The 72,089-nt window shown below is 42.2% G+C and overlaps 1 protein-coding gene across 9 annotated transcripts; it reads left to right on the top strand.

Annotated features, from left to right (window-relative positions):
- Nucleotides 1-19,460: 19,460 nt before the first annotated feature.
- LOC147625953 (uncharacterized) lies at nt 19,461-45,042 on the top strand. Of its 9 annotated transcripts, none has more exons than XR_015268743.1 (11): nt 19,461-19,704; nt 20,470-20,665; nt 30,999-31,194; nt 32,978-33,071; nt 33,216-33,251; nt 33,528-33,671; nt 42,610-42,682; nt 42,830-43,080; nt 43,181-43,416; nt 44,091-44,659; nt 44,772-45,042. XR_015268743.1 is itself a non-coding variant. In XM_086817492.1 (11 exons), the coding sequence occupies exons 1-11, from the start codon at nt 19,531-19,533 to the stop codon at nt 44,530-44,532; spliced, it is 1,626 nt and encodes a 541-aa protein (XP_086673618.1). In that variant the 5' UTR covers nt 19,461-19,530; the 3' UTR covers nt 44,533-45,042. The 9 variants fall into 9 exon arrangements, 6 of the variants coding, with proteins under 6 accessions (XP_086673618.1, XP_086673617.1, XP_086673615.1 ...); XM_086817492.1 differs by having other exon boundaries at nt 44,091-44,310; nt 44,527-45,042; XM_086817491.1 differs by having other exon boundaries at nt 44,091-44,310.
- The last annotated feature ends 27,047 nt before the right edge of the window (nt 45,043-72,089 follow it).

Raw genomic sequence — 72,089 nt, forward strand, 5'->3', positions numbered from 1 at the left:
GATTTCGGTTAGGAAAAAAGTGTTGATTTCTTCAAGTTAAGTCAGTGATAGTTTTCCTTCTATCTGGTTTAATTAGGTAAAGGATAGTTTAGTCTCTTGACCCCATTTTTGAAAAAATCAAAAAAGGTGGAATCATCCCCATTTTTCAGGCAAGGGAAATTTTCCCGGTTTCGGTTTCGAAATGACCACCAGTTTAGTCTCGTGTCCGGACATTCGAGGGTGAGGCCCCAAGTGGGAAACCCTGCCCCGCGCAAGAGAAAGCTACTTCCGCTCTGCTAGCAACCAAGAATCCGATGCGCGGAGGGGGCAGAGGGGTCTCATAGCTCTTCTTCTTGGGACAGCTCTTGAATAGGGTCGGGGTCCACCATGTTGCACTGGAACCCCTCATAGGAATTTAACCAATTCCATAGAGGTTCTGCCACCTCTCCCTCTGAACCGAAGGGATCCCAGGCCTCATCCACTGGTAAGCCTTGCCATTCCTCCTGTTCTTCCTCATCATTGGGTCCTTCCTCCTGAATGGGAATCATGTCATGTAAGGCAGTACCCCGAGCACTCTCATCGGGGACTTTTTCCAAGGGCAAGGTCACTGTCCCCTGTAGGCCCCTCGAGCTGGTGGGAGGTCTAACACCACAAAAATCATTTCACATACTAATCCTTCAAAATTGATTGGAACTTGCCTGACTAGTCCCATGGGCATCACTTCTCTCTGGTCTGCCACTCGGATAACGAAGGGAGCTGGCTCAGTAATTCAGAGACCCAAGACTTTCCTAGTAGCTTCGGGCATGATCTTAACACCAGAACCACCATCCATAATGGCTCCTGTAATTTGAGTTCCTCCCACACAGAGACTGTCACCCTTGGGCTTCGGTGATCAGCCACTCCTGGGACAGTGAGGCATACCCTTGCTTGCTGCCTCCTAGGTCGTCGCCCACTACTACTAGATGTGGCTTCACCCCTAGTTACCTTCGGCGGATCCATCCAATGCTGGACCAAGCCTATCAGTTGCTCTCCTATTTCCTAGCTCGGACCACATAACTGAGGAAGGGTAATTTCCACCTTTACTCCTGCCAACTTTTCCTCCCAACTTAAATTACTAACCTTGGGTTGGGTAGACTCCTCATCTGCCTTTGATGGTGGTTGGGGGGATAACCAAGGTAGGCACTGCTTCCTTCTCCATGGGTGGTGTTTGAATGAATTCCTCCATGGCCTCCTTATAAGCTTGGTCCACAATGGGTGGGTAGATTGCACCATCAGGGAGAGGAGTTGGTGTCTTTGGGGCTCCTTAGGACCGGGTGACGGCCACCACTATTGGAGTGCTAGTGGGAGGTGGCACCACTGCCACTATTGGAGTGCTAGTGGGAGGTGGCACCACTGCCACTATTGGAGTGTCAACCTTGGGAGATGGCACCACAGCTTCCACTATGTTAACCAATGGGGTTCTAGGACAATCCCGGGTGTAGTGGTCTCGGCTCTCCGAGCAATGGAGGCATGGGGGCGAGCCCTCTGGTACAGTGCATTGAGCTTGCATGTGGCCGCTTCCCCCACAATGGTAGCATATAAGAGGTTGGGTGGGGTTGTTGGGAGGACGGTGATTGGGGTACCTTTGGTTAGGATGAGCCCCATACGTGTTGTTAGCAGCTGGAGGTACTGGAGGGGCTGTCGCATAGACCACCGGAGGTGGGTTTTGATAGACTTGAGGTGTTTGTAGGACAGGCACTGGTGGGAGGTACTGCTGATAGGTTAGGAGAGTGCTTGCTTGATATGGAATTTGCATAGGCAGGGAGTTGTATGTTAGGGTTGCTCTGGGATGAGGGGCATTGGTGTATGCTATCGTGGCTACTTGAGCTCCCTGTTGAGATGAAGTGGTCTAGGGCGGTGGAGAGGTTTGTACAAAAGTAGCCATGGGGGGGGAAAGGGTATGTGGGGTAGCTAAGTAGGAGGGACCAGTGGGGGCAAGGTTAATATAAGCTTGGGATTGGGGGGCTGATTGAGGGTTCAAGAAGGGAATTGGGTTTGGTTGGTGATTAGGAGCCTGGGAAGAAGTTGAAGCTCCGAACTGGTTGGGGTCACCATGTAGTCTTTGGCAGAGGGATTAAGCGGGGAGGCACCTTGCTTAAGTTGTTGTTGCATAAGGCGAAGCCCCTTGAGGTAGTAACACTCCTTGTCCTCATGGCCCGCCTTTGAGCAAAATGAGAAATATTTCTTGGAGTGACAATCATTTGGAAGATGGCCTTGCGAGCTACATAACAGGCACCATGGACTTGTCTTGGGATCTTTGACCTTGAGCTACTCAATCTCCTTCCGGAGCGCTGCCATGGTCGCATCCTCTTGTTGTGTTGAAATCTTCAAGCTCCTTCTTGAGCTTGGCTAGCTTATCCATGGAAGCAGATGTAGAAGCTATCGTCGAGGCTAGAGGAACGATTAGAGGAGCCGAAGACATGCCGGGGATGATTGGGGGGGTCAAGAGGTACTACGCTCCGCCCCATGAGGCGAGCATTCTCCAGTTGTGTAGCTCTGTCTTGGAAGTCTTGCAGGGTGCCTTGGGGTGGAAAAATCTCTCTCATCTTCATCGCCATTTGAGTAGGGAGTGCTCGAAGCACCCACTGTTGTAGCATGTAGTTTCCAGGATCTTGGGGTAGCCGAGCGACCAAAACTTTAGCTCTTGTGACAAGTTGGGCCACTGACTCCCCCACCTTCATGGAGAGTTGGTTGAGCTCTTGAGTGATGAGGTCAAAGTAGTTCCCTGGCCGAAAGGTAGCCAAGAACTGTAGCCTAAGGGTGGCCCAATCTGGGAAGTGGTTGATGGGAAATCGACTGTACCACCAGTCAGCACTTTCTTCCAGAGTTGTCAGGAACAAGACCAAGCGTGCATCATCTTGGTTGAGACCTCTTGAGTCACACCACATAGTGAGGAACCGTCGCACATGGTCTTCCGCATCTTCAATGATGGTACCTTTGAAGGTTGGTAGCTTAACTTGCACTCGGTTAAGGACAATAGCCAATGGCTCTCTCGCCCTGGAGCTACCATAGGGTTAGAAGAGGAAGATGCTGAGGGAAGAGTAAGGGAACGAGGAAGAACCCTACGACTAGTTCGAAGAGGAGAATGAAGGGGTGAATCACCTCCAGAAGCTCTAGTCTTAGGGGACATACACAACCCTCCTCTCACCCCCACGATAAAAAATCACCAAAAAAGAAAAAGAAAAAAAATTTGAGACTATCCTTGACCTCTAGGAGAGTCCCATCGTGAGACTATCCTTGACCTCTAGGAGAGTCCCATCGTGATCGCCAAATTTTGTCTAAGCTGTGGATGACTCCACCGGTCCTTGCTAGGGAACTTGAAGACAACTGCCACAAACACTATGGTTGGGGGAGAAGGGAGCGTGGATCCTCTCAGGGAAGTATACCCGCCAACAAGGATGAGTCGACCTCACTAGCTAGACATGCAAGATCTAGGCTCTACACTATCTACCGTGCTCTCCGACCACCACCTAGCACCGCAGTACCCCTACAAGCCTCTCACTCACACCACACACACCACTCACATCACCTCACTCACCTCGCTCACACAAAGAGATAGACAAACACCAAAACGGAGCACAACACTACAATCACAATACCAAAAAGGAATGCTACAAGGGAGACTCTGCTCCGATAGAAGGACTGTGCTAGAACTCCCGGTGATACACTAGAGAGTGTCCTCTTCTGTGAGAGTATGTCCCAGACTGTCTTTGCTGTCGAGAGAGTGCTCCCCTTAACTCCTCCTTGGGTGTCCTCCTCCTCGGGTGGTGCTCAAGAGGATCTCAAAGAGGATCTTTCCTTGCCTTGGGAAAGGGAGAGGGGTGTTGCCTCCATGAGTGCCATCGGAGTTGACCATGCACGTATGAGATGTCGAAGGGGACCAGCGGCGGCGATTAGAGGGGTCGAAGAGCATTGGCGGTCGGAGGGCACCGGCAATGATGGCAATTGGAGTCATCGGAGTGCACCAGTGGTTGGAGTGGTTGGAGCAGTCGGAGGGCACCAACGATCGGTGGCAATTGGAGTCATCGGAGGGCACCAGTGGTTGGAGTGGTTGGAGCAGTCGGAGGGCACCAACGATCGGAGGGGTCAGAGCACACTGGCGGTCAGAGTGGTCGGAGCAGAGTGGTCAGAGCACACTGGCGGTCAGAGTGGTTGGAGCAGTCAGAGGGCACCGACGGTCAGAGTGGTCAGAGCACACCGGTGGTGACGGCGGTCGGAGTCATCAAAGTAGTCGGAGGGAACCAACGGTCGGAGTGGTTGGCAGTGTGACGGCGGTCGGAGCGGTCAGTGGAGTGTGGAGGAACTGGCTTCCCATCCACAGACACCGTGTTTAACCCAAAAATTGACATTTGAGTAGGTTTAATGAGATGCGGTAGAGTATGCACATTACAAAGACTAGCTGAATATGAGCAAGATGCTCCTTTCACTTGGAGTGCACGCATAGATCATCAATGAATATCTCTAGGATCATCTAAAGGATATCCTTGAAGGCTATACACATTAAGCGTTGAAGGTGGCAGGGCTATTAGTCAAGCCGATAATGTGATACGCATAGGTTTCCTATTCCAACTGGGTCAATCATGATTGGCTATAGCTAGAGAATCCATCTAAGAAGTTGTAAGCTTCTACTTTGGCAACTCTCTCTATCATATGGTTTCTGTAGGGCAAGGGGTAGTGATTTGCGAATTGTGGCAACATTAACCTTTTTGAGGTTAACACACACTCTAAGCTTTCCATTCTTTTTGGGAACGATCACTAGGCGACACCTTCTCGTTGTGCTCAATCTTGTACACAAATCCCACATCAATGAGGTTATCTAGATCTTCTTTAACCATTTGACCATACTTTGGATTTATGCAATCATGTCTCTGTTTGGATGGTTTTGCATCTTTATGCAGAGAGATGGTGTGTTTCACCACTTCTGGAGGAATTCCCTTCATGTTAATGTATTTCTAGGCACACATCCTAAAATTCCTTAACCAAGGCAATCAACTCTCCTTGCTCATGGGTGACATACTTTGCAATAAAAATTGGCTTAGTTTCTTCATCTTTGCCAGCAAGGTTAATTCCCTTAACCTTGGCGAGGTTGTCATATGACAGATGTGGCTCTTTGCACGATCTCCTTTGAGCCTTCTTGTCGTGTATTTGCTATTGGCTTTAAGGTCAAAGCTCAAGCTTTCTTATTCTTTGTTGACTTGGATGTCTCCTTGACTCAACTTGGTCTGGAGCTCACCTTGTGATAGCATTAAGGGGGACGGTATGAATAAGTCCTCCTTATACACTTAATAATTTAAGGCTTGTCAAACTGGTTGATGCTCTGTGGGGTGATTGTCACTCTATTAGGACAATCCTTGAAGGCATGTTCGAATCCACACTTGTAACATCATGTGCCTACATTGGAATGCCATTGGGGTTTGGCTCTAGATTCAAGGATGGAGTTGGGGAACTACGTACGATGGTTCTATGAGGATACTCAGCAATGCAATGTAGAACCTTGTAATGGAAACACTGAAGAGGTGGCCTACATGTCATATTGTTGAGGTCCCTCACTCTTTCTTGCACCATGGCTTTGAGCATACATGTATAAGCAATGGGTGAAACCTGGTCAAGATACCCATAGGGATTATACTATTACTACTTATATGGGTTTTGTTGGTCATAAGACTCATAGCTCTCTAGTTCTTGGGTTTTTATTTCTAAGATTATTGGTGTGGTTCTTGGAGGAACCGACTGGGGGGATGGTAGTACCACAGGTGGATATGGCAATTGGGGCAGTCTATGCATACCTCGCGGTAGTAACGGGATTTAATATGTAGGCATTATAGCTTGTTCATGCTGAGGAGTGATTGTTGGGGCTAGTACGAAGGTCAATGGTTACCTTGGCATGGGAAGCATATGTTGTTGTGTTGGGTCCATCCTGCTACGTTTCCTTGGTACCAACAAATGAGCACATTACTATTACTATCTAGGCCTCAGCATTGGACACCATGTACTTGTATGATTCCTGTCACGTAGGCTGTAATGCCTGACCGGCAGACCGGATGGCCATGTCCGGGGTTCAGTGGGAGAGGACGCCCATGCGGAGTCATGGGCGGCCAGGCTAGTGTGGACGACAGGCCACACACTATATAGCCTGGGGGATGAGGGGCAATCCTCATTCTTCCTCTATGGCTGGGTGGTGAGCTAGAGGCCGTCCCCTCTTGTGGTAACGCCCGTAGCGGCGTTACGGGAATGTAACACTGGTATCAGAGCGTGGTTCGAGGGGATCGTGAGAGTCCGCGCGTGAACGGGGGACCGGAGCCCACTCGATGGTTTTCATCCACAATCTTCTCACCCTTATCTCGAATGGGGGGTGTGGAGGGAGGCGGCCAAGGAAGAATGGAAGGGAAGAACTCTCTCTCTCTCTCTCTCTCTCTCTCTCTCTCTCTCTCTCTCTCTCTCTCCCCATCACACACAACAATACGAATTGCAGGTAAGAGCTCATTTTTTCTCTGCGTTGAAGCTTTATGCGAAATAAATTTTGTTTGATAATGAAGCTTGTCTACGAAGAAGTCGTTGAAGCTTGTCTGAACGAAAGCGTTTCGAAGGCAACGTTTTGTGTGTGGGAGACGTGGGGCGAAGAGCACAATTGTGTGTGTGGGGGGGGGGGGGCGAAGAACAGCCTCACTGCGCAAACTAGCCCCACTAGCCCCACGGCCGCGAGATGAAGAGCCTGGGGGGGCTTGCCTTGGAAACGCGAAGACAGCCCACGAATGAAAGCTGAAACGCATGATGTGGGGCGAGAGAATCGTTTGCGCCATTTTTATGCGTCGTTTGTGTGGGTGAAGAGCTGCGTGAAAAGAAGCGCTAGAGAAGACCGCTGGCCTGCTGGAGTTTGAGGAGGGGCGAAGCGACGAGCCCATATGCATCTAAGAAGGGGCGGCCAGCCCTTAGGGCGGCGGCCAAGCCCAGTGGCCAGCCCAGCGGGCGGCCATGCCAGCCTTGGGCGGCCAGCCCAAGCGGCGGCCAGGCAGGCAGCCAAGCGCGACGGCGGCCAGGCCAGTCAGCGGCGACGGGCGGCCAGGCAGCCACAACGCCGGCCAGCCACCAGGGGCGACGGCCAGCCACCAGCCCAGCAATTGCCACGAGCAAAAAAAAAAGAAAAAAAGAAAAAAAAACACCATATATTTTAATTGTTCATTTTTTTTTAAAATTAAAAATGAAACGGGCGGCCAGCCAGCGGCGGCGGCGGCCAGACTTGGCCCTAAGGACCTCCCCACAGGCGGGCGGCCACGCCCGAAGCGGCGAGGGCCGGCCTGGCCCGTTTTTGTTTTATTTTATTTTTTTTTGAAAAAAAAAACAAAAAAAACACAAAACAACGGTACACCCCACGAAACAAACCCAACACGGCCGTCGCGTCGTGTAACCGTAGTGCTCGTTTTCCACAAAAGAGACCCACCGCACACGACCGTAGCGTCGCGTGCTAAGAGAGAAATAAAACCCATGGCCGTAGTGCCGAGTCCTTCGAGAGAGAGCCGTTCTATGGCCGTTGTGCCTAGTGAACACGTCTATGGCCGTAGCGTCGCGAGAATAGCACATGTGGTGATCACACATTTGGTTCAAAAGACTAAATTTAAGCTGAGCATAGACTTAGTATTAACCATCAAAGTCACGTAGTTTGGCTATAGTATAAATCTGAAACCGCAGTGTGTTTTGCTTGGGCTAAGAGGACCGGCAATGGCGTTAGTTGTGCCCAAATTAGACGAAGTGCTTATCACGAGAAATCAAGATAAGCCTAATTGAGCCGTAGTGCTCATAACCCTTCACAATCTTTTAACAGTTGCTAGAAGATTGTGATAAACTTTGGCAAATGAGAACCATGTACAAGCGAAGTCTTGATGTGGTTATGCCTTGTGTCCAAACAAGTTGCTTACTGTTTGTAGCAACAAGAGAGCCTTGGACCGTAGAGGCAAGCTGGCCCTTGTTGGTAGTAACAAAATAGTGTCACTACTTGGGCCTAGAGAGTAGTGACTAGTTTGATTTAGTCACGTAGATTGCCTTGTAAAAGTAATCCCTAAGGTGTTTATTACTTGGGATAAAGGGGCTAGTAGTGCTGCTAGCAGAAATTGAATGGTTTATCTAGGAGTACTAATCTGAGGGATTAGCATACGCCTAGATATAATAGCAGATTTAGGATTGATTTGTAGAAATCAAAGGTAAATCTGAAGGGGTATAGTCTTGAGATGTAATGCTCAACGCCCTTATAGAAGTTGATCGAAGAGAACTGTTATTAAACTTATTAGCATGGTTTTCTCTTCTTTTTATTGCCATGCGTCGACATCCCACTGCTCGAGAGTTTGTGGTGATCTTTCGAGGGGGGAAAGAGCCTTTTTATATGTCACATCAATTGGTTTGGTGGTAATTTGATGGTATGGGACATCAAATTCTCACGGAATCGATTGTAGTCTTGGTGGAATGGGACGCCAAGGCTTGTGCATGTAACTTGACTCTTTGGCAGGTCTGTATGTACACTTGTCTGTAGTGATAAAGTGTGCAAGATAAAATTTGAACTTTGAAAATTACCAAACATAGCTATAAGTTGGGATAAAACCCAATTACAGAGTTCGGAGAAGCTCTAGGTAGCAAGACCATGATGGTGTACTAGTGCTAACAGAGTGATTTAGTTTCGGAGTAATCTAAATCTAGAGGTTAACAGTAAGACTAGTTTGGTTGGACAGTTTCATGCATGGGGGACGTCCTATAGCATTTTGCAAGCATAGTCTTGCCTATGTTCAACATAAGTATGCAATTGTGAGCACATTTTAGTTGCTACCATATGAATTTGGGAAATATATTACTTTCCTACATAAGCAATTGTAATATTGCATGACAGGCTATTTTGCTTACAAAGTTCATGTGCGTGTAAACCCTATAAGTCGTATGACCCCTGGGAAATGAGTGGAGCATTTCTAGGATTTAATAAGGTTTTACATGGCAATAGTGAGTAGTATCTCACTCCAGATGAGCCTGGTTGTTGTTAGTATTGGATCCGACATATGTAGTGTACATAAACTCGGGCTGAGTTAGCATAGAAGGCTAAGCCAGAGAGCTTAGTGGTAAATCCTACTGTATCTCGTGAGTTTTGACTTAACCGGAGTGTTAAGAAGTAAACTCAAAGTCTGGGGCTGAACTGGAGTGTTCGGAGGCAGATATATCTTTTGTTAAATCGGAGAATTCAGCAAAAGATGAGCTTGGGGTGAACCATGGTACCCAGGAAAAAAGCTCTTCACACTAAAATAGTGCACAATAATTTTAGGGTGATAAAAATCCATCGCAGGAATGTTTTACAACTTTCCATAGATGATAGATGAAGACCATGTACTTTACGGAGTTAAAGTACATAGGTGGTGACTTCGGTGCCACATTTTTTATCAGCCGAGACTCCACAAGACCTATGCACTAGTTTTTAAGTTGACCTCTATGATAAGGACGTCCAAAAATTCGTTTTGTAATACCAAAAATTGTACTGTAATGTGCAATGGAGGGGTCAATTTGTGTAGTCACTTCTTAGCAGCAAGTGACTTAATCATCTTGTTATAAATGGTTGTATATGGTACTCCCACTCGAGGGAGGTACGCCATGGGTACGGAGTTACTCACAGACTAGTATGGAGCTACTAGTGTGATGGTAGTGGGTACGTAGTTACTCACTACTAATACATAACTGCTAATAACATTAAGATCCTCGAGTGAAAGATACTCTAGATCAACATTTTAAATTACCGAACCACAATCCATGAGTATCGAGGTACTCATAAATATGTTGACGTTGCTCAAATCAAGGGACCGATTTGTTCGATGGTATGGAATAAGCAAGGAGAGTGGAGTAACTTAAAAGTTACACATCACTAGTTCTAGTGAGTTGTCGAGGTCATCCGTAGTTTGATGATCTCCTCTACCTATCAGCAGATAACATTCAATTTTGCAAGCCCTGGCATTTAATCCGTAGTGATTATGAGTTTGGTGTGAGATATGGTTATGAAGTTCTTACAAAAGTACTCGTTTATTTGCTTGTCATTGGTTATAGCTTGGTAGAGATTGCCACCTATGATGGGTAGGTAGCTTTGCCGCTATAATGAGGAGGCAGCAAATAATGTTCTCATAGTTATACTTCATACCAACACCAAACAGGGATAGGATGATATTCCTAAGTTTATCATCACGAAGTACTGTGATGTTTGCATTTATATTGAATGTATGATGTAATGAGACATTGGGCTTGTGTAATTACCATCAATTATCTAGCAATCTATGGCTTCGCAGAAAGCTCCGTCATTATCTGTGGATTGATAATGTGGTTATTAGTAGTTTGGAATTTTTCTTGATAAATGGTACAACCCATCCAAATAATTCATAAGTGTGTAACCGCTTATGAAGGGTAATAATATGCAACAATGAAGCACTTTGTTACAAGTGTGAAACCACTGATCTGTTGCAAAGCAGTTTATCAATAGTACCACCATATGTGCGTAGACACTATACCACATCTTCGTTGCGAGATGTTTAAAAGTTTCTTGGAAGGACTCAAGAATATAACATATGATATTAAACACGGTCTAGATTTGTTCTTGGACCTATGACACTAGTGCGTAGTCCGCTTGACAATAGAGTTTTTGAGGACAAAAACCTTTCTTAAGAGAAAGGAGGGATATCCTCAAATATCACATAAACTCGAATAGTTGGTGAAGCAACATGGTAGCGTAGTCTACAAATATCTGGTAGCATAGTCTAAGAACTTGCGCTACTAGAGTGCTCTTCAGTACATTAGCTTCTGTGCTAATGACATGATGCAAAATCAAGGCATGAAATTTGCCATGGGGTTTTGGTTGAAATACCAAATCATGGCTTGCGTGAGTACTACTAGACATTTGCTTACCAATAACTTCCCCAGTTTGTTTTCGAGGAGACGAAAACTCTTTATCCTGTAATGGCACGTCGGATTGCCCGTAGTAGCGGCGGTTGAGCTCGACCGGACACGTGGGAGAAATATGCATTTACTCCATTGACGACGGGTACTTAATTTACAAGGGTAGAGTATGTGTACCAACTATTGGTGACTTTCGGGCCCAAATTCTTAAAGAAAGTCATGATAGTCCAAGTGCGGGTCATCCTGGGATTCAGAAGACCTATGCACTAATAAAAAGACAGTTTTATTGGCCTAGTTTGTTTAAAAACATCCAGACTTGTGCTGAAATGCAGTAAGTGCCAGGTCAATAAACATGAACATCTTAAGGTTGGAGGACTACTCCGTCCGCTGGCTCAAGGGAAATGATTTCCATAAATTTCATTACCGGTTTACCCAAGACGAGTCGAGGGAATGACTCGGTGTGGGTGGTAGTGGACAGGTTAACTAAAATGGCAAAGTTTATTGCCACGAAGAAAACTGTAAAAACGCCAGAGCTGGCAAAACTCTTTATTGAACATCTCTACAAGCTATATGGCCTGCCCGCAGATATAGTGTCAGATAGAGATAGAAAGTTCAACAGCCACTTTTGGAGGGAAGTCTTCAAAAAGCTGGATACTACTCTGAGTATGAGTACGGCGGACCACCATCCGGAGTCTGATGGTCAAACAGAAAGGGTTAACCAAATACTCGAGGATATGTTGCGTTCTTATGTAAGTAAGTAATCAAATTGGGAAGAATACTCGAGGATATGTTGCGTTCTTATGTAAGTAAGAAGCAATCAAATTGGGAAGAATATTTGCCCATATTGGAGTTTGCTTATAACAGCTCCAAGCATTCAGCGACTGGATTTACACCATTCATGTCAATGTATGGATTCCAGCCGAGATCTCCGATGGCTGTAGGCCTGGAAAAGGAGAAGATTCAATCTGTCAAGGAGTTCCTTGATAAATGAATGATATGCTCAAAGCTGCACGCGAGAGCATCCGTAGTGCACAGGATCGCGCTAACACATTTGCCGATAAAGGACGCAGACAAGTGACCTTTGCAGAAGGTGACTTTGTATTTTTAAAGGTTCCTGCGCAGTCAGCAACCATGCAAACGAGAAAGTGTGATAAACTTTCTCCTAGATATTGCGGTCCTTTTAAGGTCCTTAAGAAGATTGGGGATGTAGCCTACGAACTTGAGTTACTGGAGAGTTCTCAAGTTCATCCTGTCTTCCATGTTAGTAAACTGAAGAAATCAGTTCACAGGTTAGAGAACGTAGTTTCTCTAGATATTTTGGTGGAATTGATCACTCCACCAAAGATACCACATGAACCGGAAAGGATTCTTGGGTATCGAGACAGACAAACCCGACATAAAGTGTACAAGAAAGTACTTGTTAAATGGACAGATAGGATGAGAAGGTAGCTAGCTGGGAACGCCGTAGTGCAATTTCCAAAAGGTTTCCCCAGTTTGTTTTCGAGGACGAAAACTCTTCTTAAGGGGGGGGTAATGTCACGTAGGCTGTAATGCCTGTGGACCGACGGCAGACCGGATAGCCATGTCCGGGGTTCAGTGGGAGAGGACGCCCATGCGGAGTCATGGGCGGCCAGGCTAGTGTGGACGGCAGGCCACACACTATATAGCCTGGGGGATGAGGGGCAATCCTCATTCTTCCTCTATGGCTAGGTGGTGAGCCAGAGGCCGTCCCCTCTTGTGGTAACGCCCGTAGCGGCGTTACGGGAATGTAACAATTCCGATGACAAATTATGCACCAAACCATATCTCTCCAACCATGGAAATAGATGTGGGTATCTAGCTTGAGGTGATGACTAGTGTTGGCCTTGAGGTTTCCCTTGGGACTAGCCCTGCCCCATTGCTGGCCTAAATGATTTAGCATATTCTCTACCAACTCGACCATGCTCATGTCCTTAACTAGGCCTCTAGCTGGTGCTGGTAGTTGGGCACCCTTGGCTAATGTGATGAGGCTTTGGATGATGCATCCCCTATCTCTTGGTTTGGGTGGAGACTTCTACATCCTTCTCTTACAAGTTTTCTACTAGGTCTATTGTCTCATGGGGCAGGGCAACACTCTTCAAATATGTAGCGCCTAGACCTGTAGAGATGGTTATGAAGCCTTTTTCTCTTGAGACCAAAGTCATAAATTGTAGACTTGTAGAGATGGTCATGAAGCCTACACCTTTAGAGATGGTCATGAAGCCTTTTCCTCTTGAGACCAAAGTCATAAATTGATCAATGAGAAACAAGTCATCAAATCTTTTGTGGGGTGCTGCATCTGATGTGGAGATGGTTCTAGCAATATAGTCTTGCATGGTTTCTCCCTCCTCTTGCTTGAGGTTATATGTCTATACGATTGGGCTCCATCTAGCTTCACTAGGCAAGAATCCCACTGTGAAAGTGTGTCTTAAGACCTCATAGATGGCCTTTTCAAGTGGGTTTAGTAACCTAAACCCACTATGAAAGTGTGTCTTAAGACCTCATACCTGGCCTCTTCAAGTGTTTTGGGTGCTTTTGGATCGGTCTGAGAATGGTTTCAAAATGTTTTTTTCTTAAGTTGACTTTTTTCTTAGGCTCACATGCCATGGTTTACTGCTCATGGCTCATGTCTCATGTCTCACATCTGTAGGTTTGTGTTTACATGTTCACATGTCATGGCTCACATTTATAAGTTCATGTATGCAGGATCACGTTCCCAAGTTCACGTCCATACTAGGCTCACATCTTTTTTTAAATGAACTCGGCTCATGTCCTTCCGTGATGTGAAATAGGCCTAATCAAGGCACAAATTGGGCCTCTGACAAGGTTAATTTTCTAACAAGGACAAGACTTTTCCTTTGAAATTATAGCTGGTACATATTGTATAACAAGAATATCTTGTAACGACATGAGTATGCATGTTTGTATAGGTTTTTATAGCTCTAACAATTGGTCCATACTATATTAGGCATACCTATCTCCAAGCCCACATATGCAAGCTCATAGCGCACGTGTCCATGCTCATGGTTCACTTGTCCAAGCTCTTGGGTGGCTCACGTTTCCAAGACCATATCTTTTTGCGTGGGACTATGGGCTCACATCCCTACTTGTCGAGAGGTGGTTTGGCCTAGTTTTTAGTGGTTTTTGTAAATTTTTAGACTTGATGACGTGTGCTTAGTGTTCCTAATACCAATTAAGGGTTGTAATACAGCTAATTAAATATTTTTTATTAGTTTTGTATGGTTTTTCATGCTTCTACTCTACCAATTCAACAATGCTTGAACAATTTATTAAAAAATAGTAATGCATGAACTAAAATTGATAACTTCACGTTGATTCAACCTAAAGGAGCTCAATGCTCATGTTTTCATAGTGGATTCCACTCCTAATCACTCATAATTGCTAAGTTAATTATTGGATAGCTGGGAAATATGGTGCACAGGTCTTAAATCCATACAAAGATCCATACAAGGATCAATCCTCTCTAGTTCTCCCAATAAGGATTGAGGCCAATCATCATTGGTTCCAAATCATAGGCTTCTCTTGAGCAATTTCTTTCACTACCATTCATGTGACTAATTGCCAAGGTAGTGGCTTTTGTAGGTCTCTATAGATGGAATTTAGTTAAATGACTCCTCCCAGTAGGCACTCTCCTCCAACAAGGGATTATAACCTCCCGAACTGTGTGTACATGGAAAGATAGTTGCCAACGCTAGTCTGTTTCCAAAGGTTGAGTCTCCTTTCCACTTCTGCCCACTTATGGAAATTTTTTGTTCTGGATTTGTTTGGGGAGAAAACTTGATTCAAGGAGGGATAACACGTATTCAATGAGGAATAGCGACATAATTCTAGGGTTGATGATGAACACATAATTTAATAATAGAATAATGCATTATTTGAGGAGAAATGGCACACAATTGGATGCATATAATTTAAACTTTTGGGAGTGGTATGCTAGATTCTTTAATGCCCTAAAATCCTCTATAAGGCCAATATTCCCTCCAATAGTGGAAAAGGACAAGCGATTAGGTGTGTGCTAGGAATGGCATGCTCAATCCAAGAATGATGCATCCTTCTTGGTGACCATTTCTGCTTTCTTAGCAACATATCATTCCTCGAGGGAAAACATAATTCGATAGAGAATGAGTTTATTCCCCCAAACCTTTTTACTATTTTTAAATTTTTTTTGTGATGACACAAGAAGAAAAGATGTTGATGTTATGTGATTGAATAATAATCTACAGATGTTTGAGTTTATTCCCCCAAACTTTTTAACTATCTTAAAAGTTTTTTTGTGATGATACAAAAAGAAAAGATATTGTTGTTATGTGATGAACAATAATCTATAAATTGGGATAGTAATCTATAGATTAGAGACCTGATTTGTAGAGATTACTTAGACAATAATCTATGGATTAGGGACCTAATCCGATGGATTTAGGGGACCCCATGATTAGGGTTTATCATGAAGATACTTCCTTGTCTTAGAGAGATCGATGAATGTTGACCGTGGTTGGGAGGTGAGATAGCTTGCTACCTCATGATTCATTTTTGTACTAATCGTAGAGCTTGTGGAGGACTCTATAGCTGGTATTAAAAAAAACCTAACATAAGGGCTAACGAAGGTATGCATGTCTTAGCATAGGTGTCAAGATTCCAGGTATTCCTCTCATCATTTCTCTTTACCTAAAATGATTGCTATGTGAAAGTTCATATTTACAAGGATTTGTTGTTGATAAGGTATGCATGATGTTGTGTGAGAGAGATGGAAAGAAGCGCTAGTTTTTTTATGTGTGGGCTTGGTTGAGTAACGGGGAGAAAGGCCTAAGGGCAAACAACGTATGTAAGAGGGGGGATGTACATGGTTGGGGAGGAGGGCAACCTAGCATGGCTACTCTCATGTTCAGGCTACTCCTATATTCATTAATTAATGCCCACAAGCGGGCACTAATTAATGAATACATTAAGGTTTAAGCCTTTTCACATATCCCACTAATCTCTCATTGTGTTCCAGAGATGAAGATACTATAGTAGTACCATTCATTGTTGTCCTTCTTATTGCACCCTCAGTGGTGGCTGCACTTGCAGTAACCATAAGTTTCTCATTATGTGCCATACATGAAGGTATTATAGAAGGACCTTCATTAGTTCCATTCAATGTTTCTTCTAAGAAGTTCTCTTTGTGAAATTAAACGATGCATGCTTCTAATAAGTTTTAATCTCCCTGCCAATGCCATACATCTCTCCACACACAAAGAAAGCATAAGAGCTTCTTCCATAAATAGAGATGGAGGCCAACAACGTTTTTCCTTCTTCTTCTCTCTAACTCTTCTTCCATAAATAGAGATGGAGGCCAACAACGTTTTTCCTTCTTCTTCTCTCTAACTCTTCTTACCTTACAAATGAAGATAACAAAACCATATTAAAATTTTCCTTCTTCTTCTTCTTCTCTCTAACTCTTCTAACCTTGCATATGTAGATAACAAAAACAAGGCGTATACCCTTGTTAGATGCATTCACCATTTTCCTTTGAACTCTATCCTGAGCAATCTAGGATCTCCTAGTCTTGGATTGGCGAGCATGCATCAAAGTAGTTTTTGCTATTGACATAGAGTTGTGCACATCCCCTTGTCTATATGCATCAGAGTTCTCCTTTTCAACATGATCCACACAATGTCAACATGGTAACATGGCCATGTAACTTGCATGTTGCTCCTTCATAATTTCAATACTCCTTTTACAACCAACATCACAAAGACCTAATCCTCCTGAAAAACCTCGATATGAATCTAACATATAGAGGTGTACCTCTTCCACAATCTCCTTAATTTGTTGATTGCTAGTTACAATGGAAGTAATAGATTCGTGTGTAGAACTACTTTCACCCATGACCATTACTTAACTAGTAGCCTAAGCCACTAATCATACTCTACACATTAGATATGCGAGAGTTGGTATTAGCGATGAGCTGCAATAATTTTTTTGAAGTTGGAGACACATTCTTCTTCACACAGCATGGCAGCGCCCTCACTAAACTTTTCAGGTTCCTTCTATTTTGCCCATGCCTATGCAAAATAGAAGGTGAGTCGAGATAGAAGCAAGTCATTTTGTTTGGACTTGCTTCTATCTCGACTCACCTTACCTTTCTGAGGTTCTGAATACTATGCACTAAAATCTTTATCCTCAGCTTGCAATGAACACTTCACAATATTTTCTTGGTTTTCCATATGTTAAACATATAAGAAAAATGAGATACTTTTACTATGTTCAAAATCTTATTTAATCCTCAGCAATCTTTATTACATGTGCATATATGTGGACGTGGCACTAACACGTGTGTATTATGAATATTAATATTTACCTATACTATAAATATTAATATTAACAATACACACGTGCACACACACTAAATATTAATATTTACATATATACTAAAATAATATTTAAATTCCTAAAAAATCTTTTATTAACTTATTAATCTATAAATTAATATATCTATACTAATATTTATAAATTAATATTTATGTAGCTCCAATGCTTAAGCCTTGTTCATGCCCTGTGCGATCCCACCACCACAGCTCCATCTAAGGCATTAAGTCCCACCATGTGCTCTTGTCCGGGCAAGCCTTGCCTTCTTGCACACCAACTCGCCTTGCTTGCACAGACAGCCTTTTAATGCGCTACAATTTACCTCTGATGCTCTCGGCCACCTGATCTTGGCCGCATATTAAACTACCCCCACTCTCGAGACTCTTATCATTGCTAATTCGAGCTGTTTTTTAAACCAATCTTGGTCGTATATTCAACCACCCCACTTTTAAGAATCCTACCCCATCGCTAATATAGGCTGCTTTTTAAAGTTTTACTCCACAACCTTGTAAATTTGATATACTGAGCCAGGCACTATGTAAAGGGAGACTTGTCCTCAGAAGAAGAGAGGCCTTCTAACCATCCTTCATGTGTAGATCTCTTTCTATTGTCTTATAAGTTCTCATTTGTTGCCAGTATTGAGCCCGCAATAGTGATGTTTATTTAACCACCACCACAACTCCATCTAAGGCATCAAGTCCCACCATGTGCGCCTCTCACAAGCCTTGCCTTCTCGCACACCAACTTGCCTCACTTACACATACAACCTTATAATGCACTATAATTTACCTCTGATGCTCTAGGCCATCTAATCCCATCAATTCCTAGCCATAAAGCCCCACCAGCGCTCCAATGCTTAAGCTTTGTTCATGCCCTGTGCGACAGCCACCACAACTCCATCCAAGGCATCAACTCCCACCATGTGCTCTTCTCGCAAGCCTTGCCTTCTTGCACACCAGCTTGCCTCGCTTGCACATACAATCCTGTGATGCTCTACAATTTACCTCCGATGCTCTAGGCCACCTAATCCTGGCTGCATATTAAACCGCCGACTCTTGAGACTCCTACCATTGGTAATCCGAGCTGCTTTTTAAACCAATCTTGGCCGTATATTAAACTTAACTGTATATTAAACAAATCTTGGTAATTCGGGCTGCTTTTTAAACCAATCTTGACCATATATTAAACTACCCCCACTCTCAAGACTCCTACCATCGATATTCCAAGTTGCTTTTTAAACCACCCCCACTCTCCTATCATCGCTCTAATAGCCACTATAGTGATGATGATTGAGAGCGGTATCATCACATTTGTCTTAACACATTTCTCCTAACTGCACATTTCTCTTGCATTTCTCATAGTTGCATTAAACACGGTCGAGAGAGATATCAATCAACGCATCTCATGTGCAATTGACATGCTCAGTAGGAGGCTACACATTTTTTTCGAGAGGTGTGTACTAAGGTCGCTCACAGGAGGCAGAGCGGTATCATCACATTTGTCTCTACACATTTCTCTTAGCAGCACACAGTTGTCTCAGCACATTCCTTCAATTGCATTGAACATGGTCGAGAGGGACATTTCACTCAAACTTTGAAGTTAAGATTTCTTTTGATCATGCAAGCAACACCATTGTTTCCTTTCCCTTGCTATTCATTTTGTGGCCATCATAGGGAGTACACTACATGTTTCCCAATCTCTACCAATAGACTTATATCACATACCACATCTTCAAGACCCACTTGATTGTATGGTGGTACTAATAGTGATTGAGTAGAAGGGGTTATTAGGTGAGTGTGGAGTTGATTTACATGCAATCAACAGAAAGGGGCTACCACCGGGTTTGTAAAGGAATAGCGCAAAGTGCCTAATGTAAAGCAATGTAAACAATAAAAAACAATGTAGAGTGCCTATCTTCATGCTTTGGCACATTGCAGATGCAGATCTTCACGCTTCGATGATGGGACCTTAACGCTTGGTGCATGGGCTCCTCACTCACGACACGTGGCGAAGCAGACTTTTGACTAGTGTCAAGGAGAGGAAGATGTCAGTAATAGATAGAATAGATAATCACCTTGCAACTTGTAGGGCTTTTACACACATAAGGCATGCATGCATGATATATTAGGCCTTAAATTATGAAAGGTTATGAGAGTTGGTTAATAAGCTTTCTTGCCATATGCTAGAGCTAGAGGGCAGTGGGAGAGGTAGAGGACCGTGATGATAATCTCCAAAGCGCGAGCTTCGTTTTCAGCGCAGGGGGAGAGGTGCAGCAGCGCCAGTGGTGGCCAGATTGTGAGCAAGCGCAAGCCATCAAGCGTACCGGACCTCCTCCACCTATTGGAGGCACGTGACTATACCGGCGCCATCACCCTCCTCCAGCTCAAGCACCTGGTAATACTACTGTAATTGGACTCGTCATCAGCATTCCCAATCCCTTGCACGTGCCTTGCTAATTTCTTGTCAATGGTGGTGCTGCTTAGTTGATATTGTGCTTTTATTCTTTCTATCTTTAGCGCTGCATTTGCCCTATCAACTACATATTTGCTGTACTAATTCTTTCTATTTGCTACTTCCCTTAGTGGTAGGCTTCATTATGGCTGAGTCTGCCCTGCATCTCCGGAGGTTTGACAGAAACTCAGTATGAAGGGCTTTGTGTGAATATATGCTCTTATGTGCGTGTGTGTGGAATGCATGTGTGAGAGCATATCTTGATACAGATTTCTACACCCACTATTGGGCACTGATGACGTTAGTGGGGATGTCGTAGTATCTAGTCCATACTATGCATAATGGAGTTGATAGTTATATAGTCTTGTGGGTTGACTACCATGAGTATATAACATGCACGTTCCTAAAAGGTGAATTTAGGCATGTTCCTGGATTCATCTAGGTATATATATATATATATATATATATATATATATATGAAAGGGGAAAGAAGGTGTCATCTTCCAATTGCCCTTATGAAGCCCTTATTGCATTTCTTTTTTAGAAAGTGTCTAATATGCCATGGTGCTTGAGGTTTCTCAATCAGAAAGTCTTATATGCCATGGTTTTTGAGGCACCATGGTTGATTGAAGATGCTTGTTTGCCCCATGTCCCTTGTTGTTTTTTTTGTCTTAGAAGGCTATATTTCTTATCTCTATGTTTTTCTAGGAAAACGTCTCTGATGTGGCAACTCTAGAATGGCTTGCCTACTGCCACTTTCATCATGGGGAGCATGATAAGTCTCTTGATTTCTACAAGCAACTTTTGGCACAACCTAACTCTAAGACAATCTACCATACATACTCCGCGGCCTGCCTATTTTATATGGCCGTGTATGATGAGGCTGAAGTAGCAGCTCTCAAAGGTTAGTCTCCTTGGTCTTAATTCACTCAAACTACATGTGATGGATTTCACAAAGATTTGCAATTCAATAAACCCTTTCTTCTTAAAGGTTCATTATCATATGATTAAGACTCTTTGCATTTGCATTCAACTAGAGATCAACATTGGCTAACATCAAAATAATAACCTTTGCAATTAGAAAAGCGCTTAGGATATCAAATGTGAGTCATGCACACTTGCACTCAAATTAGTATATACACACAACACGACACACAAACACAACTTCAGCTAAACCTCATAAGTATGTGCAAAAGTGGGTAAAGTTCATCTCAATGGGACAAAATAACTAACAAAGAGTTATTTATTAATCAATAAATGAAGTGGCAGTGGGGGCATAATGGTTGTTTTGTAAGTTAAAGTGTTGAAGCTACAAAATTGGGAAGACCTTATACTAAGTCACATGCAGCACTGAGGCAGAAACTAAACAAAGTCATTAGAGATATCATTTGACAAATCGATGTTCATAGGACATGGGTAGAGCTGTGGAGACACTCTCCTCTAGAAAAGTGACCATTCCTTGACTCTATAGATGTGTTTATCCACATACCAAGCTACCTAGGGATTCATATGTCACATCCACTCGTGATTTACGTGGGCTAGACTAGAGTCTCACCACACAAACTTTGGTGGCACCCATGCAAGAGCATTCAAAGTTAAGGGTATGGAGGGTATGTGACATGCTTGAGATTGAGACTGAGCAGGGTATCCTTTGATGTCTAACATGCTACAAAATAAGAGGCCACTTCTAATGTTAGTTAGAGAGAGGTTGTTCCTATTCGTTGAGTCATGGACTATGTAGGCTAGAGATGGTACTTTTCTTGCATAAGATATAGAGACTTAAGAGTAAACTCACGAGAAGGCAAAGTATGCAAGAGGACAATGGCCAGACACTCCTCACATCTTTTTTCTAGATGTTGAGCAATGCTAAGTTAAAGAGTGATGCACTATCGAGATCATAGGTATATGGGCCTCTACTAACTTGAGTTGCATTGTCATCAATAAGCCTTATTGAGGCTACAAATAGGAGAGAGGATCAACAAGATACCATGCAAACATTTATCACAGACTCTTTGGTGCCTCCATGTGATTGTGACAGATACTGAGTCCATGCACTATCCGAGGTGATAGAGAGACCTTGGATGGTATACCCGAGCTCGCCAAGTGATTGGCCCCCGGACTTGAGGCGCACTAGCTCCTCGTACACATGGAGTTATGAGTGATCGTGCATAGTCCCTTCAGAGAGCTAGACACTTCCATCCCCTTAGATTTAGGCCATCCTCTTATTAGCTCCACATACTCGAGCGACATAAGTGTGGTAGCCAAGTTTGAATATTGGATGGTGGCCTATTGAGACTAGAGTGTTTGTAGACTACATAGGAAGTTTGGCACACTGCACAAGTAGGCTACAGTATTGTATGGGCTGAAATTTCCCTATTGGGCCATGCATAAGATGAAAAAGATATTCCAAAGACACCGTATCCTCCATTGTGGGGCCCAAAGGTGTGCTCATACGGATCTGTATGCTTTGGGAAGCTGCACCATAGCCAAATGTCTTCTATAACTTTCATCTTTTGGTGGGTGGACACAGAATGGTCATATTGACCCAATAGCCATATGGTGACCGCGGAGGACTGCCACAACTTAGTGTGGTACTAGACTACTCACACACAAGTTCTCAATCTTCACTATATCTTGCATCCTAGCTTCCTTCTAGGAGATATCCTCTATCTCTTTAATTTTTATCCAATTAATGGAAGCTCCCTTCATATGAGCACATAGGCGTGGAGCTTTCAGCCATGCTTTGAACTCGATGGTTTTTGGGTAAAAGCCTCCCTAGTAGATTTTTCCAAGGGGAAAAGCTATGCTTTTCTCCCAAATTTGTATAACTAAGAGGCCAAGGTCCTTGTATTCCACAACACACATCTTGGGTGAAAGCTTGAAGGAGATCTCCTCCCCTTGGATCAAGGAGGAATCTTCTTAGGAGTTGTACAAGGGCTACGCCGACTTTGAAGTATAAATAAATACCTGCGGGGGCGCCACGCTTTGGGGCCAATTGGTCTCTTGTGTAGGAGCACTCTAGCTCCATTTAAATATTTTCTTTTCTTCCAAATTTATTCCAGTTCATAAAGTGATTAAAGTGTGATTAAGTGTGTTCACCGCCCGTCAAGTTTCTAAAGGCCGGTTTCAAGGTTCCATTGCCGGGATCCATCGTCAACTTTTTCAAGAAGGCGAGCCTGTGGTCAACACATTTAATTCTATGGCTGGAACTAGTGCGGAGATGAAGGATTTATCTTCGGAAGAGGACGACTACTACTTCGATGAAGATGAGGAAAGTGAGCAAGAAATACCTTCTGATATGCCAGAGCTTGAAGATGATGATGCCACCTATGAAGCAAAGATGCAGAGTTTGATGGAGGAATTAATGGAACTCACGAAGGACTCACGTTTTCCATGAAACTTCAAAGCTGATTCCAAACCACGGAGGCAGGGGTCTCAGAAGAAAGCTAAGCCTCAACATTCGACTCCCATCCACCCACCCTGATTTTTCTTCCTCTTTTCCCCCACCTATCCATGGAAACCCTTTCAATACTTCTCATCCTGGTTACTTTGGTGGAGGCTCTGTCTTTCATTCCATGACGGGTGTATCCAACATGGGTATGACTGGGAGCTATGGCATGCAACCAGGTATGCATGGAGGTATGCCAGGAAGTATGTATGGAACTTATGGTGGTGGTGGTGGAAGTGCTTTTGGTATGTGTGGTATGGAAGGTGGTATGATGGGCATGGGATCTAATGCTGTGGGCAATTCTTTTCTCAAACCACATCCCTATAATAATCTTGTTCAAGGCGAAAAGCCAAAAGATTATAAAGAGGGTGGTGTTGCAGTAAAGTTTGATACTTTTAGTGGTGCAAAGGATCGTTTGAAGGCCCTCACCTTCATTCAACAGTTTGATGCGGCATTTTCTAGTGGTAATTTCACAAAGGCATCTAAGGTACGAAAGGCAGCTTCTTTCCTAAAAGGTAATGCTCTTCAATGGTGGTCGACACTTCTTCATCAAGGAATAGCACCTAGCACTTGGGTGGAGTTCAAGCAAATCTTCTCTTCCTTATGGTTGACACCGACTTTTGAGGTGGATGTTATGACAACTTGGCATCGATTGGATTCCAGAGATCGTAACAATCTGGAAGAATATAACAAGAAATTTTGGGATGCTCTGCTACCGGTCACATCCTTTAGGCCCGTGTCATTGGTTGAGTAGATAGAGACTTATTGCTGTGGGTTACCCAAGGAGCTTCGAGATTATTGCATCAAAACAAAGGTTATTAATATGACTCAGATGATAGAAAATGCTCAAACTGGATATGCCATGCTTACTGGTCAGATGTCAGGATTCAAGGATCAACGTCTCTTCTCCAAGAAAGCATCAAAGGAGTCGAAAGAGACCAAGAACACTGAACCACGAGAGAAGGGGCAATCCAAGAAGAGAAAATTTCAGCCCTTACCTCAAAGGATAGATGAAGAAAGGAAAGAGCTTATAGTTGGCAACAAATGTTTCTCCTGTGGAGAAGCAGAGCATCGGTATTATAGGTGTCCAAAGAGAGCACCTAAAAAGGCAGATGATTCACAGGAAGAGCCTAAAGCAAAGAAACAGAAACCGTCTGCTGGACTAGTACCTAACTTGATAGGGATGAAGCAAGGGGATGCATCTTCAGAGTTATGCAGAGCATGGGGAAGACTTCGAGATCAGGACGTTTTGATCTTTTTTGATCCTAGGGCTCGTGCAAACTTCATCACCCCCGAGCTTGCAGCAAAGTTGGGCATCAAACCAGAGGAGATGGGTGTGTTACACGAGGCTACTTTGGCTTGTCCTGGACATTCGGTTGAGGTTACACCGATCATTGGGAAACTGCGTCTCAGTGTGCAGACTTACACGGACAGAGAGGATAACTTCTTCATTATGTCTTTGGAGGGTTGTGATGTTTTGTTGGGTATGCCTTGGTGCCATAAGGTTAAAGCGGTGGTAGATACTTTCAACAGGAAAATCTCTCTCACTAATAAGAATAAGGAACACACTCTTGATGTAAAGCTTAAAGGGGAATCTATTCCTGTTGTATCGGCCTCGGCCATTTCTCGTCTAATAAAGAAACATCTTTCTGTTTACTTATTGTTTGTTAAAGAGAATCAGGATACCATGGATTCTAACTTATCTGAGTTGGATAAGGAAAGATTGGATTTTCTCGAAGGTTTTCAAGATTGTTTTTAAGAGGCTTTGCCAGGGGAATTGCCGCCTGCCAGGCCTGAGGATCATGGGATTGATTTGATTCCTGGAAGTTCACCACCGAATAAGCCACCCTATAGGGTGAGTGCAGCCCAACAAGAAGAGATTATGAGCCAAGTACGTGATCTGTTGGACAAAGGGTTGATTCAGCCGAGCTCTTCACCCTATTGTTCACCAGTGCTTTTAGTACAAAAGAAAGATGGTTCTTGGCAGATGTGCATTGACTACAGGGCACTGAATAAGATTACCATCAAGAACAGATTCCCTATACCTCGAATCGATGATATTTTGGATCGGTTACAGGGAGCAGCTTACTTCAGTCGCATTGATCTGAAGAGTGGATATCATCAAATTTGCATCAGGCCAGAAGATGTGCACAAGACAGCGTTCAGGACAACTTTTGGACTCTATGAGTTTTTGGTCATGCCTTTTGGTCTTACGAATGCTCCAGCGACTTTTAACAGGACGATGGATCGAATTTTTCGACCCCACCGTGCTTTTGTGGGCACTTTCTTTGATGATATGATTGTGTTTTCTCACTTAGAGAAGGAACATCGGGAGCATTTAACCAGAGTCTTTTAGGAACTCAGAAAGCATAGGTTGGTTGTCAACAGAAAGAAGAGTGAATTCTTCATGCAGGAGATTCACTTTCTTGGGCACATAGTGTCTAAGGATGGCGTCAGGATGGATCTAGCAAAAGTCGAAGCATAAAGAATTGGCCGGATTTGCAAACCATACATGATGTGAGAAGTTTCTTAGGACTTTGTTCATATTACAGGAGGTTTATTCGATTCTTTGCAGAGATTGCTTCACCTTTACATCACCTGACCAAGAAAGATGTAAAATTCCGATGGACGGTAAAAGAAGTGGAAGGGTCTGGTCATTTATTTTCCTCAATTGCACACCACAAGTAATCAATCACGTAAAGCACATGACGCTGGCCAGAGGCATATGGCAGCACTTGGCTTCTCTTTATAAAAGCGTATCACCCATGAAGAGGATCTCCTTGGAAGTGCAGATGCAGGTTATGAACCCTGCAAAGTCATCGACGATGCGGGAGCACATTAACAAGCTACAGGCTTTTCAGTAGGAAGTCCTCCAAGCTGGGAAGGAGATATCATTTGAAGACATGGCCATTACTTTGCTGTCCCACTTGCCTGCTCAGTATTCCGCTTTCTACTACTCTTTGATTATTTACGAGTGGCCGGCTCAGCACCATTACTTGGGAGGAGCTTGTGCCCATGGTCTTGGACCAGGAGGAACGTTTCACGAACCCTCCTCATAGCAGAGGTTCGGAGGCCTTAACTGGCCAACGATCGAAAGGCTGGAATAACAACAAGGGCAAAGGGAAGGCTTCACCGGAGAAGTCTTCTGAGAAGAAGCCCGACACAAAACGAGAGAAGCTGAAGGCCGAACGATCCTGCAATGATTATGGCGAGAAAGGCCACTATTGGAGGAAGTGTCCTAAGCGGACTGGGAAGAGTGCTGATTCTTCAGCCTCAGCTGCAAAGACTCCTGCATTTGTGCACTTAAGAGATGATGGACTCCGATGCTTCATCGTCTTCGAGCGAGGAGGCCGTTGGCTTCACCGGCGAAGGATACCCGGGAATGGATTCTTGACAGTAGTGCTTCCAGGCACATGACTCCGTCCTGTGACTTCTTTTTGGATCTGAAATGGCAGTCAGGTCGCATTTTTATTGGCGACAACTCCACTATTCCGATACACAGTGAGGGCCGGATGGAGATTATTCCCGATGGCAAGGGGGGCAAGCATGCTTCCCGTGTTCTTTACGTCCTTGCTGTGGGTTTTTATCTTCTGTCAGTGCATGAAGTATGCAAGACTGGCTTTCGGGTGGAATTTGAGGAGCATTCAATTGCTCTACGGGACCGTGAGATTGGCCAGGTTGTTTGGGAAGGCGGTGTGGAGAATGGTATCTACAAGCTCTTTGCACTCTTCTTGTTGACAGGTTCTCAAGTCAGAGATCTGTGGCACTTTCATTTTGGCCACTTAAATGTGGACGCACTGCGGCGAGCTTTCCGAGACCAGATGGTGGTTGGCTTGCCAGATGTTGGCAGTAGGCAAGGACGTTGCAGTTCTTGCATACGTGGTAAGCAGCATAGGGAATCCTTTCCGAAGCAGGCTTCCAAGCGGGCTTCGAAACCGTTGGGGTTGATTCACACTGACTTGTGTGGACCTCTCTCTATTTTATGCTGCTTGTTGATGACTGTACCAGATTCGTGTGGGTCTACTTTCTTTCACAGAAGGACCAAGCTTTTGCACGGTTCAAGGATTGGCACGTGATGGTGGAGAAAGAGTCTGGATTGTAGGTAAAGACTCTCACGGCTGACAAAGGGGGTGAATTCTCCTCGACTGTATTTCTCAGATTTTGTGCAGACCATGGCATCAAGAGGAAACTGGCCAATTCCGGATCGCCTTCAAAGAATGGAGTTGTAGAACACAAAAACAGGACTGTGGTGGAGATGGCGAGGACCATGCTGGAGCATCGTGATCTTCCTCGTCCACTTTGGGGAGAGGCTATGGCAACGGCTGTCCATACCCTCAACCGGTCTCCAACGACTTCAATACCTAATATGACTCCGTTTGAGGCATACTTTGGCAGGAAACCTGATGTCTCGCACTTCCATGTTTTTGGGAGTGATGCGTATGTACATATTTCGAAGAAGCAGAGGGGGAAGCTTGACTCCAAGTCCCGCAAGCTTATATTCGTGGGGTATAATTCTCTTTCCAAGGGATACAGATTGTATGATCCAAACAGGAATGAGATTGTTGTCAGCCGGGATGTGGTCTTTGATGAGCATGTTCGAGTATCCACTGTCGAGGAGCCGCCACTTCTTGGAGATCCAGAAGAGTCTGATGATGATTCCCAGACCATTACTCCAGTTGATCACCCTCAGTCAACATAGGAGGTTGAACCCGCAGCTGGACTAGAGCCCCCGCAACAGCAGGAGGCTCCACGATCTGTTCGAGTACCTAGGTGGTTGTTGGACACCCTTCGGGAGTCGGGTGTCATGGAGTTACCCTCCGAGTGGACCACAGAGGACGGCCCTCGAAGATCACACAGAGTCCGAGACAAAAGCAATACAGCGGAGCTTCTTCAGGTAAACTATGCTCTGATGTCTCATATTATGCGGGACAAGGAGCCCACTTCTGTCAAGGAAGCTCTCTCACAGGATACTTGGAGGAAAGCCATGCAGGTAGAACTTGATGCCATCGAGAAGAACAACACATGGGAGTTGGTACCGAGGCCGTCGAAACGATGAGTCATTGGTGTCAAATGGGTCTTTAAGACCAAATATGCGTTAGATGGGTCGGTGGACAAACACAAAGCCAGACTTGTGGCTAAAGGTTATGTTCAGCGGCTAGGCATCGACTACGAGGATACCTTTGCACCGACATCACGGATGTCCACGATTCGGACCATTCTTGCCCTTGCTTCTTCTCAAAGGTGGCCCGTGTATCAAATGGATGTAAAATCTGCGTTCCTTAATGGTGACCTGCGCAAGAGGAGGTGTATGTTGAGCAGCCTCCAGGCTTTGTTGTTCCAGGATCAAAAGCGATGGTTTACAGGTTACGTAAGGCCTTGTATGTCCTTAAGCAGGCTCCCAGGGCTTGGAATCAGAAGATTGATTCCTTCTTTGTTCAGACTGGATTTCAGAGATCGGTTGCAGATCCTAACCTGTATCTCGTCCGGGAACGCGGCATGGTTACGATTATCATCCTTTATGTGGATGATCTCATTCTCACCGGCGGTCATGTGGAGCACATTAGCGTGACGAAGGCTACCTTGTCAAAGGAGTTTGAGATGACCGACTTAGGCGTACTCCACTTCTTTTTAGGATTGGAGAGCTGGCAGACCCAGAGGGGGTTTTTTGTCTCTCAGCAGCGGTATGTTCATGAGTTGCTTGAGGCCTTTGGGATGGAGAACTGCAAGCCTATTACTTCGCCGATGGACCCAAACACAAAGTTAACCGTTAATGATCCTTATGAGCCAGTTGATGCCTCGCAGTATCGGAAGTTGGTTGGTTCATTGATCTGGTTGCTGAACACCAGATTGGACTTGAGCTTCTCCGTGGGGCTATTGAGCTCTTTTATGCAGACGCCATTGAAGTCTCATTGGGACGTAGGATTGCGGATCTTGCGGTATCTGCAAAGTACGAAGGATCTATGACTCTTTTACACAGGAGGGGATGGAGTCAGACTCCAAGGTTGGAGTGACTCAGATTGGGGAGGAGATCCAGACACGAGGAGATCTACTTCAGGTTACAGTTTTACCCTCGGCTCAGGAGTAGTTTCTTGGAGCAGTAAGAGGCAGCCAACTATTGCCCTATCTTCGACAGAGGCAAAGTACCGGGCTGCTTGTGGTGCTGCTTGGAGGTTGTGTGGTTGCGGAGGCTGCTAGGCGAGATTGGGTTTCCACAGAAGGAGCCCACAATCATCCAGTGCGATAACCAGAGTTGTATAGCTATTGCTCGGAACCCATACCCGGACCAAGCACATAGAGATACAGTATCACTTTGTACGTGAGAAGATCTTGGCTGGTGACATCTTGCTACTTTATTGTTCGACGGAGGACAATGCGGCAGACCTCTTCACGAAGTCTCTACCTCAGGCTACGCTCAGGCGGCACTCCAGCTCCCTTGGGTTGATTTCATAGCGAGGAGCTGAGAGGGGGTGTTAGAAGTCATCTCCTGTCTTTATCAGACACTAGGGCCTCTGTTGTGGGTGTGCCCGCCCTGTATAGGTGTTTTATCATTTTTCCTCACTCCCCGTATTTTTTTCCCCATTTTTCCCTATTTTTCCAAGGTGTGGGAGGCAGTGTAGGACCTGTCGGTTGTACCAGATGCTGGCCGACTGGTCACAGGCAGTCCCAGTTGCTCCCTGCTGCTGGCCGACTGCACATGAGTGATGGCCGACTTTGATATGCTGGCCGACTGCTGTATTTTCAGGTCGTGGGCATTTCAGGTCTAGTCGGCTGTCCATCTACTCGCCGACTGCACTCATGGGGCCATATAAATAGGCCCCATTTCCCCCACATTGTATTCATTCAGTTTTCCTCGGGATCTTGTGTATAGAGAAGAGTTATACGCCTATCTCTCTCCTTCTCTTGTGCTGTCTATTTTCTGCACTCTACTTGCTCTTGTGATCTCAAGTTTGGTTATCATTTCCGCTGTGTATTTTGACATACAATGGGGTCACCGCGTACGACAAATATCCATCCTAAAGGGTTCTAATGCTGTACAATGTTGCACTGATGATGATGAGCCATCTTGTCACCATGCACTATAGTGCAGAGTGCATGTGACATTTTTGTATGTAAGTGAGAAGAAGCCCTAGACTATGATTGAGTTGACATGATGACATGCATGCTTAAGGGACATGATGATGTGGCAAGCCGATTGGACATAAAGACATGACATGCGATTACATGATGCTGTGTCAAGCTGTCTGGACATAAAGACGTGGCTTGGTGGTTACCCATAATAATGTGGCATACTGCTAGACACATGACATTTTGAGTGTCATCATGAATCTCTAGGCGGCCTTACTCAATCACAACAGTCACACAAAAAAATATGACCCTACTTTAAGAGGTCAATACTTCCAACTCCCTGCTATAATACCCTTGAACACGACTTATGAAATGATACAATCACCATAGGTAGCACAACCCTTGGTTGAGTGCCATAGGGTATTTCATGATGATATTTACTTGTTATACACAGTAGGTTTGGGACTGAGACCATAACAACCTGCCGATGCACACATGATAATTATACAACACATCCCTACAAATGTCACTCATCCCTTGAAATTTAAAGAGATACGAGGAGTTCAGAATTTCTCTACATTAGAGAATAAATTACATCTCTTCTACTATCATTTCAAACTATCTAGACTTTTGACCCTAAAGGTCTAGTTACAGTACAGTCTATGACCAGTAATGTTCTTGATTTTATGAGAATGTTTACTGACGACACTTTTGCTGGAAACAGGCCCAACATGCTCTTTGCAAGTGCGCATCCTTTTCCATGTGGCACATAAAAAGAAGGACGAGAAGACATTGACGCAGTATCATGAGAGACTTGGAGAAAGTGTCGAAGATCAGCTGAGTTTGGCATCATTTCACTACATGCAAGCAAACTATCAAGATGCCACAGACATCTACAAGAGACTGCTTCTTGAGCATAGGTGATCTCAGCTACCTCAATTATTTAAAGTTGCTATCAAGCTGATTCGTTCCTTCTTGAGATCATACATAGCTACAAACAATCAACAAGGCATTCCTATCACTGAACCTTGAGAACTGTCTTTTAATCTTAGCCATAGTTTTCGGAGGATTGAAAACGTTTACAACCTTCATAATGCTGATGCTCTTTGCCTTATGTGTGTCAGCCTCAAGGTCATGACCATGACAAGGATGCGATTTAAACTAGAGAGTCACACATTTGAAGATCCAGCATTGTTGACTGCTTGTTTGGAAGCAATGATAGCTCCATCAACAAGTTAAGCAAGAGGGGATGTCATGTGCACATCTGTTGTACTAGGGTGCTGCGTGGACATTCTGCATAATTATTTCATTTAGGACACCGATTCTGATGGGCACTGTGCATGCTGTGAGCCCTTTTCCAAGGACATCTCACCAAATGCCCATCTAGGCTATAAATACATCAGTGTCAAGTCATATGTGCAAGACTTGCACAACCCACTTGCAAGCTGTGTGATGTATGTCTGTTCTGGGCAGTTATTAGGTCTCTGGTCGAGTGCCTGGGAACTAATGGTCAATCATTTAGAGTGTAGATGTCCACATGTGTGAAAGCCTCAAGTTACCCATTTGGGTGCCCAAACTCTTAGCACAAGAGCCTATGGGCTGGCCGACCAAGAGGTGCCCAACATATATGGGAGAGAAGGCAAATTTTCTACCAACTTGCCTCCTTGATGCCTATATAAGGGTTCCCAGGCTGCTTAGCATAGCATTCTATCATCCCATCATCAGTGCGTTGAGACTCCAGCCATCTGGGCAATCAGAGGAGCATAAATGCAAGCCAAAAGGGGTGTAGAAGCTGTGCGTTTTCTGTTAACAATGTTGGTATAGAAAAACGCAGGTCATCAGTTCTAAGGTCATCACAGCAACGTATTAACCATCTCAGTCAGGGCCCAGGGGCAGCCACTCGGTCAAGGAAGGAGGGAGTTTCTCTGTGGGAAACCCTAAATTCAGGTCAGTTCTCAGTTATGGCAGAATCAGCCCATCATTGTTTTTCATTCACTTGCAGCAATATAAGCAAATACACCAGCAAGCGGTGGGGGCCCTTAAGTGAGTAGTTGGGACTCAGTATTCTGTACTATGCAAAGCTCCGAGAGATCCTCCAGAGACACGAGTGTCCCTCCATAGGCAATGGACGTGCAGAGCCTCTATACAGTCATAGATGTCGAGGACCCACTTTGATCCCCTCACATTGTATCATTGTAACATTGTACCACTAGCACTTATGTGGCTGTTTTTTCTTTTTAGCTCTAGTTGGGTTTTTTCCATGATTCATTCACTTCATGAACACTTTTGGTCTTATAGACCCTTTGGTCTTTTGTTTTGTAGATGTTAATAGAACTTTCTTTCTTTCTCTCTTCCATTTCCTCTTCCAAATCAGCAAGTTAAGCATGCCTTAATTCATTATTAAAAAGCTTACACTACGCCTCATGTAACAGAACTATGTCCTCCCATTATGCTCATTAAAAAAGGTGTTAGAATCAGATTTCTTTGTATAACTTTTTAGTTCAATCGTCCTTTGAATCTTGAATAAACTTTAAAGTTCAATTTCTGCTCAAATCCAATCAGGTTCTCAGATGTTGGAAAACAAAGTTCCAAAAGTCTCAAAAGCATACAAATAAGATGAAAATTTCCTATGTAGTGTGAAATTTGCAGGTTGTTAGATAAGTACTTGACAAAAATAAAGCTGAAAGACAAGCTTTTCTGCAGAGACTGGTTGGCATTGAACGTGTATGTTGCTCTTTGCTACTATAACTTAGACTTCCATGATGTGAGCTTGGAGATCCTAAATGCATACCTTCAGGTGGATCTATCTCGAATGCACAAACAGAGACAATTAAAGCATATCTTTACAACAAGTTGTTATTCTACTTTTTAATGTATCTATTAACGATTGCTACTGACGGTGGCCAAGTGCTGGTTTTTAATTCTTGCTCCTTATGTACAGGCTCACCCAGACAGTGCTGTTTCTGCTAATCTAAAGGTGAGAAGAAGAATCTTTTGTACTCAAATAATCTATTTAAAACAAGAAACAACTTGGGCCTTTTGGGAATCATGTAGTTAGAAGTCTAGTTCCTCGGTTGATTTTGGTTCCGCCAGCTGACAGAGTGATGCTTTGGTCTTGCAAAAGCCTACACTAGTGAGGCTAGCATGGAATAATAAGGCAAGATTTGGGTTGAATTTTACAATAAATTAGATTTTTTGTATGTTTGAACCACAAACTTAACCTTTGGAGTCATGTTTAAATTGGAGTTTTCAGGCTTGCAACAACCATAAGCTTTGGGGGGGTAAAGTTGCTGCTACAGATTTGAGAGCTTTGAAAGAACCCACCAGGGGACCCATTGAAAATGAGCTTTTGCAGCACAATCTTGTTGTCTTCAGGCAAGGTGAAGGTGCTTTGCAGGTTTGCAGTTTTTCATCTTTCCTCGTCAAGTCCATTATTATGTGTAAATTATGCTTGCAGATCCTAATCTACTTTTTCCCAGTGCACATAGTATAGGTACTTGGTGGATCAAGCCCTTTAGGAATAGGTGTAATGACATGAACACATGGGTTTTGGAAGTGATCAATGCTTCATTCTAAGAGATGTGAAGGGTTGTCTTCTTCACTTAGATTCTTATTTCAAAGAACTCTCATGAATACTTTGCTTTTGTAACAGAGGCTCTAAGAACTAGGTAGGTGGTGGCATAGGTGCATTGGTTCTTCTTGAGGGCACTACATAGATGCATGTGTCCCCATGATGAATCAAGACTTATCTCTTTTCAAACCTGGAGCGAAGCCATAAAGGTGGAATTGGGCACACAACCTCTTTTCTTGGGACATGTAGGGGCATGTTCCTGGATTCATCTAGGTATATAATTCAGCCGTATTAGTGGACATGCGAATTTCACATTGTGAAGTTTTCGTCCGAGTTGCAGCCAGTTGATATTGTGCTTATTCTTTCTATCTTTATCGGTGCGTTTGCCCTATCAACTACTTATTTGCTGTACTAATTCTTTCTATTTGCTACTTCCTAGTGCTAGGCTTCATTATGGCTGAGTCTGCCCCTGCATCTCCGGAGGTTTGACAGAAACTCAGTACGAAACGCTTTGTGTGAATATATGCTCTTATGTGTGTGTGTGTGTATGTGTGTGTGTGGAGTGCGTGTGTGAGCATATCTTGATACAGAGTTCTACACCCACTATTGGTGGGCACTGATGACGTTAGTGGGGATGTCGTAGTATCTAGTCCCTACTATGCATAATGGAGTTGATAGTTATATAGTCTTGTGGGTTGACTACCATGAGTATATAACATGCACGTTCCTAAAAGGTGAATTTGGGCATGTTTTTGGATTCATCTAGGTATATAATTCAGCCGTATTAGCGGACATGCAGATTTCACATTGTGAAGTTTTCGTCCAAGTTGCGGCCAGTTGATATTGGGCTTATTCTTTCTATCTTTAGCGGTGTGTTTGCCCTATCAACTACTTATTTGCACTAATTCTTTCTATTTGCTACTTCCCTTAGTGCTAGGCTTCATTATGGCTGAGTTTGCCCCTGCATCTCCGGAGGTAACAGAAACTCAGTACGAAGCGCTTTGTGTGAATATATGCTCTTATGTGTGTGTGGAGTGCGTGTGTGAGCATATCTTGATACAGAGTTCTACACCCACTATTGGGCACTGATGACATTAGTGGGGATGTCGTAGTATCTAGTCCATACTATGCATAATGGAGTTGATTGTTATATAGTCTTGTGGGTCGACTACCATGAGTATATAACATGCACATTCCTAAAAGGTGAATTTGGGCATGTTCTTGGATTCACGTAGGTATATAATTCAGCTGTATTAGCGGACACGCAGATTTCACATTGTGAAGTTTTCGTCCGAGTTGCGGCCAGTTGATATTGTGCTTATTCTTTCTATCTTTAGCGGTGTGTGTGCCCTATCAACTACTTATTTGCTGTACTAATTCTTTCTATTTGCTACTTCCCTTAGTGTTAGGCTTCATTATGGCTGAGTTTGCCCTGCATCTCCGGAGGTTTGACAGAAACTCAGTACGAAGCGCTTTGTGTGAATATATGCTCTTATGTGTGTGTGTGTGTATGTGTGTGTGTGTGTGTGTGTGGAGTGCGTGTGTGAGCATATCTTGATACAGAGTTCTACACCCACTATTGGGCACTGATGACGTTAGTGGGGATGTCGTAGTATCTAGTCCATACTATGCATAATGGAGTTGATAGTTATATAGTCTTGTGGGTTGACTACCATGAGTATACAACATGCACGTTCCTATAAGGTGAATTTGGGCATGTTCCTGGATTCATCTAGGTATATGATACATCATTAGAAGCAGACGGAGAAGTTGGTGTAACGTGTCTAGCTTTGACTTGCCTTGATAAGCGGTGAGATGGGAATCTAATTTCCACTCCTCTGGTGAACTTGGTGGTCAAAGTGAGAAAATGATCTCTATAAAAACTCATTCTAGATGATAAGGCCTTGGTGTGTATATAGCATTGTACATGGTGGAAGTATTATCATAATACAATCATCCTTGTGTGGTGCAACTCCTCTCTATTCTGTGTTATCATTTTTGATACGTTGGTCACATCGGCTATGCTATATGGAGTACAAATCTGGGGCCCTAGCCTAGATCGTCACAGTCGATCAGGACGCACATACGATGGATGGAGATCGATGGAGAGACCACTTGTGTCCATGATCTCCAGGATGATTCGGGCTAAGGCCTCGGTACCCCATGAGATTATCCGAGCCGAGATGGGAGCACCACCGATTGTAGTAGAGGCTCTTGCCAGATCAGTGTCCTTCATTCATAGCACCTGGGAGCTTCCCCGGCACCGGTATGCACGACTTGCTTTAGAGTCCTCTCATCAGCTAGCCATGGAGGGAGACACTTCATGTTGGTATGCGCAGATAGCATCCTGGTTTGAGCTCCACGGGTTCAGCTTAGACAGACTTCCACCCTTCCAGTACTCTCTAGAGGCACCCTCTCTCACCTTTACACATTCTAAGATTAGTAGAGTCATCAGATAGGACCTCATTCAGTTGGACACTAGGAGGACATGGCTAGAGCCCTCACAGGAGTTAGGGACGAAGATGGCTTTCTATAGAGACCATCTTCTCTGCACCACTGAGGATAGCTTTATACTTAGACCGAGCTACATGGATACCCATCTGTCTCATGGATTGAGGTGCACCATTGGGCAGATCCGCACCTCTTCACATCAGTTAGAGATAGAGACAGGCAGATTTAGAGGCATACCTCCAGGGGACAGGATATGTCAGATTTGTTGGATAGAGCCAGAGACGGAGGAGCACTACATCTGTCGCTGCACAGCATATTATGAGATTCGAGGGCGCTACCATTGCCTTTTCAGAGAGGGATTTGGACCACTGGCTAGAGTCATGGACTATTGTGATCAGCGATGCCTGGGTTTTTATCTCCTGGAGATCTGCAGGCTCAGAGAGTCCATTATGAGGAGCAGACGCCCGACTGGCAGGGAGTCCACACAGAGACAGATTACTGACTTCTTTAGAGGGACTAACCGGGAGGACACACAGCCGACAGCCCAATAGTGGGCACCCCGTGGGACTCTAGTTGAGAGAGCTATCTAGTTGGGCAGATCCAGATGCCCGAGGGTTCACGGATCCTTACATCAGAGACGGTGCCTACACCGGAGGATTCAGAGCATCATTGCGAGGCATCGGGCTCGTCTGACCAGGCATCTCACTATGGCAGATATCCAGGCCATCCGGCAGAGACCCATGCTAGAGCTCCTAGGATGATTACCACTCCAGCCATATACTGTTGTATTCACTGTCACTTTTGTACTCCCCCATATTCATGTATCCATGTACTCATGTACCCCATTTTGACTAGTAGCATTAGCTTCCCACTCTCCCTAGTTGCTGCTTCCGAATGCTCCCTACTGATGTATTGTAGGGTAGATACTTACCTTCAGTCCTTTCTTTTCTTTTCCAGATAGTGTATCAGATGTCATATGGTTGTAACTTTGGTCTCATAGGTCACTTTGGCCTTTTGAAGACGTTAATATAACATTTCATTCATTTCTCTCTCTCTCTCTCTCTCTCTCTCTCTCTCTCTCTCTCTCATAGACCCACTGGGTCTTTTGAAGATGTTTAATATAACTTTCTTTCTTTCTTTCTCTTCCTCACCCCCCCCCACCCTTGCCCCGCGTGCACCATTGTCACGGCTTGAGCTTCCATATCATCTCTCTATTTGCAATCTACTCCTAGTACCTACACACGTATCATGGATATCTTTCATCCTTCATAGCTCCTCGTTGGATATCCTGATTCCAATAGGTTCTCCTACCATATTTTCTTTGCTTCTACCAGGCGCCTAGGTTAGAAGTGTCAAATTCATCCTTGTGCCCCCTCTTTAGTAACTTGTCCAATTTTGGAGTGTTCAAATGTGCTACATTCACAGTTCTAGGTGTCCTTGCTATAAATGGTCCTCCTGTTTAAAAATCAGGTCCAATTGAGTGAATCTGTTATAAGTTGTCTGGCCTCTTTTAAATGAGTTGTGGACTTGCAACCATACACCTTAGTATTAAATTATCAAAAGCTGTAAATTGAGAACATCCTATCATGCCCTTGGACTCCATATGGGCTCCACCCACATGATCCATACACATGCCTAGGACTAACATGCTCTGCATGTTGGGGTTTGTGACATTCTCCTCATTTTAAGTATGGTGATTTTGGTGAGGTCCTCCCTCTCTTGGGCTTTGCTACTTATGTTTAGTCTGTTAGAAATCTTGCTTATTCTCTCTCTCAAGTGCTGGCTCACTTAGACCTTCTTGTGAGGGCTCATGGACAACCATATAGAAGACCAACATGAAAGGCCTGTTCGGACGATATGGGGCAGCCCATGCATGGACAGGCAACCTAATGTGCATGGCATGTCAGGTTTGGACAACCATCATGGCAATGGCAAGGTGGTGCAACGGCAATGGTGGCTTCTCTGGCCAAAGAAACCCTTGAGTAGCTGCTAGCATACATGAGGAATATCTCCCATTCGGTGGTACAAATGAATCAACAACTTCAGCAGCAGCAATAGCAACTCTTACAACAACATCCCATTCAAGTTGTGCGACCACCATATCCTACTTTTCAGCCCAAACCTGTCAGAGGAGGAAGAGGTCCTGACTTTGTAGAGGCATGGATAGACAAGTGGTTTCATCTGATCAATTGTCTGCCTCACCAAAGAGTCACTCTTGTTTGAGATGCATTTGAAGGGAAAGGCTACACATGGTTGCAATTTAAGAGTCCCGCTCGTTATTAATTGGGATGAGTTGAAGCAAAGGTTCAATGAGATTGGGATGACTGCGAAGTTTGGAAGCCCTCCTTTTGTTCCTCTTTATGTCGGGTGATGGGTTGAGTTGTTCTTCTTTCCAGTTCCTGAGCTCAATTCTCCATGCGATGTGAAGTATTATGGGAGCAGAGGGAGTAGAGGCATGATGAGATGCGAAGGACTCTTTGCAACGAGCAAAGGATCTCAGCCATTTGCATGCTGTAACATGTGGGTTGAGACGAGGTGGCTTCTTGAAAGCAAGCTCCCTATCAGGAGTCTGTATCACATAGTAGATCTTTTGAGTGTTAAGCCCCAACAATTGAGCGTAGGTTGAAAATGCATCATCTTCCCAAGTAGCTTTCCTGATGGTGCTCAAGATTTACTGAATATCTGGATCATTTTGCATGGACTTAAGCTCGACATCCTTCTCTTCAAGTTGTCTTCTCAAAGCCTCCCCTTTGGTATTCCGTCCTCCTTGTACTGGTGCTTGTTCTTGTTCTCTAGGAGTAGCATCAACAGGCTAGAGGTCATTTTTCTCAATCACACTCATAATTAGTGTTTCTTGAGATAGGACCGTCTTCCTTTCAAGGAAGGAATCGTAGGCTCTGATAACACTTCAATACAGAGCGTGCACCTCTGAACCACTTAACTTTTAATGAGATTAAGACTTAAACAACCACACCACATAACCATGAAATAAATTATGAGACAGCACTAAGGCTGGTGCGCCACCACCCACCCCCCCTTTCTTGAGATATTTTGTTAATCCAAAGGAGTATTTATGTACAAGCTTTGAGGGTGACCTGGGCTGCCAGATTTTCAAAAACAACCTCAAGATGGAAACAAGTCCAACCAATGATGTTGATGAAGAAATACCTCTGAAGGGGCAACCAGGCTGGATCCCCAAGAGCCAAGTCGCAAGGTGTGTTTCCACACTAGGAGGCAACCAATCCTAGACCGGAAACACCCCAGTTCTCTAAGATCCTCTCCCCTGTTTGTGACCAAATATGCACGTGGGTGGGGTTGTCTCCAATGGCTGCTACACTGTAAGACCCAATTCACCAACAGTTTCAAACCCCGCCTGATGCCGTAAAGTAGGGAGAAAAGAGGGGCCAATGGTATACTACCAATCCATAAAAGGGTCTTGAATGTATGTTGATAAATGGCGAGTCCAACGTGGATTGATGAGGATGTCTATCGACCATGCAAAGGTATGTTGCAGCCTAGAAACAGCTCACTATACAAGGGCATGGCTGACAGTTGAAGAGGTGGTGGAGCAGGCGGAGCGGGGCGCAGCTGGCATAGAGCAGGGTAGTGCACAACAGTGAAGCAGGGGGGTGCACAGAGCATAGTGCAGAATTGGGTGCATCTGTGGTGCCAGTGGCCAACAACACAGCAGGGCAGAACAGAAGTATTGCATTAAAGGGCAACACTGAGTGGCACAGGCGGAACTGGGGCTGCAGAAGTGATGCTTAATGTGGTAGGGTGACAGGCAGGTTGGTGGCCAGCCACGATGGGAATGATGGAGCCTCCTCTCATTGACCCCCCTTCGTCTCCTTTAACAAGGTGATGGTGAACTCCTTTGAAGGTGAGGGGTGGCATGCATCTCACCCACCACCTTGCAGGTGGGTCATATATCCCAACTGAGATATAGTAGAATAGGTTAAACCCTTCTTGAGATCCCTCTGAGTGAGGGCCAATGTCACCCCAAATAGGGCTGTTGATAGTTGTTCCACCTACCCAAGAAATAACACTCATACAAGGGTAATATTTCAATGAGGTTAAGGATTCGAGCTACAAAAGAGATTCCAGCAGGTATAGCGGTGGGTCCCTCCATTGCATCTGGCAACCATACTTGGAGTGGAAATTTTAGCTGTATGCCTTGAAAGAGGCTTGTACAGTTTGGGAAGAGTTCTCGCCCAATCTTTTTCCATTCATTATGGCAGAGTAAGAGGGGGGTTGGGTCTACTTCAATCAAGACCTTTGGGTACCACTATACATACTATAGAAATGAAACCTGGGAAAGCTGTATAATTAGTTAGAGCGGTTGGTGCAGCAGCAAAAATAGTTGCAAAAGAGGGCCAATTGGCTACAGACTACCTTCCGGTGAAATTCGTTTAATATCCCAAAATTGTTTAGCACGTGCCGGACGAGTTGGAAACGTTGATACTAACAATGAGGGCTTGGGAAAAGCTGGATCTAAACACTGGTTATGGAAACACCCCAAGGTGAGGTGTGCATCATGGTCCTTGTGGATCAACCCCATGGAGGGGGAGAAGGCAGGAAGAAGCGAGTAACTCCTTGAGGATATGTTGCACTTGGAAAGAGAAGTTGGAAACGTAAAAAATATGGGTGCCATGTGGTGTGTGGGTAGCACCCCACACTTGGCATGGTTGCCCTCACGTTTGTGAGAAAATGCATGTGGGCACCCGCCACCCATTGATGAGTAAGGCGCCCTATTCATAAGGTGTCCACCAACTCATTAATGATTGTGTGAACTTGCAAGTTAATTATTAACATGAAAACAGCATATTAAAATTATAAAACGAAGGTTCTAGCACCTGTTCACACACACAAAGGCTTGTCAGATCAAGCAATCCATGCACACACGACGTCCATGGGCCAATGCTAGGCATCTTCAGACCCCAATGGACACTTCACAGGCAGTGAAAACACTTCACACATTCATTTCCATGCATCAAACAAACATGAAAGATTCAATGCACATGTTGTTTTGGACAATCTCCCATTCTCAAAAACTTGTACCAAGCAGCTAGGGGTTAAATTGGTGACAATGGTCGTGCTTTCTAGCTCCAAATCTTGCCACTTTTGGAGCAATTTGTATTATGAAAGGAGACTGTGACCTGACATGGTGGAGGCCCGAATAGAGGCAGCAAGTGGGTGGTAGTCTTAGCGACCCAAAGAAGAGATGAAAGTGGCTTCAAGAGTTCTGTGATGTCCCAACAGCTTACTCCTCAGTGAAGAAGATTGTAACTTTTTTGACCTTGTTAAGCAGTTGGATCATTTGGATGTTGATAATTCATTATTTACAGGAGGCTGAATGTAGAATCTTAGTTGACACCTCTTTTGTAGGTAACCCCTAGCACAATAGACCCATCAGACACCAAGATAGATCGTTAGGACAAGCATTTGTGAAAGGAGACTTTTTCAGCTCTTCGTAGGTAACTCTTAATAGTGAGATCAACACTTACCAATATGAGGGGAACAGGAGAGGGCACTTGCAATTTTTTGAGTGAGAAAGATGAGGTTTTTCAGTCTTATTGAAGCTGCATATGGATTTGTAAGGAGCTTCATATCGCTACCACATCCTCGAGGGCCCTAGAGGAGGCTCTTTGGGAGTAAAGATCCACTTCTGATGATGAGTAATTTTTTGGGCCAGCCCAGGTCATGCGCCAAGTACACTCTTGGGACCCACCCTGGCAGAGACACAGTGGCATCTGTGCTGATAGGATGATGTTGATGGAGTGAAGTGTTGTGTGTGTCCACCACTGCATGGGGGGAAAGTATGGTGCAAAGCTTTAAGCATTACAAAATATGAGGCAAAATGGTCACACAAACACCACGAGTTCCTTGGCTGCATGAAGCCTTATGAGCTCTGTCCAAGGGGAAGTGCCTAGATGTCAACACACTTTTTTTTGTGTGTAGGGAGGCCTGGATGCCTTTGAGGTAACAGGAAGCCCTAGACCGATCTGCATATAATGGCAATTCTTTAGGATTGGTCTAGTCTTCTCAAGTTCTCTCTCTTGGCTGGTTCAAAATGTGGGCCCATTCCTGCACTAGACGACCTTACCTTAATTCATTGTCCTAGCATGATGCATTCATCTGAGTGTTGGACATAAAGCTCATGCTTGTCTTTGTGGACAATGTGGCAAGTAATGCATCAATATGTACAAAGTCAGTTTGCAACGTATGGAGGTATTTAGACGTGTTTTTTTGAGAAGTGCAATTTTAGATATTCTGGTCTCCTCTGAGTACTTGTACTTTTATGTGCCAAGTGCAGGTGCTTCCACGTTTGCTAGATATTTTCCCTGAGGCTCAGCTGAACCTGGCTGTTTACCACCTACGCAATAATGGTAAATCCTTAGTTGATTGGCCATCAAAGCAAGCAATCCAGTGTTTGAAATGAGTCTTTATTTACTTAATAGTAATTTCTGATAGACCTTAATAGATTGAAGGTTCTTCTAAGATGCTGCTGTGTTATGGCATTCATGAAAACAAAGAGTTACGGCAGGCTTATGAGGTGGTCAATAAGCTAGAACCAGCAACCCCTCAGGAGTACATTATCAAAGCTGTAACATGTGCAAGTCTTGGGCAAGAAGTCACTTCTGAGGACCTAATTCAGCAAGCCCAACACCTCTTTCAGCTTATTGGCTCGTCGGCAAGTGAATGCGACACCATACCCGGCCGTCAAAGTATGGCATCATTCTTCTTTCTAAATAAGCAGTTTGAAGACGCACTTATCTACTTAAAAGTAAGACACTCTTCACTTCTTCTCATAAGCTTTATGTGATTAGAAAGAAACCATATGTAATTCGTAGAGTATATGTATTAAGAGACATTGGCTATTGCAGTCAATAAAGAATTTCTGCCAGAATATGGAGGAATTCAATTGGAACTATGGGATAGCTAAGGCTTCAGTTGGCGACTACCGTGAAGCAGAAGAAATTCTCTCTTTAGTTTCTTCTGAGAAACTGGTGGAGGATTATTACTATCATGCGTGGCTCTCATACTGTCTTATCATGAATGGGAAAGCCCACGTCGCATGGGAAAGGTATCTTCAAGTAGAAGCCTCAGATGAGTCATTTAGGTGAGCATTTAAATTTTTAAACCATCTTTGTGATTCCTGTGGTTTTTTAACGATTTTTATGTACACAAACTGTCAATTTTGTTGATATGCAAAATTGATTCCCACATAGTATTAGAGCCTGGGCACTCAACATGAACTCTTCTAAAGAAGGGGGAGTGTTTATACCCGAGCATACTTTGGGAAATTAATAAGTGCTGTGGCTTGAACATAACTGTATAAAGCAAAAAGTTGGGACGCTCAGTCCTTTATCTTCGAGAGGCCTTATGGCTGGGCAAGCACCTGTGATTGGCTGCTACGCTGTCCTGGGCGTATGCACGAGCTACTGCCATCGTGGGTAAATTTCCACAAATTTGAGTTTGCCAAAGCACTGCATGGCATCCAGTTCCGAAGTGGTGTCAGATTACATGGAATTTTTTAATACAGAAGCCACTCGTAGGCATGCGCAGACACAGTACATGCATACGTAACATAACCAATGTACAAACATACATCATAGACATACATGCATGTATGCATACATACATACAATTCACATATACATAACAGAAATATCTAACATCATTACATGCATACATCTATAGGTCACATGCTCTTCTGTCCTAGTGGCTTGAAATGCTGAAACATAAAAAGTCATTCTGGTTTTAAAAAGCTTATCAAATCTCCAAGTTTTGCAGTCTTCTCCAGTTGATAGCAAATGAGTGCTACAGAACTGGCCAGTTCCTCTATTCTGCAAAAGCATTTGATATACTGGCTCGATCAGACGAGTCGCAAGAGCACTGGGAAGGACTGCGTGGAGCTTGTATCGGTGTTTTTGAGAAGATTGTTGCAGGCATGGAGTCAGTGGACAACCTGAAAGAGATTCTTGTTCTGCTAAGGAGTTCTAATAATCCACAAGTAAAGCTTTATTGTTGTGTTTACAGGGTGTTTGTAGATAATCTCTTTCTAGTATTGGGATGTTATGACGGTCTTTTTACTGTTTTCAGAGTGCTTAGTACCTATACAGTCTTTGCATGTTATCAATAGAGCTAAGTGGGTGTATGCATTTTTTTTTTTCCTATACATGAAATTTCAGAAGGTAAGTCCATGTGACTATGCTTGTAAATTTGCCAGTATTGAATCAGGCGCATTTCACATGTCCTGTATTTTTGGGACGGACGGACTATGGACATGGGCGATTGGCTGTTCCCATCAGCCCCAGCCCCCTGCCCGTCATCAGATATTCTTAGCATGTGGGATTTGCATGGTAGTTATGTAGGTTTAGGGAGTGCTAAAAATGTTGAAAAACTTAAAGCTGGTGCTAATTTGTTCATAAAGATAGCTATGCTCTAACGTGAACATTGTAATGTGTATGACAGGCAGAATACATTTTAAGCAACATCAAAAAATGGGCCAAGGAGAATATTGCCAATTCTTAGGGTCTCTATATACTTGGTTGAGATGGTGGGGTGGTGCAGCTCATGATTGGGGCAAGAGGCTTTGGTAATGATTAATGAGCAGTGGAGATCTTTGTTTATTACTGTTCAGCATCTAGGGTGCAAAGGCCCTAAGTCTCCTTGAAAAGGGTGCTTATAAACAAGCTTGTAAACCACTCATTTGAGAACTAGAAACATATTCACGTTCGTTTCAGTTGATTTCCCAATTAGATATAAGTTCCCCCACTCCCACTCCCACTCCCACTACCCCCCCCCCCCCTCCCCCTTCTTTTTCTCCCCAAAAAAGAACTTCTTAACTACCCTACCGATGACTAGCCCTGCCCCACATCCCCACCTTTAGTGGTTGCTCTCAATACACCATTCAGTCCCCCTCCGACACATGTAGCAGAAGGCTCCTCGATGTCTCCCCTCCCCCCCTCAGCATCTCCTTTCCAGCCCAAACAAACAAGTGGAGAGAGAGAGAGAGAGAGAGAGAGAGAGAGCAAGAAAGAAAGTCATATTAACATCCACGGAATGCCTTGAAGGCGGATGGGACAAAAAACCGGTACCTCAGTCATTACAATAAACGTCGGGGTGCACTTAGGCACAAGCAAAAGAGAGAGAGAGAGAGAGAGAGAGGTTATTAATGTCTATGAAAGACCCAACGTGTCTATTAGACCAAAAAGCTTTTACATGTGATCCATGAGTAAACTGGATGTCAAGACAACATGAACAAAGTAAAACACCAGCTGCCAAAAAGATAGACATGGTAAATGTAGACCCTGTGTGTATACAACAGAAGAACCTCATGTGTACGGGCTCACAATGTGTTGTCGTCATCATGGACTATGTACCTAGCCTCAATATGTACCACCACCACTATGGTTGCATGTCCATATCATTGAAGCAAAGTCCCAAGGCCAAGATGCCTATTGAGACAGAGAAGGTATAAATGTGCATACAAACTGTGATAGGAGATGCATAAAGTATCTCCAAGAGCTATAATAACAAAAAAATAGAAAGTCAATATGTCATTGTAATAAAGCATATGGGTGACTAGTCCACCATTTTGCCAAGCTGTAGTTAAATGAAACAGTAAACGGAAACAAAAATGGTTAATGTCTATGCAATGAAAACAAGACTAGGAATTGGAAGGGTGAGTCTTTTACGTTACATACCATACATGAAAGGTAAAATTTTCAATATTTAATAGAAATGATGGAAAAAGTTCAGAGGAATGGAGGAGAAACATGGGGTGCTTGGAGGAGATAGCAAGGAAATTAGAGGAATTAAAATCTAGAAGGAAAAACTTGTGGGGAAAGCCTTGAAAGGAAATTAGGAAACTAGAAAATGTGACTTCAAAGATATTTTTTTTAATTTTTTGGTTATGAAATGGTCGTTGTTAACTCAATTCTAGGGTTAACAAGATCTACTGCCATTGTCTTATATCAAGAGTCACGATAGATACACCAAAGGGTCATACATTCAAGATATAAAGCAATAGTGTCCAAAGCTATAACTTAAACGGGCGTCCATAATGGTGTGATGGAGTATTTATGGCGATTCTCGCTTCAAGAGTATGTGGTAGTAAGTTAGGATGAAGTCCTAAGTGATGTACTTCATGGATATATTATGAGAGTAGTCATTGTAATAGCATTAGGTCTCTTATGAGCCTACAAAAGTGTTCGGTCGATCACAGTGTGAACACTTATAGCTTGGTATATAAGTGAATATCTTTTATAATACAACATACTCTCCCATTGTACAATCGAGTCTTGCTCTTGCTAATCTCTCTTCTTAATGCGTGTTAGTGAGTGTGAGTAAAGTGAGGTGAGAGGAGGAATGAGTACCTGTACTGTAACGTGGCAGTGTGACAACGCTCGCGGAAGGCGTGGTGGAATTGCTTCTTAAGGAGTTGTAGAGCTTGGAGGATTCAAGGATTACGAGCTCAAACATTAGAAAGATCCTCACGACAGTTGCGGTTCACCAGATAATCTCTTGTGGGATGTGTTTCAAGAGGGGTTAGAGTGAGCTATAATATTTTTGGCGTTGCTTTCGAAGAACCATCTCTTGGTTTTTTTTCATCGTTTTTTCTCTAATCTACGTATTACCCATTGTCCATTATTTTGATTAATGGTTTTTCATGAAAAAGATGTGGATTTGATGGTGATTTGTGTGATTTGGTGTAGAATAGCTTTCTTTTTTTGTTTTTGTAAAGAATGCTTTTTGCTTAATTTATTGCTTTTGTTGTATTATTGTGGTTTTTTATGTTCTTAGGGCTTGCACATAGTTTGTATTAGGCTTAGTTTGCATCCATTGTATCAAACAATGCAATAGAATACAATTTTTAGTGAATGTTAACTCTCTTTATTAGTGTTAAACATAGAACTAAAATCATTAATTTTAGTTTAATTATGTATGTTATTGAAATTATTTGCATTAGAGTATTAACAAGTATTAGGAGTAGCTGAATCTTTTAAAAAAAATCATTAAAAAACTCTTGAATTTGATTAATTTTTTTTAATGGATTGATTTTTAAATTAAGGGAGATTAATTTTATTCAAGAGGTAAAAAAATTTTAAAAATGTGTTAATTAGGATCTAAATTGATCATATGAGTAGTCGAAATTAACGATTTGGAGTGTTTTGAGAGTATCTAGATGTATCAAAACACTTAATTACATCAATTTTTTTATTAATTGAAGATCACAATTAAGAGTTTAATTAATATCTTATTTTAGATTAATTTATATATTTATTGATGCACAAAGATTAGCATTTCTTTTCTCTATCTAATGATGTGCTCAATTGTGCGAATTAATTAAAGATTAGTGATTAATTAGAGTTAGATTAGTATAAAAAATAAAAAGATTAATGATGAGATTAATTTTTAATTATTTTTTATATAACTTATTAAGGTTAATGAGCATTTAATAATGAAGGATGTGACGGGTGTCATAAAAAAGTTGACTTTTTTTATTCACTTATTTTTTGAAAAATATTAATATCTCTTTTATTTTTAAAAAATATTTAAAATTTTTATTTTAATATACAAAAAAAATTTAAAAATAGTTCACACCATAAACCATTTCTGTGACTTCACGGTCTAAGGTTTCACAGCTTAAGATTTCACGTCTTAAGAGTCCACGTAAAAAGAAAATCGAATTTAATTTTTCTTTGAGGTCTGCTTTACGCGTCGTAAAACGTTAAAGGTTCACGGCGTGAAATCTTTCGAAGGTTCATGCGGTTTTAAAAAAAATCGATTTTAATTTTTTCGTGAAGTCCGCTTTTCGGCGTGAAACGCCAAGGGTTCATGGCGTGAGACTCTTCGTTCACGCGGTATGTATGTATATATATATATATATATATATATATATATATATATATATATATATCAAACTTAATTTTTTTGTGAAGTCCACATCACGACATGAAATGCTAAGAGTTCACGGCGTGAGATCCTTCGTTCACGCGATTAAAAAAAAATTAAATTTAATTTTTTCGTAAAGTTTGCTTCATGGCGTGAAATGCGAAGGGTTCACAGGATAAGATTCTTCGTTCATGCGGCCAAAAAAAAAAAACTTAATTTTTTTCGTGAAGTCCGCTTCACAACGTGAAACGCTAAGGGTTCACGGCATAAGACCCTTCGTTCAAGTAGTAAAAAAAAACGAATATAATTTTTTTGTAAAGTCTGTTTTACGACATGAAATGCTAAGGGTTCACAGCATGAGATCTTTCGTTCACGTGATATATATATATATATATATATATATATATATATGTATGTATGTATGTATATATGTATGTATGTATGTATGTATGTATGTATGTATGTATGTATGTATGTATGTATGTATAAAATTTAATTTTTTCGTGAAGTCCACTTCACGACGTGAAACGCTAAGGATTCACGGCATGAGATTCTTCGTTCACGCAATTAAAAAAATTAAATTAAATTTTTTCATGGAGTCTGCTTTACGACGTGAAACGCTAAGGACTCACGGTATGAGACCCTTCGTTCACACGGTTTAAAAAAAATTAATTTATTTTTTTCGTGAAGTCTGCTTCACGACGTGAAACGCTAAGGGCTCACAACGTGAGACTCTTTGTTCACACGATAAAAATAAATAAATTTAATTTTTTCGTGAAGTCCGCTTCACGACATGAAATGCTAAGGGATCACAACGCGAGATCCTTTGTTCACGCGATTTAAAAAAAACGAATTTAATTTTTTCGTGAAGTTCTGCTTCATGACGTGAAACGCTAAGGATTCTCGGCGTGAGACTCTTCATTCACGCTAAGGGTCATGGCGTGAGACTATAAAAAACATCCCTGTTTGGAGGTTTTCCTCATCGTTTGAGCCTAGCTTTCTCAAATTTGAGATCCATCTACCTACAATGCTCTTCTACACCCTTCTTGTGCTTCTCTCTACAGCCGTCTCTACCTAAGCAAATGCAGTATCAAGGTCTCTCACTCATCTGCTGCAAAAAATTCATCCTTCGTCCAAAAGATGGGTGGCAACATCACATGGCCATAGATAATCGCGCTTTGGCATAGTCACATGAAAACTCGTTTCTAAAGTGAGAAACCCCGAAACGTTTCATAAACTCCTGTTTTTTTGGTTTCTCAAAGTTAAAAGTACCTATTTTTTGGAACTTTAGCAATGCAAAGAAAAAATTAACGTTGGTGTTAACTACCAACGTGTGGAAAAAAATATCTTCTAAATCGTATTTTCGATGAAGGCATTCTAGGACTCATCGAAAGCCGACATCAAGCTCTTCAACTTTGGACTCAGTCGTCGTCCGAAGTCAAAATCGATCATTTTGGCCTTCGACCAGCAGCCTCAAAATTCAACCCGAAAATTGAAAGAAAAAACAACCTAAAACTATGAAAAATCATTTTTTTTTAAAGGTGCAAAAACGACGAACCATATTCAGGCTACTTTTTGAGAGTCTAAATAACAAAAAAAAAGGTGTGAAAACGACGACGAACCATATTCAAGCTACTTTTTGAGAGTCTAAATAACAAAATCACGAGCGACTCAAAAAAACAAAGTTGTAGTACTCCAAAAATACTATAACTCTCATACAGAGTTTTTCAAAATTCTTTTTGGAACACCCTCAAAAACATGTTGCAAAATAGGAAAAAAAATAATTTTTTTCGTCTTGAAACAGTTATGGAAAATAGATTTTAAAACGTCCTCTTCCATCTAGGAAACTACTAGCATGCACTTTTTTGAAAAATTATCTTTAAGAGGTCGTTCGCGTGCACATAGCGCCTAAGCTAATTAGGGTGAACGTGCACATAGCGCCTAAGCTAATTAGGGTGAACGGACACCCATTTCACCCAACAAAGAGTACGCCATGCCTCTTGAGGTTGTAACGGGCTATGAGTATAAAAAGCAAAAAAAAAAAGTGTACTTGCTCATTAAGGAGCATTTAGGCAATCCCATAACAAGGGTGTCATCAGATTTTACACCATCTGCTGTCACTTCGATCCCACCGGGCTTTAGTCCCTTACCTAACATTTTCACAAATTCTATAGGTACTAACCCTTTCCTAGATGTCCACACCTTGGACATACTGACTAGTCTAGGAAGGGAGGTAGCCCAAGGACTCAGTGAGTCTCTCCCAACAAGAGCACTCACATACAGCCTCAGTGAATCATACAAAAATATGGCCGTACAGATTTTTAAAATTATGGGTAAATATAACGAAACAACAGACCTTGTTCAATTCATTCAAATGTTTGAACAAAGATGTGAAGCCTTTGGAAATCCCAATTGTCCCACCAAGATACATGCGTTGAACCTATGCTTAGAGGGAAAGGCTAGTCGATGGTTCATCACATTGATGCCGAAAATCAAGACCAACTTTAGAATCTTGAAAACAGCCTTCATCCACCCCACGGCTTTTTCAGACACGGTGATCGGTGGAGTGTAGCAAAAGAACTCTATTCAATTGAGCATAAACCAAATGAATCCATTAGAGACTTTATCCTACGGATAAAACTCTTGGACTCACGATGTGTCATGGGAAAAGTTAAACGATATTCAATTGAAGAGATGTTTTATGATGGGCGTAAAGAATAACAACTTACATAACTTGATCATTGTATTCAATCCGGAAACATTCGATCAATGTTGTAAAGAAGTAGAACGTTTAGATAATAACATGCTAGAAGATGATCATGCTACGAGATGTTCCTCATCTAAACCAAGTGAAGCAATCGCTAAAGAACGATCAGTCTCGAAATTGTCATTCCCTGAATTCTATGTAGCCCTACTTAAAAGCTTTAAATTGACATCTTTAAGAGAGGATGAGCTCCTTCAAAACCAAACATCCTTAATATCTCTACAAGTGACAAACGAAATGCCTTGTGTTGAGTGCAATCACTATGACCATTCCAATCCCCATTGTGCATACAAGGCACCTGTTTTTATATATTGCATATATTGTAAAACCTTTGACCATGATACTAAAAAGTGTCCCATTTCATTCACAATTGACTCAAAACCTTCATCTCCCGTGTACCAAACAAAAATAGTCCAAAGGGTAGAAACTGCTCAGGAAGCAGTTAATCGAACACTTCAGTGTTTCTATTATCGTGAATCTCACAAGGTGGCAGACTGCACAGTTTGGAATACTTAGTCACTGGCACTTTGCGATCCATGTGTAAACGATGTGGCATTGATCATATGTTCCAAGATTGCCCAAGAAGAGTTGCTTCGATGCACCTTGTCTCACAAAATACAACTCTTAACATCTTAAGTGTACAAAACGGGCAATTGTCCACGGTACCCTTGAATGTGCTTACACGCTTACAAGCTAAGGCACGAGAGACAGTAAAAAAGAACGTAAAAGATAATACCTCAACATGGGTAGAAGAACATGCTTTAAAGCAGAACCCAAAAGAAAAAGCAAAACCTTCTAAACCTAAGAAAAATAAAGGACAACAAACTATCGAAACTAAGGTTAAAGTAAAGGACAAGGAAAAGGAGCCTATGGAAGACATAAACCCAAAAGAGCCAAAGGCTACAAATGATGCTGAAGCATCCACCTCAACGGACACCACACAAACCATAAAACCCATATGTGTGACATAGGATCCAAATGCCCAAAAGAAAATTCGATCTCGTCGCATGGGCAAACATAATTAAAAAATGATAATCCAAAGAAATTTTGAAGATGAAACAAGTTCTAGTATGTCACTTAGTGAGGATGAAACAAGTTCTGATTCATCACTCAGTGCACCTCATAGGTCAATCAAGAAACTAAAACCCACCCAACCACCCCAAATTGATAATAATGATCACATGATATATGTGGAACGCAAAAATCAAGCTCAAAAGAGCATGCTTAGCTTGGTTGAGTGTCTTACAGGATCACCGGTTGTGATTGAACCTCATAATCCCAATCTTAAAAATACAACCAAAATACAAAGCCCAGAGGAGTACTGCTTTCCCTTTCAAGAGGAAGACATACTCTCTACAAAAGAGTCATTTGAGACAGATTGCATGAATTATACGCTTGAGAAAGCACATGAGGAATTTGATAATTCCCTTACAAAATTAAAGCAGTCTCTTAAACCCTCATTTGGAGGAATTTCCTTCTCTCATGATGAAACCTGCATAACATCAACAATTGTACCTTTAAGTGCTCAACATGAGTTATACCAAGACATAAAGAACTCCATAGAACATGACTGTGAGGATTCACAAGCTTCCAAATAGACCTCATTTAGAATTGTCAGAGGGCCAAGTGTGCCAGTGTACACATTTGGTACTCTTGAAAATGCTGAGAGCCAAAATGAGGATGAAAGTGAATGGGAATATGAAATAGAAACGGGATCTGAAGATGAAATAAAATTGAAACATCCATGTTTCCTTTGGAAGATTCTATCATGGTATGGGCGGATTTTCCTACAAGCAATGATGTTAAGCACAAACGCACATTGATTAGCCCTCGAGCTAGTCATAACATCATGATGACAATAGACACTTGGGTGTCATTGGGATAACCTAAACTCATCCCTACAGACAATAGTCTTGTAAGAGGAGCCAATGGACAAAACATGGAAGTTCTAGGTTACTTGAGCTACACTACTTAAACAATCGGTGGAGATATGGAATTTACATTCCATGTTACCCTGGATTTCCTTGAGTACGATGTCGTCCTTGGTGGAACTTGGATAGGTGAATCGTTGTATTCAATAGATGAATCCATAAAAACAGTCACCTTGAATACTCCTACAAACATTGTACAATTACTTTTACGGGAGAACGAGACCATAAAGGAGTTGGAACTTTCAACATATCTTACTGAAAAGATCTCTAGGATTCTGGTTGGATTAGAAATTTTAAATAAAATCACCACAGCTCAAACTGAGAACACAATCTTATGACCCTCGAGCTATGAGATTTGTTAGGTCAACCAACACTCACGGCACATCTTGAAAGAATTCCCTTTACACAAGACTTGAACATGCCATGTTAGGTATACAAAGAGGCTGATATTGTTATCAATCTTATTGTCTTGATTTGGGGATTAGCCTAAACATGAAAAAGAAATTGGAAAAAGACATTGTATTGCTTGTTTGTTACATTTCTAGAGATCTCCTATATATGTAAGAGAATACGTAAGAGAAGATGAAAAACCAAGGGTTTCTTGGCCAATTGAATGGTCATATGGAATGTAACTATCCTACTTATAAGGTTTAACACCCTTACAAATGCATTTTTTAGTGCTTTAACTAATGTGCATTTATTAGTGTTTTAACTAATGGGGCTGAGGCCTGCGGGTACACACTAGGTTGATACTTGGCATCCGATTTACTTGGCGTTCCTCATAAATCGGATGCCAAATCAAAGAGAAAATCCATAAATATACATACATTTATCATAGGATTATGCTAGAACTAGTGACACATAGAGTATCATATAAGATGAACACATAATCATAAGAGGATCAAAAGGTGACGCCATGTCAATGAAGACCAATATGTGGGGTTGATATCCATTAGAAACATAGTATCTTCAAGAATATCTACATAGATATAGAACATATGCATATCTCTATATGTTGATAATATCGATGATTTCGCGTGGATGACTTCCACATCCTTGTCTTGCAGATTGTTTACTAGGTCTATTGCTGCCTTGTGACAACACTAAGTCATCTAGTCTTATATCGATCGATTTATGATCGGTCTCAAGAGCAAGAGGCTTCATGACTTGTAAATCGTGTCCATTCGAAACATGGTATCTATAAGAATATCTGCGTAGATATGGAATATATACTAAAAACATTATATCTCTATATGATGATATTATCGATGAAGAACCGTATAAAACCTCCATGTGAGAGAAAATGATTTGAGGCATATAAGCATAAACATCTATTTTGTCACATATGCATGGATGAAAGAATATTTACCAAAGAAGAATCATAATGCATCATAGAGAGACAATCATATGATCATCATCTGAAATGTCTTGCATGTGCATACATAGTGTATCATTCATATAATAAAAAAGAGTAGGAAAATAAGTTGCAAACAAGGCATAAAGCCACCTCCTCTAGATCATCAAAGTCCAAAACATCTATCAGAATGTCTATATCAATTGGTATCAAAGATCAAACTATCTAAAGCATAGTCTAGAGCATCACCATGCTCATATGCAACAAAAATATCATTTGAAAATAAGAATCACCCATATTCTCTAGAAAATCTAGAAAATCATGCATTATTAATATCAACGGGCTCCATTAAAAGATCTAGTATATAGAGTATCATAAAATAGCATGCACAAATCATAAAGTGGTAAAGGCAAAACATCATCATGGATCTAGATGACTAGATAATCATTTGCATCAATATCTTGCATCTCAAAATTTGGTATATCATGCATGATATCATGTGATGAGAAATGGAATCTAAGAGCTGCAAGATAACATGATCACTATCATGATGATCAAAGAGCATATCAAGAATAACTGCATCATTAGTAGCATCATGTGGCTCTATGTTGAGAGCCTTAATAATCGGATCAACACAATAAGTGAAACATCCATGAGTTGATCCACATCATCATAAATGATGAAATCATTATGAGTCACAAATGTGGAGAAATTAGAACAATAAGAACATCATGTGAAACCTCCTCAAATGCAACATGTGGCATCTCATTAAGACATGCACCCTCGACTGAATCAATGGCCAAAGAATTGGCATCATCAACAATAATAAAAGAAACATCAACAACATAGCTATGTGTAAGAAGATAGGTATCTATTGGGCTCTCTCGACTATCATCCTCTTTCCTTGCCGCTCTAGCATTTGCAACCACACTTTGTGCTAACAATTGATATAAGTTATCAAGGTAGTCAACCCATGCAAATTGCATAGGTAACCACTATGTCCTCTATCATTCACCATAAAATGAACTAGAGTGATGGCCACAAATACCGTAGTTTTGATTCCACTTAAATGCTTTATGAAGCTCATGACAAAATTTTCCAACAAATAAATATGCCCAGATAATGAAGTAAATGAGATATGGAATGAGAGAAATTGAGAAATTGTTGCTCTAACTCCACTCCTTGCAGAAGGAGCATTGAAACTTCATTGGATTAGCTATTCTCAAGTGATAGATACTCCATAAATCAACAAGCAACAACGTTGAAAAGGTATCTAAAATCATCCCCATTGAGTGCAAGCAGTCCACCACATGAAAGAGAGCATGGAAACAACATTGTATAGAGAACAACATAAAGTCCAAAAAACCTTTAAAAACTTAAAAAACTAGGTCAAACAAGCTCTTGGATTAGAAGACGTGAGCCCACACAGACATGAGTCACACACATGAGACGTGAGCCCACACATACATGAGTCAACACACATGAGCCTAGAGATGTGGGCCATGAGATGTGAGTCTAGACACGTGATGAGCTGTGAATCTCGAGATGTGAGTTTAGAGGTAGGTATACCTCTAAACTTAATAGACATGATCCATGAGTAAAGAGACATAAGATATGATTCTAGATACATGAGCAGTGAGTCCGGATACGTGAGTTTAGAGATAGGTATACCTCTAAACTCAATAGACATGAGTCTAGAGATGTGAGTCAATAGACATGAGTTTAGAGGTATCCATAAAATCAAGCAAAGTTCTACAAAAAATTGTGAATCGACATAAAAATTTATTTCTAAATACTCATGTTGGTCTTATAGACATTATTGTGAAGGAATATTTTGATAGCATTCTAATAATCATACAATGCAAGAAAGCAACATATAATTGTCCACCCATGACTAAACACTGATGTCACAAAGTATAATCCTAAAATAAACATCATTTGGCCTTATGATTTGTTTATTCTCATGCCAAATGCAAGTCGCACAAGAAACTTTCTTCGTCTTATATCAAACCAAACTTGCAATGTACTTAGAGTGAAAGTTATCTTGGGAGTAAACTCTGTCTCTAATATTAGTGCCAATAATAATTTATGACTCTAATACCTTTTTGTGGGACTCCTTGCATATTAATAAAGTTCCATTACACAATCTCTTATGGAAATTTAGATTATGTAACAAAATTATTAGAGCATTCTTTTTCAAAACCAGTCGTGGATACCCACCACCAACGTTAAGACTAGTTAAATACTCTGTTACTACATACAAAAAAGAAGCTTCACCAATATCATTAACTAGATCTTCACTTAGGTACACTTTGATCTCCCCAGGCAATGCACTTAGTGTGGTGCTATTAATTACATCACTTCAAGGTTTTAAGGTACAAGAATAGCACACTCTAAAATATGATGCATGCTCCACAACACTTGAAAGTACCCTATACACCCATTAAATCAAGTCTTCCATAGACTCTCTCTCTTTAAAAGTATTTTTGGTGGAATTGAAACAATACGTTCTTTTATTTCCATGTATGTCTCATTTCCAATGTTTAAAACTCACTGTATGAATTTATGCTCCTTTGAGTTTTTGCCATTTTGAAGAACCCACATGTTCTGTATAAGATTCAATACTTTAGTGTCTCTTTAGATCTGACATAATGAGGTATTAAGTTGTTATCTCTTTAGATCTTTCGAGTTGTTACCATTTTGAAGAACCCACATATGTTATGTGTAAGCTTCAGTACTTTAGTGTTTCTTTAGATCTTTGAGTAACATAATGCGGCATTAACAATGTTCTCTCCTCCTACCTTTTGGTAAGATCTGGCTAAAATCTTCACCTAACAAAATGACCTTTCCACCAAAAAGTTAGTCACTCGACATGATGTCTCTTAATGTCCTATCTAATCCTTCAAAGGCATGTTAATGGTTCATCCTATATTATTAGCTTAGATAGCTTCACAACATCCACAAGGTGACCATTAACCTTTATATTATAGGTGCTAGCTACATGTAGGTCCAATGGTATTCTGAACCGTGAGTAAGGTATGAGGCCATTGGCTAGCAGTAGTAAGGCCATAATGCTAGAAGATACATATGCCAAAAGAATGTGGCCATCCCCACACAATTGAGAAAGAAAATAATTATAGAGAAAGGTCTTGCCAGACCCTCGAGGAACATTTTAGAAAAAAATACTTCACCAACATCTGCATAGAGTGCCTCCAAAATTTGATTAAAGATAGCCTGATGACAATCATTTAGAGTTGTTTCCATCCAATTTGCGATTCATGCTTGCTTTCCAGCATCAAACATTCTCTTATTGCATTAAACCATTTGTAATTCCCAACATAATTGACTGTCGAGACAGAAGGCATTCCCTAAAAATCAACTAACCTTTCACCATGCTGTTGAAGAATGTGCTCTAAATGCAATAGAGACTCATTCTTTGCCACTTCTTTGATGATTATTTATGTTGCCTATACTCAATCATAATGTATATTAAAAAAAATGTTTGAAAGTGCCAATGAGAATCTTTCCAAAAGGTTGGAGCTCACAAACACCAAAATTATGATAAACAAGTGACTCAATTGTGCATGCTGACTTTATGAAACATAGCCTCTCACATACACACAAACCATTCTTCATCAGTTTCCACTAGACCTCTCTCTAGACACGCTGCCTTGAAAGTAGGATAAAGTAGCCCATCAAAAGTGTGCAAGTCATGAAAAGTGAGCAATTCATAAAAAGACTTACCACCTTTATAAATACTAAGAAACATATGGAGAAAATATTGCTCATCGATAGATGGAGTACATGTTGCCAATGCAATTGCATAGTCCACTTCTTAATACCTGCATTCCAAACACACTTTCACGAAAAATTGTTTGTAAACAAAATCATTTTCATCATCATGCAACTCATTGCATGTGAACCAGTTTGTAAGAGTAGTTTCTATGTCCACCACGACCCTCTGTAAATCATCATCGTCTTGAAGCATGATGATATTATTATACATCGAAAGATGAACTTGTAATCTTTAAATATTACTAGTTAAAGGATTACCTCTCCCAGCGAAGCGCGCAATCATTTTTGGCCTTTTAGAGACTGGCTATGTTAAAATCATCCATTGCAATGGATCAGGTTCTATCCCCGTTTATGTGTGGACTATGGTTGTCAACGCCTACGCACTATCATACGTTGAGATCACTATCCCGCTGAATTCACTGCTATCCAATTAGCTAGTCATTGGGGTATTGTTGATCGCATTGAATTCAAAACCATTCATTTTTCTAGTGGGTCAGGTTATTATTGCCATCAATTTTTACACTATATTTCCCATGTGGTTTGATGATTTTCGTTAGTTTTTTCCTTTATTGAGTGGCATGCCTGTACTAAACAGGAACTTGATGATCTGGAAACTCTCTGGGACAAGCAAGGGTATTATTCTTGATCGTCGTGGACCGCATGACTGACCGTGAGCAACGTTACGCTGCTCACCACATGAGAGACTTTGCCTCATCACGCTGGCTGACAACAATCCTTTGGACGTCGCCAGTCAGTATAATTTTGATCACGGAGATGCATGGGAGGAGAACTCCAATGCATCTACGCCAGTCAGTATAATTTTGATCTCGGAGATGCATGGGAGGAGAACTCCAATGACGAAGAATCTGGAACTAAGCCTGAACAACCAGATGGCCTTGTTCGTGCATGGAACTTATTAGTCTCTAGTGTCCTCCTCGTAGGTGTCTTGGTGCTGCCACTCCTGCTTTGGTTCCGTTAGGCCTTGGTACTACCGTACACTTGCACATATTATTGATTTTGGAAGATGAATTTAAACCAACTACAATTGGTCACTATGATCCATTAGTATGCAGAGAGTTTCCTAATAGGATAATGTTTCTTGAGTTATGCATGACATAATTAGACAACGTTGTAATGTTTATGGGCTGTGTGGTGCACTAAATCCCATTGCTCCTTGCATGATTGATGGAAAATATAGCTGTCATTATTTGTACACATTCTCTCAATCTAATGTGGTGATAGTGATGGCTATTATCCTATTTACATGTGTTGGCAGAAAGCCAACGTACATAATTACTCATGTTAATGTATAATAGATACATAACATCAAAAGATAACAGTACAAACAAGTAAATAAAAGACACATAATTGGCAAACCATCATAGACTACGTATATTATTGCTTCTCTAAATGAATGAATGAGTGAATACACAAGCAATGCACTTTGCACCTTAAGATGCTAACATGTGTGGTACAAAGCATCACATACATTTAGAATGTCGGTTAGATCCTCATAGCTATTCGGCGAATAAGTACTAAATAGCTAAGGATAAAACTATGGGTTAACACCTAGCACACCTGATGGGTAGTCCGCCCCGCGAGATGAAAGTCAAACCCACTTGATGATGATGAGGATAAGTAAAAGTAAAATTGGATTCTGTAACTTCTTCAAAGAAATCCTCCTAAAAACCTAATTCGGTTCTATCTAAGTGTTTCTAAAATCTATATCTAGAATATGGGCTGATGGATGTGCTTGGCTATAGGAGTGAAATTGAGATTGTAAATAATTTAAAAAATAATGTGAAGGATTATCCGGATTGCTAGCTTCTTGATCATCTTTTGTCTACTCCTCTGCTTCTGACTGGTTACCCTGACCATATAGTTAGGTGACGACACCTTTGTATTGTGCTCAAGTTGCTCCTTTGAAAGACTAACCTTGAGCCTTCTGTGCAGATTCTCTTATTCTTCCTCTACACTTTGTCGTCATTGGTCCTCCACCAGTTGCTAGTTCTCAATGGGGCGGTACATCTCTGCTGAAATGTGCAACTATTTTTTGCACTATCCGCCAATTGGAGGGAAGAGGCAAATTATTGGAGTGCAATGTTTCCACTACCTCCAATATACAGATAGAACACTTCTGTATCTCCCTCTTTGGCACCTGCATTGATCCCCAAAGTTCGCCTATCTTGCCTTCACTTTCTTTGACATTCTCCTCATGCTCATCCTATAGTCTTTGAAGATTTAACTTGTATGCATCAAGATTTTTTACTGTGTCATTTGAAAAGATTTGGAAACTCCTTTCATCTTCAACACAATGAAAGCTACTGGGAAGTCACATCCTACTATTTGGATTTTGGAGTGTCGGCTTAACCCAAGAGGCTTCACTCTTCGTTGATCTACCATTCGGATGGAGCTGGTTCCAATTCTTGCTCTAGGATGCCCTGTTTTTAGCGGGTTTTATTCGTAATAATATTTACTCCAGATCTGCCATTAGGAACCACACCTTTGATGGTCTTCCCCTGTATCCGGAACTGTCACTTCTGGAACTGCCTCATCCCAATTTATAGCTGGCTGGACTTTGAAAGCAGACTGATTCTCTTTGTCTTGTGGAGTACGGACCACTATGGTTGGAACCTCACTAAGACAATCTTCTCCCATTAGCTTCCAGATTAATTGCATATGATAATTAGGTACCAGAGATAAAAATTGATCTAGCGTCATATCCAGCTTCATTTTCTTCAGATTCTCCTAGAGATCGTACTCAAAAGCTGCCATCTTTCCACATCCGAATTGTTTCTTCTTGCCAAATTGCCAGACATTATCATTTTGCTTTGACTAACTTATCCTCTCACTGGGGTCTACTCCCCTATCAGGCTAAAAGCATTCTGCTTGGTAACTGTGGGAACAGTGCATGGCATACCATTAGCATGCCAAATATTTTTAAAATTGGCGACATGGGTATCCGGATCTTCCTTTTTCTTGCCATTGAACTTCAGATACTTTAAGGAGACCCGATGAGCCATTCTGACAGGTGACAAAGCGACAAACCTCTCTTTTGGGACTCAATCACATAAATGTACCCAGCCATGACATGGTTTCACCTACCCGACCTATCCTAAGGCACTTTGCCACCTTACCTCCTCAAACAAGCACACTTATCTTTTTGTAAGGCGATGCTAGAACATATAAATAGCCTTGCCTTGTGCTCATTGTCAAATAGGTAAAGTCTACGGACTCCCACACTCTCACAAGAAAAAGACATGAGTCTCTACATGTGAGCTTGCAGACATGATACATGAGCCTATAGACATGAGTCTTGATACATGAGCCTGTAAATGTGATCATGGAGACGAGATGTGATCGTAGGGACGTGATACATGAGTTTGGACATGTGACATAAGCTTGCACACGGAAACTACGAGTCTAGATATGTGAGCATACGAATGTGAACCTAGAGATGTGAGTATAGAGATAGGTATACCATTCTATCGACCAATAATTACTACCTTGAAGACTTGTAAGGACATACCTACTTGTGTCCTTTGAGGATTTTCCCTTCATACAATCTGTACCAACTATAATTTCTAAGAAAAAGTATTATCTATTGAACAATTAAAGTGCAATTACCTAATAAGTGTAATTACCCAATAAGTACACATCAACCATGTTATAGGCCCAGTTCTTACAAGTTTGTGTCCCAAGTAGGCTTATTTCATAAAAGAAAAGTACATGAGCCTAATTCATATAAAAAGGACATAAATTTATAGACGTGAGCATGAACAGGTGAGCATGCATACGTGAACCTGGACATGTAGCCCTGCAGAGTGAACCTATATGTGTGAGAGCCTATAGACATGAGTTTAGCGGCATGAATCTAGACACATCATCTTGTAGACGTGAGTCTAGGAAAAAAACATGTCTAAAACTAATTTCAGACCTACTCCAGAAGTACTAAAGACCTTGATGTAAACTCGATCTCGACTAATTGTTAGAAATGACCATACAATCAATTGTAGTGCATCGAACCACACTTCCTCATACTCACCAAGTCTTTTATTCTAGCAATGACTAGCACTCAAGAGAGCTCTCCAAATTTAAGAAGGCTAGACTCCTTTGGATCCACCTCAAGTGAGAAGCTTTGGGAGGAAATGAACCAAAGGCAGACGTGAGCCGAGAAATAGCTAAACACCTTACAATACAAGCAACCCCGGTACTCCGATTGGCTCTATAAAAAACGTCATAAACTTTATGAAAAAGGTAATAATCCATCTTATTTTTAAGCAAAGCTCCATTGAAGGAGTAGGAGCGAGACCAGGAACCTTAAGGTTTTCTCCCTCAAAAAGTGATCAAACCATGTTGGATGCTACAATGTTTCAAACATTAACATTTGTTATCAATCCTAAGCTAGATTATCCAACCAATAACTAAAAAGTAGTTGTTTCTCTTTCCAATAAGGGGTCCAATCAAGGCACCGATGGCCGCAGGTGTACCCCATATTCTATTTACCATTTTCTCCGAAAGGTCATGTTCAGGGACTTTGATTTGATGGTGTGGTGTGACGCAAGAATTCCCGTGAATTCTCACTTTCTAGGAGTTGGTTAAACCCAACCCTCATTGCTCGGGTAGCAACAAACGCACATTGTTGAGTGATAAGGTGGTTTTCCATCTTGCTTTCCTAGAAAAGCCACTCCATGTGTCCCTAGTGACACTTCCAATTCCCTGCCCTCTGGCTCAAAGTTAAGAAGTATTTTTGATTTGATCTAAAGTCGGTAATGGACAGGATTCCTTCCACGGTGTGTTCATAGCTTGTGGAGTCACTATTCGGGAGAGCGACATTGCCGATGATTTGGATGTATTTAATGCATAGGCCATTTGATGTCCCAAAAGGCATCAGGTACAGCCCAAACAACTACAGTTAAGGCAATTGGTACATGTCTATTTTGATATACCATTAAGAATAGGTGTTCATTAATACACCCAACAGAATTGATCTTAAGAGCAAGAGACTAAATGGCTTACCACTTACAATCGATCTTAAGAGCAAGATACTAAATGACTTATTGCTTATGATCGTTCTTAAGAGGAAGAGGCTTCACGGCCATCTCTACTGGTCTAGACATTACATCTTCGATGAGAGTGTTACCTCGAGGCAATAGACCTAGTAGAAAATCTATAAGACAAGGATGTAGCAACCATCCATGCAAATCAAGAGATAAGGGATTCATCAATCGATAAGAGACTAAATGACATATCTCATATGATTAGTCTTAAGAGCAAGAGACTAGATGACGCTTAATGATCGGTCTTAAGAGCAAGAGGCTTCATGACCATCTCTACTGTCTAGACACTACACATCTTCGATTAGTGTTACCTCAAGGTAATAGACCTCGTAGACAATCTATAAGGATATAGCAGTTGTCCACGTAAACCAAGAGATAAGGGATGCATCATCAAAAGCCTAATCAACCAAGGGTGCCCAACTAGCACTCGCTACTACAGTCCTAGTCAAGGACATGAGCATGGATGAGTTTGGAGGCGGAAATTTGCTAAACTGTTTAAGAGCCCTAGCCACCACCATAAGCAAGACACACCAACACCTCTTCCTATGAAGGGATACATTTTGGTGCACAATTTGCTGCCAAAATCATGTAAGTATAGAGTGTCCAATGTTGAAGCCTTGGCAATAACAACTTTATGCTCATTGCCAACACCACGAGAACCATGACATATCTCATTATTGGTACCAGGGAAACCCCCCAGGGTAGACTTTGGCACCACGATAGCAAATTCTCCCCATGCCAAGGCAAACCATTGGCCTTGACATCCCCACTAGTCACTCCTACAAAGCACAAGCTCCCTATCAAATCCCTTTATCGAGAGGAGGTATGTATAGACCGCATCATCAGTTACCATATCCACCTCTAGTACTATCACCTCAATCGGTTCCTTTGAGAACCACATCAATAAAATAACAATAGTACTCGGTGTCCCACATAGATTAAAAACTAGAAATAAGAGAGCTATCAGGCTTATGACCAACAAGATCCATATGAGCAACAATGGTATGAACCTTATGGACATCTTGAATAGGCTTCACCCATAGACTATGCCTCTCTGTTTGAAGCCATGGTGCATAAAAGAGCAACAGAAATAATATGGAATGTCAGCCACACCGATGTAATTGCAAAGGCCCACATCATATGTTGAGTGTCCTCACATAGATCTTGCACTAAATCCCCAAGAACTCTGAATCTTGTGCCAAATCCAAACGTAATTCCTTACGGAGGCACATGATATAAGTGTAGATTCGACCTTGCTTACAAGGATTGTCCCAACAAAGTGACAATCACTCCCATGGTAGAAGCATCTTCTACCACTTTGATGATCCTTAACTTGTTGAGCATACAAGGAGAACTTATTTATATAGTCCCCCATTAATGCCACCACAATGCTCCAAGCCAAGATGAGGGCAACAAATAAATGAACATCCAAGGCTACCAATAAGTAGAAATCCTTGTCTTCCACTTTGAAGCAAGTAGCCAAAGGGTTGGACGCACAAACTCAAAGGTTGCAATAGCCCCTAAAAAGGATGACCTAGAACTAGAGGTCCAAAAGAAGAAGACCTCAAAGAGCACATGGAAATGCAATGCATGAACACTTATCAAGGAGAACAACATTAAAATTGGTTCAAAAGAGAGCTCTGAAGATACTTCCCAAAGAAAACAAACCCATAGATTACGAAAACCTTCCAAACAAACTCAAGGATTACCCCAACCTCGTGTTGGAGAAAGATAGGATGAAACAAGCCCAAGATCTTTTAAGAAAGGTACAGGCTAGCCTAGAGACAATGCTAGAGCAAGTGGTCAAGTATAACCACTATCCTAGAGCTAGTGCTAGAGCTAGTGGTCGAGGACCACTAACCCTGCCTCAACGTATCTTGCCTCAGTGTCATAGACCCGGTGAGGGAATCTTAGAGTTTGCCACATGTCTTAGATAGACCCATAACCATTCTTAAGAGGTCGCAAATAGAACCAATTCTAGAGCCTCTACCTTTGGAACCAATCCAATCAAGCTCCATATTACTAGGTACAATGAGGGAGGACTCAATAGGAGGTGAAGTGGCCATGGGTCATCATAGTCACCGCCGTAACAATTCTCCCTAGGATAGGACTTTATTTCATCCTCTTCAGAGGCACCACCTCCTTAGGAAGGATCATTGCACATCACTTACACATTATCAGGTCCTAGCCCACCTTAAAGTGAGTATGAACCTACCAAGTGCGAATATTGCCTATGGGACATAGCAGTCCAAGTTTCATTAAGTTCTCTTTTGTAATTAAATTTCTAGCTTTGGAGAGACTTATCCGACTAGTTGAATGGGAATTTAAGAGTGCACATAGTTGAACATGAACCTTAAGAAAATGAGGATGAGCCATGCCCCATTAAGTATCCTCCCTCTATAACTAAAACCAAAGGATAGCCAAAAGTGTCCATGAATAAACTAGGACACTATTTTGAAAGCGATGAAATGAATGTTATGTTACCTATCGTGTATAAGAACCTTACGATCTCCATAATCTTGGATGGTGGTTCTAGTGTTAACATAATCACCAAGGTCTAGTGGGAGGCCTGGGGTAGCCCACCACTTGTTAGTAGGCACAAGTTTTGTGGTTAAGTTAGCCGAAACATAACCAAACTTTTAGGCATCCTACAAGATGCAAAGATCAAGACCTTCAAACTAAGTTTCCACCATACATTCATGGTAATGGATTTTTAGAGAAGAGGGTCATATACGATGATCTTGGAAGGCCTTACATGAGAAAAGCAATACTAGTTCATTAGAAAACCAATCACATTTATATATGCAAAGGTAACCAATCCTTATGAAGATAAACATAAAGACAGGGAAGACTCATCCCATTGGTTGAGGCATTGTCACCAATGAGTCTGACATAATTGTCCAAAAAATTTGCTTTGGTCAACATGAGTAAATGTTGTTGCAACAAGTTATTGGGTTAGTGAAGATGAGAACCAAGACTATGAGCCTCTCTCATAGCATGATAACTCTAAGGATTAGGTCCATGTCTTGGCAACCATGGACACTCTTCCACAAAATCTTAGAGTACAACTAGATAGGATGGGAATAACCACCCTATGCATGCTTTAGTGCAGCATCCCTTTTGGGAGCTAATAGTGATTTCGATCCAAGAGTAGCTAGTAATTCATTTAGCGAAACAAGGACTTCTACGCAAAAGGATCAATTTTTTGTGGAGAAAATCGCATAAAAATTCTAAGAAGTATCTTCTCTCCATGGAGATGAATCTTCATTGGCTTTGCTCTGTTAAGGCCATAAATTCACATGACACCTACACTCAACAGTGGGAAGCTAACCTAAACAAAGTCACCATCCAAGCCAAGATAGTGTTCTATATAAAGGTGACGAGGAGCCCAAGGGCTCCAAGCAATCCACCAAGATTAATAGACTCAAGAATAAGGGAGAGAAGGAAGAAAAACTCAAAGAGCTCATCGAGCCTCAAGAGGAAGAGGTGAGGCAAGTGATCGAGTACTTCAAGTCCTACAACATTGGGGATAGATTGGTACATGATGAAGGCTCAAAGAAGCCTGGGTGGAGAGCCACATGCTTCATATAGTGGCCCTACAGAGGTCAAGGTAGTAAATCTTGATGGCCCAGGTGAAGAACATAGGTTAATGTTTATTGCCAAAGACCTCACCCTTAAGCAAGAAGGAGAATCGATAGCCTTGCTCAAAGAATTTCAGATGTGTGGAAATACACTGACTTGAAGGTAATTCCTCAAAAAGTGGTGAAACACATGATTCCCCTCCATGAAGATGCAAAACCATCCAAATAAAGAGCCTTTCACTGTCTCCAATAGTTATCATTCCCGAAAAGATTGGAAACGTAGAGTATGTGTCAATTTCGTAAAGGATAATGCCAATGTAGTTCGTCTCACCGATCACTATCCCTTGGCTTACAATGACCTCATGTTGAAAAGAGTCATCGAAGCAAAATCTTATAGCTTGGATGGCTTCTTAGGCTACAACCAAGTAGTGATAATCAACCCAGCCGGTTGTTCAAGTCAAGTGCTTAGCTTAGCTTTGCTAAAGCATGTGTCATTGGGTCTTGCCTTCGAGCCGCAGTGCAACTTCCCATTATGGGTACACTAGATTGTCTGTCGCATCCTCACTCCATTGTCACAATAGAATTCTCCTTGTTAAAGGGGTGAACAGAAGAGCTCTCTATACCTTGATTGAGAGGCAACAAGAGGTCTATCTTCGTTGTGGTTCTCTCTCATAAAAGGTGGGGGAAAGAAGAGGAAGCTAATGCAAGAAGAAAACCTACAATGAAACCTATCTAGCATGCATCCATCAAGAAAGCAAGATTCAATAGAATGCAAGAAGAGGGAAGAAGGAGAACTCAAAAGAAAACTACTGTAAGGGAATGATTGTATACTGCTTCTTGTTAAAAATGACTTGCATACAAATACTAGTTTTCACACTATGCCGAGCAAAATTAAAAACGGTATGGCCTTTCTTACTACTCTTAAGAAACTATGTACCCTAAGTCCGTATACTTTCCCTATTTGATATTAAGCATAGAGTAAGGCCACTTTATATGTTTTAGTGCTATCTTACAAAAGATAAGTGCCTGTTCGTGTACGGGTAAAATGGTGAAGCACCTTAGACGATAGGTCGAGGGAGTGAAACCATGTTAACCAATAGGGTGGTTAACATACCCCCCTTCCTAATGGTGACTGCGTCCTTGCATCACACATAAAGCTACTGCTGGGAAGTGGATGGTGTGGGTGGTCCAAGATACACCATGAAGTTAGCGATCGAGATTAAGTGGTTAGTTCGAGACCAATCCATAGAGGCATATGTAGGGTAAAGTGATGGGAAGTTTTGGTTAGCTCATGTGACGACAGGAAACTTGTCAAAGAAAAATGGGAAAAAGTGATAGGTGGCAATGTGGAGGTTCTTCATTTTAGGCCTCTGATGGTTGTCGAAGGACCCTTCAACATAAGGTAGTTTAGTAGAAGCAATCCGCACCCTATAATCGGGAAGAATGAGTGCCAAGACCCCATGGAATGATTAGCAAGGGTGGATGGAGGTCCAGGGCATCTTCGCACAATAGGGTATTATGCTCAGATCTCATCACGTAGCATGATGCTTAGACACATGGAGAATATGTCAGCATAGCCAGAGTGAGGTGTTGTTGGTGTTGAGTTGGAGTCGAGAAATAAAGATTATATACATTAAATCTCTTTGAAGGTACTTGTTAGGTCAAGGGTTCTCTATGCAATGGGTGATACCATGGGCCACACTTACACCTGCCATGGTCTCTGTACAATTGTTTATGTGTGTCATGATGTTGAGATATCGAGCTCTAGTGAGGCGATGGACACTGATGACCCGCCTGGGGGATAGGCCCCGCACTTACACCACTGGCATGGTTGGTGAGATCTTGGGTGATATGCGGCCAGTGGGATGACAGGCTGTGTGACAGCCACTCTAGAGACTGGCATAGTTATAGCGCCAGCTCATTTAGTCGGGTTCACACTATAGAGAACCCGTGTATGTATTTGGTTGAGTACCTTTCATATTGTGTGTACTCTTATTCTTGTATATGGTGTGTTGAGTGTTGAGTAGAGAATAAGAAGATCCTTGTGTGTTCTCTATTAGGGTTTTGTGAGTGTGTGTGTGCGCTTGCAAGAGCTCAAGCTCTCCTCCCCCCTGCATCTTTTCATGGTATCAGAGCCTGGTTCGTGCTAAGGGCTGAGCTGCAAGCAAGAGAACCACAGGAAGTAGTACGAGGGTAAGAGCTTCAACTACTCTTCCCTATTGTGTTGGTGACTACACCCTTGTCGGGAGCTCTACGGGAGGCATCGGCAAACGATCTCCGATTGAGGAGCTTTCTTCGCGGGAGTGAAGCTATAGGGCAACTATACAATCCTACGGACTAAAATTTTCGGGCCGAAAACGCGTTTCGGGCGCGTCTGGACCTCCGTTTTTCAGAAAGCAGGCGATTTCGAGCACTGCGGGTAAGTCATCGATTCTCTGCAGAACTCTGTTTTAAGAACTGCAGGAAGACAGATTGACTGTGCAGACACTGTGGGTGCTGCAAAGAGGTCTACAGTTGCCATTGGGTGTATGTATGCACATTGAAGTCACTGGTTGTGACATTTGAGAGTACTACAGTACCGCTGTGCAGAAAATACAGCATTTGTGCAAGAAAAACCAGAGTGCAGGTTCTGGTAAAATTGTGTGTTTGGCAAGATGTCTAATGATGGCATAACACAGATTGTGGCTGAGAAGCTTGACAAGAATAACTTCCATGCTTGGAGGTTCAGGTTGACGAATTTCCTGATGGGAAAAGGCTATTGGGACTACATAGAAGGTGAGCATGAAGAGGCACCGGGATACCGGATATAAATTCGACTGCTGTAGATGTGAAAGAGTTTAAAGACTGGAACCAAGGAGCCAGGAAGGTTATGTATTGGCTTTCCATTAGTATACAGGACACCATGATTGGGCACATTCAGGATGCCAAGTCCCCAAGGAGGCGTGGGACACCTTGGTAAAGCTTTATGAAACAAATACCAAGGCACGCAAGATACAGTTGAAGAATGAACTTCATACTGTGGAGAAAAAGAGCATGTCTATGAATGACTATGCGCTGAAGATAAAGGGTATTGTGGAATCCCTTGCATCTATTGGTGTGTCAGTATGATGATGACAAGGTGGAAGTCTGTCTACGTGGTCTCGGGCCACAATACAAGGCGTTTAAGACGTCTATTCAGACTCGGGAAAACATTCCCAACTTTACAGATTTGGTGTCTATGCTGATTATCGAAGAGAAGAACTTGGGTGAAGACCAACAGTCTTCACAAAGCAAAAACAGTTCAGAGCAACAGGCCTTCTACACGAGTTCAGGAAGAGGACGAGGTAGAGGAGGCCGTGTGGACGCGGTCAAGGAGGTGGCCGAACAGGTAATCAAAATTATGGCCAGTAGGCAGCAGCAACAACAACAGTCCCAGAATCAACAACAACAACAACACGCAGGTGGAAGAGGCAAATTCAGAGGCAAAGAGGCCGTGGAAATTGGCAAAGGCAGTACAATGATGCACGTGAATGCTATTATTGTGGTAATCTTGGACATGTGCAGGCAGAATGTTATAAAAAGCAGGCTGACATGCAAAATGGGAAAGTGCAGCAAAACAACTATGCATCCTCAAGCAGAAATAATGAGGATAATGAGAGGTTGTTTGTTATGCAGCATGTCGTGAATGCCATGTCTGAAAATGTTGATGCAGCACAAAAAGATAATGTATGGTATGTGGATTCAGGCGCTTCGAACCACATGACGAGTCATGGGGAGTGGTTCAAGGAGATGAAAAACCCGGAAAGACCAGGTTTTGTGGAAACAGGGGATGACATTGCTCATCCAATTGCCCACGTTGGAGATGTGCCATTGTCTATGCAGGATGGCAAAGTGAAGTACCTTGCAGATGTACTTCATGTACCGAACATAACAAAGAATCTGGTTTCAGTTGGCCAGATGATTGAGCAGGGTTTGCAGGTTCGGTTTAACCCTGATGGGTGTTATGTTGAAGATTTTAAAGACAAGTGCAGGTTGGTTGCAAAAGGCAACAGAGTGGGCAGAATGTTTACGTTGAATGTAGACATGCCTGAAATAAGTGCTGCGATGTTTGCAAATGGTTCAGGAGTTGTTGCAGACACAGACATATGGCATAAAAGAATTGGACATGTAAATGTGCAGAGATTGAAGTCTATGCAGACAAAAGGAATTGTGACAGGGCTGCCAAAATTTAAAGTGGAAGGTATGCAGAAAATATGTGAAGCATGCCAATTTGGGAAGCAAACAAAGCATGTGTTTCCACATAATAGATATGTGAGCAGAAATGCACTAGATCTTATGCATTCAGATGTATGGGGTCCTATGAAGACCATATCTATGGGAGGCTGCAGGTATTATGTGACTTTCATTGATGACCACACAAGGAAAGTGTGGGTACATTTCATGAAAGAGAAGAGTGAGGTGTTCACTCACTTTCAGAATTTCAGAGTTTTGGTTGAAAAGCAAACAGGGAAATATGTAAAGTGCCTAAGGTCAGATGGAGGGGGAGAGTACTTCTCCAATGAGTTCTCTGAATTTTTGAAGAAGAATGGTATTCGGAGACAGTTTACATGCAAATACACTCCGCAGCAAAATGGAGTTGCTGAGCGGAAAAACAGGCACATTGCTGAGATTGCGCGAGCATTGATGGAAGAGAAGAATATGCCGTATTGCTATTGGGCTGAGGCTGTTTCTACAGCAGTATACATCATGAACAGGACTCCAACTGCAGCCATACATGATGTAACTCCAGAGGAGAGGTTTACTGGCAGAAAACCAGATTTGTCTCATCTGAAAGTTTTTGGATGCATTGCATATGTGCATGTGCCAGATGAGCTGAGAACTAAGCTGGATCCGAAAGCTAAAAAATGTGTGTTTATTGGATATTCCCTTGAGCAAAAGGGATACAAGTGTTATAACCCTGCTACACGTGAGTTGAGGGTAAGCAGGGATGTTGTCTTTGATGAGATGAGCAGCTAGTATGCTGCTGAAAAAGAAGCTGTTGGGGCTGATGTGAGTGGAAGTGTGGTTGCACAGAATGCAGGTCAGCAATCACAGTCTTTGAGTGGACCAGGAGAGTCCTCATCTAGTGGGTCTATTGATAGACCATGGAGTGGCAGGCTGCGTCATAATACCAACCCTGCAAATGTGATTAGTACATCACGTAAAAGAAAAGAGAAAGTGGTTGAGCCCCTTGGTATGCCTGACATTTCTGCAGGGCATTCTCATGTTGATGGAGAGTCTACTAGTGGCTCAGATATGAGCCTTGATGAGGAGCTTGGGATCCCAGCTATGAGAACACCTAGTGTAAAGAAGGCTATGGAAGCCATGAATGAGAAGCTGCGAAGATCTGGGAGAGTGAGAAATCCTGTGCAGAGATTTACCTATGATG

This window comes from Cibotium barometz, chromosome 23, assembly GCF_041138505.1.
Source record: "Cibotium barometz isolate CiBa-2024 chromosome 23, ASM4113850v1, whole genome shotgun sequence".
NCBI lineage: Eukaryota > Viridiplantae > Streptophyta > Polypodiopsida > Cyatheales > Cibotiaceae > Cibotium > Cibotium barometz.

Coding starts and splice junctions, on each gene's coding strand:
- LOC147625953 (XM_086817489.1), top strand. CDS start 19,531: ATGATAATCTCCAAAGCGCGAGCTTCGTTTTCAGCGCAGGGGGAGAGG. Junction 19,705..20,469: donor TCCTCCAGCTCAAGCACCTG/GTAATACTACTG, acceptor ATGTTTTTCTAG/GAAAACGTCTCTGATGTGGC. Junction 33,252..33,527: donor CTGTTTCTGCTAATCTAAAG/GTGAGAAGAAGA, acceptor TGGAGTTTTCAG/GCTTGCAACAACCATAAGCT.